This window comes from Emydura macquarii, unplaced genomic scaffold, assembly GCF_026122565.2.
Source record: "Emydura macquarii macquarii isolate MOO-44397 ecotype Brisbane River unplaced genomic scaffold, CSIRO-AGI_Emac_v2 contig_762, whole genome shotgun sequence".
NCBI classification, from domain to species: Eukaryota; Metazoa; Chordata; order Testudines; family Chelidae; genus Emydura; species Emydura macquarii.
In genome coordinates this window covers 70,934-141,734 of record NW_027130899.1, presented here as the reverse complement: position 1 = coordinate 141,734, position 70,801 = coordinate 70,934, and the positions used below count along the sequence as shown (strand labels likewise).

The following is a 70,801-nucleotide window of genomic DNA, read 5'->3' as shown; positions in this document are numbered from 1 at the left end:
CTGACCTCCTGCACAACGCAGGTCATAGAACCTCGCCCACCCACTCCTGTAACAGACCACTGCCCTATGACTGAGTTACTGAAGTCCTCAAAACATGGTTTAATGACTTAAAGGTACAGAGAATTCACCAGCAAGTGACCTGGGCCCCATGCTGCGGAGGAAGGTGAAAAACTATTACAATCTAGAAAACCAAAAATAGAACCCTACCCCCAAAGCACCAGGGTTGTTGTTGGTTCTTTTTTACCCTGAAAAGGAAAAAGAATCAACAACTGTAAATTTGTAGGGATTCAAATAGAGGGAAAACCACAACATTGTGCAACAAACTCTTGAACTGATCATTACTCTTTCTCAGTCATTAGATACATGACATGGAGAATGGAGAAAGGGAAAATAAAACATCCATCACAGAATTCATCCAGATGGGATTCCAGGATCTCCCTGGCCTGAAAATTCTTTTCTTCTTGCTTTCTAGTGACCTACCTTGTCATAGTGACTGTGAATATTCTCATTGTAGCGCTGATCAGCACCTTCACACTCCCATGAACTTCTTCCTGGGGAATTTTTCCTGCTTGGAGACCTGCTATACCTCCACCATCCTGCCCAGGATGCTGGCCAGTCTCTTGACTTGGGAAAGAACCGTTTCCGTTACCAGCTGCATCGTGCAGCTTTATGGGTTTCCTTTCCTAGTGACTGTTGAGTATTTTTTTCTAGCTTTGATGTCTTATAATTGATACTTAGCTATATGTAATGCCCTGCACTGTGCAGCCCTTCTGAATGGCATGTTCTGTATGCACCTAGCAGCTGGACCTTGGTTACATTCATCCATAATTCTTACTATATTCATATGTTTGGTGCCTTCTGCGGCCCTAATGAAACTGACCATTTTTTAATGAATCATCCCAAGGATAACCTAGAATAACACTTGTCTGCTGTTTCCACATCTCTTTTCACCCTGACTGCCTAGGTTTATATCATCTCCATCATCCTGAGAAGGTTACAATTATATGTACTGAAAGCCCCAAACAAATGTTTTCTGTCCTTTACAGAGCCTTGATATTCCTACTCAATCACCTCATATACAGCATGAGAAACGAATAGGTGAAGAAGACCCTGAGAAGTCAACAGAAATGTAGGATGTTCCAAGAGGTTGATTGAAATGGCAATAAATCTATTCACTGGCTAGAAAGAACCATCAAGGTTTTTTCATCTCTAATTACTATGGGGGGAAAATGTCTGGAGATTAATTTTAATTATAATTCCTAAACAACATCTACCTTACAATGGAATTAAGATTGATAATACATACCAATAACTGAAGTTAAAGTGCTTGACCAGGTTCTTGCATAAATCCCCAAACCAAGTGTTACAATACCTTGGAAATTCAGGGTTGAGATTTCACATCAAAGAAATCCAAACGTGTTAAGGCCTCACACGACACAGAACAAGCACCTAAACCACCTTAACTCTGCTCTGTCACAGAATCTTCCAACTTCCCTTATTGTAAAAACACACTGAAATTTTGTACGTATGCTATATTTTAATATTTATTGAATTGTTTAGAAGTAATCCTCATGATTATTCCCCTCTATTCGGCATTGGTGAGGCCCCATTTGGAGTATTGTGTCCAGTTTTGGATCCCCCACTACAAAAAAGGATGTGGACAAGTTGGAGAGAGTCCAGCGGAGGGCAACAAAAATGATTAGGGGGCTGGAGCACAAGACTTATGAGGTGTGGCTGAAGGAACTAGGCTTGTTTAGTCTGCAGAGGAGATAGCAGATAGCAGAGATAGAAGAGATAGCAGATAGCAGATAGAGATTTGATAGCAGCCTTTAACTACCTGAAAGAGGGTTCCAGGGAGGATAGAGCTAGGCTGTTCTCAGGGGTGGCAGATGACGGAACAAGAAGCAACGGTCTCAAGTTGCAGTGGGGGAGGTCTAGGTTGGACATTAGGAAAAAGTTTTTCACTAGGAGGGTGAAGCACTGGAATGGGTTACCTAGGGAGGTGGTGGAATCTCCATCTTTAGAGGTTTTTAAGATGCTGCTTGACAAAACCCTCATTGGGATTATTTAGCTGAGGTTAGCCCTGCTTTGAGCAGGGGGTTGGACTAGATACCTCCTGAGATCCCTTCCAACTCTATGATTCTATGATTTCATCCCTTTATTTGTCATAACTGAAATATCTTTCAGTGGGAACCTCTACCCTGATTTGTATGGCTTGTAATTCACAACTGGCAAATAAACATGCCATTGTGATTGTGGCATTTTAATTTGTGTGGACCCAGTTTAAATGAAACTGATTTTTAAAGCTGCTTTGGTTTCTTTCATTGCCCCACCTTTTGTTCTCACTACAATGAAGAGTTAACGGCATTTAATAAAGGCATTTAAATTAGGGGCATTTAATAAGCTTTATTTATAATATTATTTAATAGTATATTTATAATTATTTAATAATTATAATCAAATAAGGCATTTAAATAAGGGAATTTAATAAACCGTGTATTTAATAAACCATGTGTAACCATTTGTGTAGTTTGTGAATGTACACAGGAATTGTGATTGATCTTACAAAATTTCCATATCTGTATGAAATTTCTGACATTGGCTGAGCCCCAGCTTCACACCTCCGTGTACTCCTTGTTGGGTAACCTCTCCTGCCTGAGCATCTTCTACTCCATGGCCACCATGTACAGGTTGCTGGCCCGTTTCCTTTCAGGGCCCCAGACCATCTCCTTCACTGGGTGCCTCTATTTCTTCCACTTCCGGGGCAGCAGTGAGGCCGTGCTGCTGGCCATCATGGCCTATGACTTATGCGTGACCATCTGCAATCCACTGCGCTACACGCTGGTCAGGAACCCCCGGGCCTGCCTGCGGATGGTGGTGGCCACCTGGGCAGTTCATTCCCGCACGACCTGATGTACATGATATTGACCTCTTGGCTGCATGTCTGTAGCCCTAACGGCATCCACCATTTCTTCTGTGGGATCAAACCTCTGCTGAGCTTGGCCTTCCACAGCACCTGGCTCAACTTGAAACTCCTCTACGTTGTCATTGGGACCATCACATGGGGTTTCTTTGTCCCCACATTCCTCCCATTCCTCAACACCATTTGCTTCTTCTGGGTGATCATGGGAAAGGGGCCACTTACAGCTCCCACCCCATGATGGTGTCTCCATACTATATGCCAACCATTGTCAACCACATGCCTTCCTCCTCTGCGATCTCCTCTGAAAGGGACATACTAGTCAACATGTCACCTCAATTCTGAACCTTATGATCTATCCCCTCTGGAATGAGGAGGTGAAATTTGCCCTGTAGAAATTGCTAAACAGAAAACCTTTCCATGAAAGGATGTGAGTAAATGAAGGAGCATAAAACTCCATAACATTTCTTGCTGTAACTTGTTTGAATTTTATTTAACTTTCACTTTGAATCACCTGTGTTTGCTTTAGGAAAATTATAACACCTTTGTAATGTGTTCTACCCTATATTAAGGATAGGTTCTTTAAACCTTGACTCCATCTTAATGACTGTTGATGGTGAAATTTTCAGCTAGAAGGACAATGGTGGGAAAATTACCATGAGCCATGCAAAATAAATAAATGAATAAAATTATTCAAATATTTCCTATTTGCAAAGTTTCACTGAGCTTCAACTTTTATGGGTAGCTGGAAAATTTTATGATATTGAAGAGGATGGTTTTTTGGGTGCCTTATTATGTTTGGATTCAAGTTTAACCTTAACTTGGAAGTTCTTGAATTTCAATGCCTATTTTTTGTATAATTACAACAACCCAGGGTATTTGAGCCAAATTTACTTATGTGTATTCTCAACCTTATCTCTGTTTTAACGCGGATTTTGTCTGGGACTTGTAACGGGAAGTGGGCCACGGAATAGTTGACTGCAGAGACCAGCCTGCATTGGCCAGTGAGAACCATTTGTACGGAGACAAATCTGGCTCTTGAACATAAAGAAAAGTTAACAATGGACTATATAGATTGGGAGAACAGGGGCAATGGGATACTGTAAAGTCTGGCTTCCCTAGTCCCTCCAATTTAAGCCATTGCACTGTGAATAAATAAGGAAAGGATTAATGGGCCAGAGAGAGAGAGACCAAGAATGGGGATGACTCTGTAGCCTGGTGGTTAAAGTGCTTCTCTACGAAGTAGCAAATGACTTCTCCTTCTCAGCTACAGAGGGAATTTGAACTGGAGGTCTCCCCTGTCCCACGGGAGTACCCTCGACCCTGGAGCTAAAAGTTATGAGAGCACCTCTTCCCCATCTTTCCACCTCCCTCTGGCTTCTTGCAATAACAGAGCAGGTGCCAAACATCAAGAGAGGGTTTGCATCTGAGAATCCCAGCCAGAAGGCAGTGCCTCCTTGCAGCCTGGATATAAGCACCTATTTCCAGGAGCACAGACGGGACTAAGACACACCCTTTTTCTTGGCATCTCAAATAGGCTAAACCTAGCAGGCTGCCATTTGTTAATCCCTTTCTGAAGTGCCATCACTCCCCATTTGTTGTACAAGGAGCCCAAGGACTAAACTCTGGGTTTGTGAATCCCAATGATTTTCTAGGCACTTGAAAGTCAGCCATGGGGACACTCAGCCAATTTATCACATGGTTCTGCTGCTTACAATGTATGATAACATGCCAGACTTGTGATGAGTAATATTCATCCAAGGGCTGGGCCATTACTCATTTTTTTCTGAGCCTTCATCCATTACACTCATGCATCTCTCCCAAGCACCACCCCGCAATCCACAGTTTTCAGCATCCTGGAACAGAAATATGTTTCCTTCCTTCTACATTTCCCTCTGAAAATTGCCTTAGATCCAGGATTATCATTTCCCAAACCAGTGATGAGTTTAATGTCTCATCTTTATTACTAGTGTGTATGAATATTTTCCATTGATTTTTGTAGTGGAAAATTGGGGTTTTGATTCAGTGATTTTCTTTTGCGTTCTTTCTGAAAGAGTTTGCTTTACTTGCTAATGTTTGATTTTTTCATTGGAAAACCAAATCCCCCCAAAATTTTCATTGAAAAATGAACCATTTGTAGCCAAAAATTAAAAAAAAAATTGCCATTAAAAAGGAAAAGTTGAATTTTTCCATGGAGAAAAGCAAACCAAACAGCCTTATTTATTACCTCGCAGGGCTGGAAATGAATGTTTTATACCTTTTTCACACCAAGTGTTCCTAGCTTCCCAACGGTACACACAGTGATTGATGCTGACTCTGGAAAAGATGTGGTTGGAAAATATTTTTAAACACTAGAGATATTTTTACAGAACTTTTGCCCTTTGAATTAAAACAAACTGCCACGTGGGTCATCTGTAGTGGGAATCAAACCTGGGACCTTAGGAAAACAAAGCACAAACCCTCATTGTTTGAAGTAACAGCTACCTCTGTTAACAACTTTTGCAGCAGTCCTCCAACCTCTACAGGTGACCCTATCCACCACTAAAGGGGGACAGAACACTACGCTGAGGGACATTAATAAATGTTAAGTGTCTAAATCACTTTGGCGTTGTAAATCCCTCTAAAGTGCCTACCTGCATCTTTAGGCACCTACATAACTGTGTAAATATTGTTCCTGTGCTCTTCCCCTGAGCTGTGGAGCCAGATTCTGTCCTAGTCAGATGCTTTTCCTTCAGTTCTCAGCATGTTATTTTTATCTTATTTATCTGGGATTTTCAGAGGCCTATGGGATTTATGAACCCAACTCCCACAGAACATCGTTAATTTTAAAGCAATCTGGGAGTTGATAACCCAGTGGCAGATCTGATTATCTCTTCTCTCTTGCTTCCACAACCTCCGCATACGCCTTAGCTTGGTGTATTTCCCGAATTCGTGCAAAGAACAAAGTGGTTACACAAATGCTTGTTACAGAAAACTGAGTGGCTTTGCTAAGTGAAAATATTTACAACCCATTTGCTGTTCTTCTTGTCTGTCAACCAGCTACACTGAGCACAATATTTTCATCCTCCATCTCTCCAGGGCAGCCTGCAGCTTGTTTGTTTTTCTAACCTCAAATTCTCAGGTGGCACAAGGATTTTGTCCCAGAAGCGCTGTCAGTTGAATGCAATTTTTCCTTCCCTGCCATCAGTAGGGGTGTTTTTGAGAGTGGGACTGTGATAAAAGGATGTCTCCGTTGCAAGCCATCAAGTTTTTCAGCGAAACCAGAGTGTGATTCTCTCTGAAATTTTCCCCACAGTGGACTTTGTCCGCAGTAGTTGTTATAACAGTTCAGCTTCAAGAAGAATCCAAATTACTCTGGGATGATCTGGAACTCAGGCGCTGACAACAATCCACTCTTCTTTATCTACAGGGGCAAAGACTCAGAGTGTTCCTAGATTCTGAAATTATCATCCATTCTCCTGAACTTTTTTCCATATTTTGCATTTTTTTTTGTCATTTTTTCCCTTGTTCTCCGGTCTCAGTCACTGCATTTTCTTTCTTTTGTTCAATTGCCTGGTGCACAGAGGATACAAGGCAGTTACTTCATCTTGACAGCAGGAGACAAGGTACTGAAATTGTTGGGAGAAGCTAACGTATCCCATCCACTCCCCTGACCTCTTGATTAGCAACCTTCTGCTAGTCAAAAAGAAAGGAGGTTTTTAGTGTAGTTTTAGTAGTAAGAGTCTGTGCAGCAGAGTGCGGGGTTCAGGGTTAAACCCTATTGAAGATGCATGAAGGAGACTGGGGCGTGCACAAAGGGGGCAAGCAGGGACATGAGTTCCCCAGTAATCATCTCCGCCACTGTTCCCAGTTTCTGCCCCAGCCATGGAATTCCCTCCCCTGAAGCCCATCCTCCCCCCTTTCTGCCAGGGTGGAAGTCCATCTGAGCATGGCTGAGGGACGTGCCTGGGAAAGGCACGACAGCGAGTGCTCCCGCCAAGCCCCACTAGATGGTGCCAGGAGAAGACAAGCCAGACTGGCCTCAAAAGCCGTCCCTTCCTCACCAGCAGCCTCCAGTAAGTGTCTGGAGCCCACTTGGAGAGCCTAGAAGAGGGGTCAAGGACTGCTGGTGTTTAAAGTGCCCCTCCAAAAGCAGTCACATTTAAAAACCTGCACATGGTCCTGGAAGGAGGGTTATTATAGCTGCACAGAGTAAGAATGAATGCGCAGAAGAACATTATTTAAGTTACAGAATGAAACACTCTACTCAGCAGCTGGGAAATGCCCGGCCGTCCCAGCTGCTGTGTAACCTTAATTCTGCCCCCTTGTGCGTCTGCATTCTGATTCATTCTGTCATTACCTGACCACATGCTCTTTTCTTCCACAAGAGAGCCGCCTGGTTCAGTGCATAGGGTGGACATGCAAGGGGCAGAATTAGTACTGCGTGGACAACTGCGTATCATCTGGCTTGACTTTTGCAACTTAAACATTCGCCCAGTTTACAAGCTGATCCATATTGCTTCGGATCAGTGACTGGTCCTCTTCATTCTTTGCAACTCCACTTTTTTGTACGTCAAAGTCCTTTATATGCTAACCAACAGCTGTTTTTATTTTGTGTGTGGTCCTATATACATTAAAACTAAAAAACTTTTTGTCCTTCAATTGACCCTAATGGATGAATGGAAAATGGTTTCAATATTGGCATACTTGTAACCTCCTAACCCTGTTTTTTACCTTGATATTATTAATATAGTCCAGAGGTCCAGGGAAAGGACCCCCTCAAAACTAATGAAAGTGTCTACAAAGGTAAGTTATAAACAAACTGGACAATTGATAAGGGCTGCTTGTTATTGCAGTTAAATCATAGCAGATTAGGGTGGGAAGGAACCTCAGGAGGTATCTAGTCCAACCCCCTGCTCAAAACAGGACCAACCCCAACTGAATAACCCAGCCAGGACTTTTGTCAAGCCAGGCCTTAAAAACCTCTAAGGGTGGAGATTCCACCACCTCCCTAGGTAACCCATTCCAGTCCTTCACTTCCCTCCTAGTGAAAAACCTTTTCCTAATATCCAACCTAGACCTCCCGAACTGCAACTTGAGACCATTACTCCTTGTTCTGTCATCTGCCACCACTGAGAACAGCCTAGCTCCTTCCTTCCTGGAACCCCCTTTCAGGTAGTTAAAGGCTGCTATAAAATCCCCCCTCACTCTTCTCTTCTGCAGACTAACAAGCCTAGTTCCCTCAGCCTCTCCTCATAAATCTTATGTTCCATCCCCCTAATCATTTTTGGTGTCCTCCGCTGTACTCTTTCCAATTTGTCTATATCCTTCCTGTAGTTGGAGTTCTATCCTGGAGGACATAATGACCCATTATTCAAATAAATAATGTATTTGTGCCTGTTATTTGACAATCTCTAATAGTTATTAAATTTGAACATGCAACATGCCCAATTTTTGTGTAATCTGCAAACTTTGTTTATTTCTAGATCATTGATAAAAATGTTCAATGGTGAATAGCCAAGAATTGATGCCACTCGAAACTCACCTGTTTGATGATGATTCCCTATTTCCTGTTTCATTTTGAGACCTATCATTTAGCTAGTTTGTTGTCCTCTTAATGTGTCCCATACTGATTTTGTATCTTTCTAGGTTTTTTGTAATCACATAGACTATCTATCTATCTATCTATCTATCTAGTCTATCTATCTATCTATCTATGTTAGATTGACAGAATTATTTTCCATAAACCCATGTGGATTGGAATTAATTAGACGATCCTTCTTTAATTCTTCATAAATTGAGTCCATATCAGCCACTTCATGCCCAGAAACAGTCCCATACAGATAGAGCTATAGTTACACGGATCGTCCCGTTTATCCTTTTTAAATATAGGCACAAAATTAGATTTATTCCCGTCTTCTGGCACTTCCCCAGTCTTCCAAGAGTAATTGAAAATCAATAATAATGACTCAATGAGATCCTCAGTCAGGTTTTTAGCTTGCAACAAAACACTATTTTATTTCTTAGAATAAAGAACGATTACATACAAGAACCCAAAAACAGAGAGAGAGAAAACAGGCTGCTCCATAAGGCAGTGATGCACAAGTCACCAAACCTTGCTTTAAAAGGGATCTCTTATACTTTCCTACAGAGCTCTCCCAGTTTGTGAGCATGACTGGAAACACACACAGATATTCTGGAGGTGATAGCTTGCAATTCCAGAACAGTCCTCAACACCAGAATGTAGATATAAATATACACCATACTTTGCACCGCTCGGCCCCCATTACTTCATCTGTGAAATTGGGATGTTACCTCACAGAAGCAATCAGAAGGATTAATTAATAACCGGTAGGCACTGTGAGGCCCGTGAATGGAAGATGCATATAGAAATACAAACTGTGGGGACTATTGCATTTCTTTCAATCTGGTGTCTCCTTTTCCCCCTGCAGCCATGGAGAACCAGACGGAGGTGAATGAATTCATCCTGCTCGGTCTCACCAAGCTCCAGGAGCTGCAGAGCTTCCTCTTTGCTCTCTTCCTGCTTCTGTACATAGCCAGCATGCTGGGGAATGGGGCCATCATAGCTCTGGTGCTGGCTGAGCCCCGGCTTCACACCCCCATGTACTTCTTCCTGGGTAACCTCTCCTGCCTGGACATCTTCTATTCCATGGTCACGGTGCCCAAGATGCTAGCTGGCTTCCTCTCAGGGCGCCAGACCATCTCCTTCACTGGCTGCTTGGTCCAGCTCCATTTCTTCCACTTTCTGGGCAGCAGTGAGGCTGTGCTGCTGGCCGTCATGGCCTATGACCGCTACGTGGCCATTTGCAACCCGCTGCGTTACAGGCTGGTCATGAGCCCACGGGTCTGCCTGTTTCTGGCAGCGGCCACCTGGTCCAGCGGCTTCCTCCACGCCTTGATGCACACGGTCATGACCTCCCGACTGCGCTTCTGCGGCCCGAACCGCATCCACCACTTCTTCTGCGACATCAAGCCCCTGCTGGGCCTGGCCTGCAGCAGCACCCGCCTCAACCTCAGCCTCCTCAACATCGTCACCGGAGGCATCGTGATAGTCCCATTCATCGTGACACTCCTCTCCTACCTCTACATCATCACCTTCCTCTTCCTGAAGATCCAGTCCCGGGAAGGCAGGAAGAAGGCCTTCTCCACCTGCACCTCGCACCTCACCGTGGTGGCTCTCCTTTATGTGCCGGTCCTCTTCAATTACATGCCACACTCCATGGAAGGCTCTTCCCAAAGGGAGATGATGGTCACCCTCACGTATAGCATCGTCACTTCTGTCCTGAACCCCCTGATATACACCTTAAGGAACCGGGAGGTGAAATCTGCCCTGAGGAAAGTGCTAGGAAGAAAACAGTTCCCTGGCAGGACACTGATAAACTGAATGTTGTGTCTCTGTCTCTGAGGTTGAGAAGGAGAGCAGGCAATGGACAATACGATATGGGGAGTTGTCTCTCATTGCTTATTGCGCACTGGGAAATGGCCATTAGTATCCAGGAACCAGTATGCATTGGGGCACAGGGAAATAGTCTATAGATAACCTTCCTAAACTAGAGAATGGAGGTTAATAGTAAGGGAGAATTGTGCATGGGGCAGCAGAAATTTGACTGTAGGGCATAAGAAGCACGGGTGGAAATAAACAATACCTGGGGAAATGATGGGGAAACTTTTTGTTGGACAAAAAGAAACAAACAAATCATTTGCCGACATTTTCAGCAGAAAATTTTGATTTTCTCATGCAAGAAACAACACTCCAGCAAATTGGAGAATGTCCACAGGAGAGTAACAAAAATGATTAAAGGTCTAGGAAACATGACCTACAGGGAAAGGTTGAAAAAACTGGGTTTATCTAGTCTGGAAAAGAGAAGACTGAGGGATGATATGCTAAGAGTTTTGAAGTTTTCAAACTGAGCTAGCCTGTTCTCACTGGTGGCAGAAGATGGAAGAAGGAGCAAAGGTCTCAAGTTGCAGTGGGGGAGGTCTAAGTTGGATATTAGGAAAATGTTTTTCAATAGAAGGATGGTGAAGGACTGGAATGGGTTCCCTAGGAGGTGGTGGAATCTCCATCTTTAGAGATTTTTAAGGCCAAGCTTAATGAAACCCTGTCTGGGCTGGTTTAGTTGGGGTTGGTTCTGCTTTGAGCAGGGGGTTGGACTAGATTAGTGGTTCTCAACCAGGGGTATACGTACCACTGGGGGTTCGCAGAGGTCTTCCAGGGGGTACATCAACTCATCTTGATATTTGCCCAGTTTTACAACAGGCTACATAGAAAGCACTAGTGAAGTCAATACAAACTAAAATTTTATACAGAATGTGTCTTGTTCATACTCCTCTGTATACTATACGCTGAAATGTAAGTACAATATTTATATTCCAATTGATTTATTTTATAATTATATGGTAAAAATGAGGAAGTATACAATTTTTAGTAACAGTGTGCTGTGACAGTATTCTATTTTTTATGTCTGATTTTGTAAGCAAGTCGTTTTTAAGTGTGGTAAAACTTGGGGGTACGCAAGACAAATCAGACTCCTGAAAGGGCTACAGTAGTCTTGAAAGACTGATAGCCACTGTATTAGATGACCTCCGGAGGTCCCTTCCAACCTTCATCTTCTATGATTCTAAGTACCTAAAAGGTTGTTATAAAGAGGAAGGTGATGAATTTTTCTCCGTAACCATTGATGATAGGAGAAGAAGTAATGGGCTTAAATTTCAGCAGGGGAGATTTAGGTTAGACATTAGGGGAAAAAAACTTTATGTGCAGGTTTTTAAGCACTGGAACAAATTCCCTAGGGTGCTGGGAGAGGTCCATGGAGACCTTGAATAGGACTTATGCCAGGGGCACAGCGTGGACATCTTCCTGACTGCCCAGTAACATGTGGTGGGCGGGATCTGGAGCCAATCCTGTGGAATAGCGGTGGTACTGAGCTGTAGGCCGATGGAGGCACGGTCAAGCAATTCGGGGCAGACAATCTAGAAGGCATCACCAGATAAGGGTCTTCACGCTGAAGCAAAGGCGAGAGCAATACCAACGGGAGTAGTAAGTCTCTAGCCACAGTGCAATCAGTATCTGCAAGGCCTGTTGACCTCAGAGATCAGGGAAGACTTCTCTGTCACCATCACAGGAGTAGGCAGACTCGGCCGTCCCTGAGAAGGCACCAGAGTCGAAAGCTCAGGTCTGCCTGAATGAGTCGGTGCCTGGAGCCGGAAGCCAAAGGACACACTCTGCCTTTGTCACCTGACAGACCTTCCTTGGAAGAGTCTTTGGCCCAGGGACTTCTTGGTGTCAGATGGCAGAGGACACAAGGGATTCACTGGGGCTTACAAGGATCCCCTCAATCGTAGCCCACTGTGAGGTGGCATCTGAGGTCTCTTTCCTTCATCTCTGGGTTAGGCACCCAGGTTCCCCATGCAATGCAGAGTTAGGCAACTAAGAAAAGGATTCACGGAAGCTGGGAGCCCCTTAATCTAGCCAATAGCAAATGTCAAAGAGATAAGTGAGGTCAAAACCTTAATTCACAGACACGAGCCCTCATCTGGAACTGGGCTCCTACACCCACATAACCCATGCGTCCATCACTGTTCCTTGTAAACAGTAGTAGTCGGTTTGGTTTGGTTTTCCAGAAGAGTGGAGTCCACTGAGTCTGGGGGCCAGCTAGTATAAAAAGGCAAAAGTTCACAAACATTTGGAGCATGCTCAGTAGGGCATCTCCAAGTGTGGGGGAGGATTCTACTCCCAAGTACTTTCTGTATTGATGTAACAAGAAGACTGTGTTTAGATTCAAGAGGAGTCTTCGGTCACCCTCTGACTGTCCTCCTAGAAACGTGAATTTTTTTTTTTTAATCGGGACAGAGTCACTACAAACAGAAGGGCCTGATCTTCCTTCTCTATAACATTCAGTGTATTTTGTATACTTTTATCAAGTCCTACATATCCGTCTCCTTTCTGAAGAATCATAGAATCACAGAATATTAGAGTTGGAAGAGACCTCAGGAGCTCATCTAGTCCAACCCCCTGCGGAAATCAGGACCAACCCCAACTAAACCATCCCAGCCCAGGGCTTTGTCAAGCCACACCTTAAAAACCTCTAAGGATGGAGATTCCACCACCTCCCTAGGTAACCCATTCCAGTGCTTCACCACCCTCCTAGTGAATTTTTTTTTCCTAATATCCAACCTAGACCTCCCCCACTGCAACTTGAGACCATTTCTCCTTGTTCTGTCACCTACTATCACTGAGACCAGCCTAGCTCCATCCTCTCTGTAACCCCCTCTTAGGTAGTTAAAGGCTGCTATCAAATCCCCCCTCACTCTTCTCTTCTGCAGACTAAACAAGCCTAGTTCCCTCAGCCTCTCCTCATAAATCAGGTGCTCTAGCCCCCTAATCATGTTTGTTGCCCTCCACTGGACTCTTTCCAATTTGTCCACATCCTTCTCATAGTGGGGGGCTCAAAACTGGACACAATACTCCAAATGCGGCCTCACCAATGCCGAATAGAGGGGAATAATCACTTCCCTTCATCTGCTGGCAATGCTCCTACTAATGCAGCCCAATATGCCATTAGTCTTCCTGACATTAAGGGTACACTGTCGTCTCATGCCCAGCTTCTTGTCCACTCTAACCCCCAGGTCTTTTTCTGCCAAACTGCTGCCTTGCCAGTTGGTCCCCAGTCCTCCAAGTGACAGGTCCTCAGGATCTCACGTGCTTTGAAGACAGTTGGGTCTAGGTAGAATCCAGACACAGTCTCTAGTTCTGGCCCTCTAGGCACACTCCCAGGGTGTGAATTCACTCTCTGTCCTCCTACCACCCCCCGCCCCCCCCCCCCCGATGTGGAACTCTACATGAAATTAACAAGAGGATGAGAAAAGCAACATGTTTCCAGCACCCTGGAGAGCAAACAATAATTATACATGTTGAAGGTTGACTGGACTACAAGAAGGAGGGGAAAAGACATTTTGTGGCCCTTTACTGAGGGGAGAGGGGTAAGACATTGCCTTTTGCATCCATGAAAGTTGGATCCTGGCTCTGGTGATGCTGAGAGCCACTTAGCCAGATTTTAGCCTGCTCCAGTTACGTTTAGTCTCTCAGAAGCGTGCTGTACTTCTGTTTTTATGTGTAACCCTATCTATTTCCACTATCGATACTCCAGTCTCTATCTTTGTTATTAAACTCTTTTTTTAATCAGAAGTCGATCTCCGTGCTGCAACATTAAGCAAAGCGCGAAAGCCAAACAAACTGGCGTGTCCACTGTCTCTTTGGAGGGGGGAGACTTAGTAATGACTGTGAGCGTCCAATGACAGGGGGCTGGCTGCCGCAAGGGGGACTCTGAGGACTTGAAGATTGGGGTGTACTAAGCACTAGTATGACCAGAGAAGGTGAGGTCTACAGAGACCTGGAAGACAGAGACTCTTGGTTTCAAGGAGCTGAACCACAGTTGACATAGACAAGACCTTAATTTAGTTGGGGGTGGTCATCCTTTGAGCAGGGGGTTGGACTAGTTGACCTTCCTTCCAACCCTCATCTTTTATGATTCTTTGTTTCTAAGCTGGCTTAACAGAAGGGACCTCACACTCTTGAGTACCTCTGGGAGATGCCAGACACAAAGGTCAGCAGACAATGAGACTTTTTTTTGGTGGGGTGTCCCATTATACTCGATATCTTAGTGGTGAAGGAACTCAGCTGGGATGGGGAAAGACCCACAGCCTTGAATTCCCTCTGTGCCTGATTTGGAACAAAGACACCATGTTGTGGAAAAATTGAAGAGATTCTAGAGGAGGGCAACAAAAATGATTAGGGGTTTAGAGCACAAGTCTTATGAAGAGAGGCTGATGGAACTAGGCTTGTTTAGTCTGCAGAAGAGAAGAGTGAGGTGGATTTGACAGCAGCCTTTAACTACCTGAAAAGGGGGTTACAGGGAGGATGGAGCTAGGCTGGTCTCAGTGGTGGCAGATGACAGAACAAGGAGCAATGGTCTCAAGTTGCAGTGGGGGAGGTCTAGGTTGGATATTAGGAAAAAGTTTGTCACTAGGAGGGTGGTGAAGCACTGGAATGGGTTACCTAGGGAGGTGGTGGAACCTCCATTCTTAGAGGTTTTTAAGGCCCAGTTTGACAAAGCCTGGCTGGGACAAGTTAGTCAGGGTTGGTCCTGCTTTGAGCAGGGGGTTGGACTAGATGATGTCCTGAGGGCCCTTCCAACCCTAATTTTTAATGGTTCTATGATTCTAGGACTCAGCCAGGTTTGTAACCTTGTTGTTTGCCTTTTACTGATCAGCCAGCTCATCTATGCTAACCTCAGTCTTTTGAAGGAACGCTTGGCTTGTTTGTTCATTCAGTAACTCTCCATTGGTGCATGCATCCTCCCCAGGGGAGTCATCCACTGCATGCAAAACTTTCTTCCCTAACAATGCCAGGGGCATTCCATGGACTGTGGACGTGATAAAAAGGTTTCTTGCCTGCTCAGTCGTCAAAGGTTTTCAGAACAAGCAGGGCTCACGCATCTCATCTGGTCGTAACCGACAGAAATTCCTGAGATTTTCCCACAAAGCACTTTGTCCTCCGTCACTGTTGAAATGACTCATCTAGAAAGAGGACCAATCTCACTCAGGTAGGTGCTGGAAGGAAACAGCCACTTAGTCTTCTAAATGGACAAATACATTTATGTTCCTGATATCTGGAATTGCTGAATTTTCTTTCTTTCTGTCTTTCTTTCTTTCAATCTGTCCATCGGGTACATTATAAAGAAGAGAAAAGTGTTCAGAGGTAGAGTAAGAGCTTGTCTACATGGCCTCAGAGTTGAGTCTACAGGGCCATGAATTGCATCGTGCAGTTGTACTGACCCTGTGAGGACCCCAGCAGTGCAATGCAAATTAAATACATTTTAGTTCATTCTTGCAGGGTCTACATGGGGCATTTACAACCAAGCATGCTAGAGAGTGCTCCAATTCACACTCCTGGAGTCCATACTGTGGGGATGTGTTGACATATCGTAAGACAGGGATTTTTAATTTCTTTTCATTTTTGGACCCCTAAAAAATTTCCAGTGGAGGTGTGCCCCCTTTGGAAATCTTAGACATAGTCTGTCGACCCCCAGGGATCCACGGACTACAGGTTGAAATCCACTACCCTAAGACAAGGTTATGGGAGATACCTTAATAGTTAGGTCCTTTCTTTTCTGGGCTGCCTCCGTCCCTAAATGAAACCGGTGCAGTTTGTGGAACTAAAGACTTTTACTGAAGCAATGCACAGTAAATCAAGGTAGGTTTAAGGATTAGGAAGTTAGACACCCAAATCAATCCCATTGAATGTTAGTGGGAGATGGGCACTTGCTTCCCAATGCTCCACTGGAAATACAAATCTACGAAGAAGTGTGGGAGATCACAGTGACACAGTGAGAATAAGTCTGCATTGATACAGCAGTTTCACCTTGAGTCTGCAAGAAAGCTGATTGAATTATTCGACTGACAAACATTTTCATTTAGAAAAAAATAGAACTTTGTGAAAAATTTTTTTTCTATTTTTCCATTTTTTGTTAAAAATAAATATTTTTTCATTTCCCCCCCATTTTTATTTCTTACTCCTCGTTTTCTGTCAAAAAGCTGTGGGAAGGGAAAAGAAAACACAAGCGGTGGGGAGGAGAAAAGGAAAAAAAACTCTCCGAAAACTGAACTAAAAGATAAACGGCTCCTTTTCAAAAGCTGCCCAATGGAAATTATTTTGAAATTTTCAGTTGTGTTTGTAAAAACTCTACCCTTTATCCATTTGCTGTAGTCATTTCAGTGACTTGTCTGAAACCAATACGAGATTTGCTGCTGGCGTTAATGGGTTCAATCTACAAAAGCACAGAGAATACAGCAGCAAGAAGAAGTCACTAATATCTAAGATATGTCTCCATCTTGCCAACATGCTAGTTTCCAGTGACAATTTCCCAGTCACTGACTGAACATCTGAATGAGATTTTTTTCCCCAATTCTCTGAGAGGAGTTTCATAGAATCATAGAAGATGAGGATTGGAAGGGACCTCAGGAAGTATCTAGTCCAACTCCCTGCTCAAAGCAGGACCAACCCCGACTAAATCATCCCAGCCAGGGCTTTGTCAAGCTGGGCCTTAAAAACCTCTAAGGTTGGAGATTCCACCACCTTCTTAATATGTAGGTTTGTACTGATAGAGAATCAGAAGCAGATACAAATTGTATTTGTCTGTGTTTACCTATATCTTGTTAGAAGTTTAGCAATGTGACCTCATTAGCTTATAGATGCTAAATTTTGCGTCTTGTCTATAATATTTCATTACTATGTTCTATTGATCCGGAGATCAAAAGGTGATATTAACATTCAGATGGAACTTGTGGTGTAATCATATCATTGTCTTTACTCCTCTTTGAAGTTTGCAGTAAACTACCTGTGAACTGTTTGAATGGGAAGTTGCCTTATGGTAACGAGTGCAGCCAATTATTGGTGTATGCCTAGGAAATTACTTCAAAGCAACAATTTACATTACTATTCTTCATCCGAGGAGCACCTGCTGTGATATTTTGCTTATCCAGTGAACTTCAGCTATAAAGAGACTTTAGGGCCTGAACCTTAATATCTCAGATCTGCTTCAACTTTGTCAGGGAACATTGCAAAACTGAGGTCTTTGGTTCGACTCTGGATTCTCCATGCAAATTCTCATGGAAGAATTTGAACAAACTCTGCCTTTTGTTTTAAAAACCTACTGAGCTGATTCTACAAGGACTTTTACAAATCAATAGCCACACCATCGCTAACTATGAAACTGATCTGAGAACTTTATTTATATATGTATGTATAATGATCTTTCAATCACCGTAGCTCTCTTCCTTTTCTTTTTTTAAATAAATCGTACGTTTAGTTAATAAGAATTGGCTGTATTGGGGTGAGATCTGAAATACTCATTGACCTGGTGGGTAATGTGTGTGATCTCTTGGGATTGGTATAACTTTATATATGGTGAATAAGGATTTTAGTAACCCTCTCTGTACTACTCTTGGCTGTCTGCAAAAGGCTGAATTGATTAAAAGGGATTGTATTTTGGCTCCTTGGTAACCAGTAAGGTATTACAGAAGCTGTTTTGTTACTGGCTTGGTGAATCTGATTATCGAATAAACCCACAGTTTTGGGGATCATCTGGCCTATTGTTTGCAGTTTGCCCTGATTGAGTACAGTCCCTCCAGCAACCATGGTCACACTATGATATCGTGATCTTCTATGTGTTTTATTAATCTATCTATAATTACCGTTTCAACCTCTTTACCAGGCTTATGTGTTAGCCTTACTGGTCTGTAGGTCTCTAGATCACCTCTAAGGCGTTTTAAAAATGTAGATAAAACATTTGCTAACCTCCAATATAATAGCTGATTTTAGTTAGAGATTGCTTATTTTTGCTTAGAGCTAAACCACTTTGCATCAGATTTTAAAAACTATTTAGGCACCTAATGGGATTTTCAAAAGCACCTGAGCACCTAAATATCAAGATTTAAAAAAAAAAATCTGACTAGGCACCTAAATACCTCTAAAAACCTGTCCCTTAATTTTTAAAATCCCTCAGAACATTTGGATCATGATTTATCAGTTATGTGCAGAAAAAAAGTTTCAAAGAAAATAAACAGTTGTCATTCATTTGAGACGTTTCGATTTCCCCTCTTCCCTCCTTTTTGACAGAAAAGAATTGGTTTCATTTTAAAAAAATGTTTCTAATTTATTTTTATTTTTCCTGTCTCTCAATTTGTTACTCCACCTCCTTCTCATCCTCTTTCCCCATTGAGGGGAAAAGAAAACAAAAAGCCAAGACAGAATGTAGCGAAAAAACAATGTTCTTTCAGTTTATTATTAGCTTTTAACTTTTCCAGGGGAAAGAAATTAAAAAAAAAGTGAGAACATGTTGTTAAACCATTATAATGGATTACAAACGAAATATGACTCAAGCATGTCATATATCATATGATGTCAAGCATGGAAAAGAAGCTGGGTATGAGTCAGCAGTGTGCCCTGGTTGCCAAGAAGGCTAATAGCATATTGGGCTGCATTAGTAGGAGCATTGCCCGAAGATCATGGGAAGTGATTATTCCCCTCTATTTGGCATTGGTGAAGCCGCATTTGGAGTATTGTGTCCAGTTTTGGGCCCCCCACTACAAAAAGGATGTGGACAAGCTGGAGAGAGTCCAGCGGAGGGCAACAAAAATGATGAGGGGGCTGGAGCACATGATTTAGGAGGAGAGTTTGAGGGAAACTAGGCTTGTTTAGTCTGCAAAAGAGAACAATGAGGGGGGATTTGATAGTGGCCTTCAACTACCTGAAAGGGGGTTCCAGGGACGATGGAGCTAGGCTGTTCTCAGTGGTAGTAGATGACAGAACAAGGAGCAATGGTCTCAAGTTGCAGTGGGGGAGGTCTAGTTTGGATATTAAGAAAAACTTTTTTCCCTAGGAGAGAAGTGAAGCACTGGAATGGGTTACCTAGGGAGGTGGTGGAACCTCTATATTTAGAGGTTTTTAAGCTGCGTCTTGACAAACCCCTGGCTGGGATGATTTAACTGTGATTAGTCCTGCTTTGAGCAGGAGGTTGGATTAGATGACCTCCTGAGGTCCCTTGCAACCCTCATCTTCTATGATTCTATGATTCAGTTCTGTGTAATACTATGGCAAAAAAGCAAACTTCATTCTGGGATGTATTAGCAGGAGTGTGGTAAGCAAGACACAAGAAGTAATTCTTCCACTCTACTCCGAACTGATAAGGCCTCGACTGGAGTATTGTGTCCATTCTAGACATCATGCTTCAGGAAATACTAGGAGTAAATCCAGAGGAGAGCAACAAAAACTATTAAAGGTCTAGAAAACATAACCTATGACGAAAGATTGAAAAATTTGAGTATATTTAGTCTGGAGAAGAGAAGACTGAGCGGGGACATGATAAATTATTCAAATATGTGAAAGGTTGTTATGAAAAGGAGGGTGATACATTGTTCCCTTTAGCCACTGAGGACAGGACAAGAGTTAATGAGCTTAAATAGCAGCAAGAGATATTTAGGATGGACTTAGGGAAAAACTTTAGAACTCTCAGGGTGGTTAAGCACTGGAAGAAATTCCCTAGGGAGATTGTGGCCTCTCCAGCATGGTAGATTTTTAAGAACAGGTTGAACAAAACCCTGTCAGGGATGGGCTAGATAATACTTAGTCCTGCCTCAGTACAGAGGACTGGACTTGATGACCTCCTGTCCTACACTTCTAAGATTCTGTAATTCTATCAAACTAAGGGAAAGTTGGAATTCCACCACTGTGTGGAAAATGAACATTTTTGGAAATGTCAGTTTTTTTCCCTTGAAATTATTCATTTAAAATGTTTACTCAAACAGTGAGAACGTTGACGTCTTCTCCTCCTGTGGAGTGATATGTGTGTGACACCCTGCAGCTATTCTCTCCTCTTCTGGTGTATTCCAGCGATGGAGAACCAGACGGAGGTCAGCGAATTCATCCTACTGGGCCTGACCAATCACCAGGAGCAGCAGTGCTTCCTCTTTGCCCTCTTCCTGATGCTTTACTTGGCCAGCGTGCTGGGGAATGGCGCCATCGTGGCCGTGATCAAGGCTGAGCCCCGGCTTCACACCCCCATGTACTTCTTCCTGGGTAACCTCTCCTGCCTGGACATCTTCTACTCCACAGTCACGGTACCTAAGATGCTAGCTGGCTTCCTCTCAGAGCTCCAGACCATCTCCTTCACCAGCTGCTTGGCCCAGCTCCATTTCTTCCACTTCCTGGGCAGCAGCGAGGTCATTCTTCTGGCTGTCATGGCCTACGACCGCTACGTGGCCATCTGCAACCCGCTGCGCTATTTGCTGGTCATGAGCTCACGGGTCTGTCTGTTCCTGGCAGTGGCCACCTGGACCACTGGCTTCCTCCACGCCCTGATGCACACAGTCATGACCTCCCGGCTGCGTTTTTGCGGCCCCAACCGCATCCACCATTTCTTCTGCGACATCAAGCCCCTTCTGAGGCTGGCCTGCAGCAGCACCCGCCTTAACCTCAGCCTCCTCAACATCATCACAGGGACCATTGCTCTGAGTCCCTTCGTCATCACGCTTCTCTCCTACCTCTACATCATCTCTTTCCTCTTCCTGAAGGTCCAGTCCCGGGAAGGCAGGAGGAAGGCCTTCTCCACCTGCACCTCCCACCTCACCGTGGTGGCTCTGCTTTATGTGCCAGTACTCTTCAATTACATGCCACACTCCATGGGAGGTTCTTCTGAAAGGGAGATGATGGTCACCCTCGTGTACACCACCATCACCCCAGTCCTGAACCCCCTGATATACACCCTGAGGAACCAGGAGGTGAAATCTGCCCTAGGAAAACACTGGAAAGAAAGCCTTTCCCTGGGAAAAAAAAGAATAAAGTAGTGAAAAAACTCAAAAAGTATCTCTGATATTGTCAAGGGAAGTGGACAAATGGACAATATATTGTAAGGGACAATCCTGCATGAGACACCTCAAAATGCACTATATTCATTATCAGATATTTTATTATTTGTATTACAGTACTGCCTGGAAATTACCTTCTAGGGAAGCATTTTACTGTATCATTCTTATTATTAATTGTATTACAGCTATGCCTAGATTTCCACATTGTTGTTACTGTTTTTATTGAGCTTATACCTAAAATGTCTACTGTTGGAAATAGAAGTGAGCAGATACTTCTTTTTTCCCCACATAGAAAAGTTTAGTGAAAATTGGAGGGGGAGGTAATTTTTTGCTAAGTTTTCAGTGGAAAATTTTGACAGCTCATTGAAAACCAAAAATTTTTTTTTTTTCTTTTTAGCAGCCAAATATTGAAAAGAATTCAGCTGAAGACTGCGAAAAACAAAATTAGGGGAATTTACAATGATTTTTGTTTCATTGGGGGGGTTGTACTTTTTGGATGAAAATTTGAACCCTTCAGAGAAAAGCAGTTATGTTCCATGAATAATTTTGTTGTGTCAAAACTCAATTTTCCATTTTAAAAATAAATAAATGAATAAATAAATAAAAGATGGAGACATTTAGACCAGTTCTACTTGGGAACCATTACTATGAATTGCTATGTTTATCATAGAATCATAGAAGATTAGGGTTGGAAGGGACCTGAGGAGGTTATCTAGTCCAACCCCCTGCTCAAAACAGGACTAACCTCAACTAAACCATCCCAACCAGGGCTTTGTCAAGCCAGGCCTTAAAAACCTCTAAGGATGGAGATTCCACCACCTCCCTAGATAACCCATTCCAGTGCTTCACCACCCTCCTAGTGAAAAAGTTTTTCCTAAATTCACCAGAGCTGGGATTTTTAGTTAAGACACCCGACTCCCAATGAATCACAATGGGAGTAAAGTGCCTAACGCCACTGGGCCCTTTTGAAAATTCCAGTCCTAATGCAGAGAGACGGCACAGTTCCCCTTATTATCGATAGGAACATGAGCACAGGACAATTTCTGATCATCGATATTCATAAACCGGGCAACAATCCGACAGCAAAAATAGACTATTGTTGTAATATGTGACTCGTTTTTTAATAATAATAACCCTAGACGTGTATCTGTATTGTGATTATTTTCCTTGCATAAATCACCCAGCGTATTTACGCTAATAGAGATCCATTTCTCTGCAGTCTTTTGTTAGTTGGGAGCCAGGCTGTGAAAGAATAAAATCAGAAGCCAATTTTTTTTTTCTGGGTGTTTAACTATGTGAAGGATTTTCTTGGCCCTAAGCTCAGTCATCTCCCTGGGTCTACAGGGACTCATTAGAGCCTGGCTAGTAATTGCATCCCTGCTAATTAAGGTAGGAAGCCATGGCAAGGAGGTGGTGTAGCTGTGCATGTCCTGTGGGGTCTCATTAGACTAGCAGAAGGGGGTTATTACGAGCGGGGTAGCTCAGAGGCAAAGTTGGGAGCATCTTTGATGTGACTGTAACCGCAATGACTGATACTCCCGTCGCTTGTCATTTCACCTCTAATCATCCTCTCACTATGGGTCCCCAATCCCCGGCCAGAGCCTATAATTGAATTAAGTGTGAAACTGCCATCCCCTCCCCGTGTATCCTCTGTGATCTGAGTCAAGCTAGGTCATTCGCAGCGTTTTCACTGTACACAAGGGCTGGGAAAGCCACTGGGACAGTTCTGCCTCTGAACCAGCAGCTGAGATGTGCTGGGCAGGAATGGTTGCTGGGAAAATCACTGTGACCAAGGCAGATTGAGCCAAAGGGAAATATTTATTATGATCATTTATTGTTTGTATCAGGGTAGCGTCTGCAGCCCTGGCCACCCCCAGGGCCTGGGAAACTTGAGGCAAACAAGTACAATTTACAGAAGCACCTATGTGATTTAGGAGTGTAAGGCCAGTTTTTTAAAGGCATGCAAGTGCCAATGGGAGTTAGGGGCTTTGGCACTTTTCAATATCCCTCTTGGCACCCAGCTGCTTTTTTAGGCACCTAAATAACTTTTAAAATCGGTCTCTCAATCACTTTTCAAAATCGGCCTTAGCCATCTGAGTGACATAGGCCCAGGTTTGGCAGAGACCCTGGGGGATTTTCACTTTCCTCTGCAGCACGGGCCATGGGTCAGTTGTAGGTATAAACTAGTGTAAATGGTGGATTCTCTGTAACTTGAAGTCTTGAAATCATGACTTAAGGACGTCAGTAACTCAGCCAGGGGTAAGGGGTCTATCACAGGAATGGGTGGGTGAGGTTTTGTGGCCTGCAATGTGCAGGCGGTCACACGAGAGGATCATGATGGTCCCATCTGGCCTTCAAGTCTACGAGGTCCAGGTAAAGGTGTTTAGGTGCCTATGGGATTTAGACTCCTTAATACTCTCATATATCTGGAACTTTGGCTTGGCCGCGCTAGGTAGAGACTTGTGTAAACATCTTTAAAAACCTGGGGAGATTCTTTGAATATGAGTAAAGTACTAACAATGTCTGACGTGGGATGTTAACTGCCCGCTTCACCTTGAATGGTCTTTTACCAGATATTAACTCCTTGTGCTAAAAAATCTGTGACATCTTGTGTTTCGCTGTGGCACTCTAAGGACCTTTCCTGGACCTAAAGGACAGCTCTGTGTAACCTGGAAAGCTTCTCTCTCACAGAAACTGCTGTGGTGGTTCGTCACGTACCTAAAGAATAATGGTATTTCACATAGAATCAATATAACAGAATCAAGCTTTGGGCCTACAACTACTGGGGGTTATGTTGGCATAGCTATATCCGTCCGAGACGTTTATTTTCATGCCTCTGACCAGACATAATTTTTCAGTATAGACCCTATGTCATGTCTCCACTACACAGGTAAGGCATTGCAGCTGTGCCATTGTAGCAATGTAGTGTAGACGCTTCTTATATTGACGGAAGGGTTTTTTCCATCGATGTAAGTAATCCACCTCTCTGAGAGGCGATAACTAAAATCAGTGGAAGGATTCTTCTGTTGACCTAGCAGCATCTTCAGTGGGGGTTAGGTCAACCTAAATATGTCGCACCTGGCATGGAATTTTTCACAGTTCTCAGCAATGTAGCTAGAGTGAACAGGTGTCAATCAGGCTTGAGTGTGTGATCTTGGGAAAATCCTTTCCTCTCCCTGTGCCTCTGTTTCTCCTCCCACCCTGTGTCTGCCTTGTTTAGTGGACTGTGACTTCTTTGAGGAAGGGGTTGTCTCTCACTGGGTGTATGTATGGTGATGAATAAAATGGAGCCTTGATCCCAAGAAGGGCTTGTAGATGCTATTATAACATATATAATAATAATTGTGTTGGTTATGCAGAATTTCACCCTGTATGACTTTCTTGAGAAGAATCAGAACCTCAATAAATGACAAAAGAAACTGCTTTTTCATTGTCTTCACATGGGATTCTTAAGATGGTCATTTTGTCTCAGCATTGAACGGCCTTCGAAGCATGCCTGGAACACGGTGGCTTCTTCTGAAAATCACCCTCTGATTCGCAGCACTTCTCAGGGCCTCCTTGACCTCTTTGTTTCTCAGGCTGTAGTTGAGGGGGTTGATCATGGGAGTCAGAACAGTGTAAACAAGAGAGGCGACTTTGTTCAGCTCTCTCCAGTTGTCAACTGTCAGATACACGATGAGCAGGGTCCCACAGAAGATGGTCACCATGATGAGGTGAGAGGGGCAACTGGAGAAAGGCTTTTTCCTCCCGGTGGTGTGGTTGATTCTCAGGATGGAGACGACGATACGAAAGTAGGAGTCCACAGTTAGCAGAAACAGAGGCAATGCCCCTACAGATGAAAACACAAAAGCCACCAGGTGAGTGTCAGTACGGGAGAGTTTTAACACAGGCATTAGGTCACAGAAGAAATGGTCAATTGTATTAGGACCGCAGAACGTTAAGGTCAGCATTGATAGGACCGTTATTGTGATAGTCAGAAAGCCAATTATCCAAGACCCTGTTGCTAGCTGAACGCAAAACTTGAAGTTCATTAAAGGTGCATAGTGCAGTGGGTTACATATTGCCAAATAGTGGTCAAACGTCATGACTGACAGAAAGATACACTCAGTCCAGGCTAGGCAACTAAAGACATAAAACTGAAGGAATCTGTCAGTGAATGAAATGCTTGTGTCTCCAGTCAGGAGAATGGCGAGCTACCTGGGCATTACGGTGGAGGTGTAGCAGATCTCCAAGTAGGACAAGTTCCCCAGGAAGAAGGGGAACTTCTAGGGAACCTTTTCTTCTAGGGAAACATTCATAAACTTCGTAAGTGGAATGAAACTTCTGCAATCAAAGGAAATCCCTCATTTAACCTGCCACATGAGATGTGGGCTGTGGTGGGGGACCCAAACTTAATGCATCAGTTAAACTGTACACTTGATTGTCCAATGACCTAAATGGATAAAGCTGAAGGAAAAAGAGCCTAAGATAGAGTTGGTAAGAAAATTAATTTTCTATGAAAATGAAAAAGGTGAAAACTGATTTTTTTTCTTTAATTTTTATTTTTGGTGCAAAGGTTTTTGTTTAGTTGAAAATTCATTTTTCATTAAAAAAAAATGTGAAGAAAAATTCCCACCAGCTGAGAGAGTTAAGCCCTTAAGGCCCTTTGGAATTAGGTCCCAAATTCTCTTGGGACCCATTTGAGGATCTCATCCTTTTTCCGCAGTGCTACATAGCTATGTGGCCATGGTAGACAACGGGGGTTGGGAGACATGCTCGTAGAAACATGAAATGAATGGGGGGACAGAGGAAGGCAGGAGAGAGATCTTTGGGGGTGAGAAAGATACAAGGATATGGAGAAGGAGACAAGAAGAGAGGGAGGGAATAAAGAGGGATGAGTGTGAGGGGTGGGATGATGGAAAGTGAAGAGGGGAAGGAGGGGGATAAAAGAGATACAGAAGAGATGCAGTATCTGGAAAGCCATGCCAGTGAATGGTGAGCAGGCAGAGATGCTAGTGAGCCAACAACAGGAAAATACCCCAAGGCTGTGAAACTGACCATCAGTCAGCAAAGTATCAAGTCATTGGGTTAATGAATGCGGATAAGAATAAGGTACCCAAGAATACTGGGGCACCCTCTAGACCTCTGAGTACTACACCTCCAGGCCTTGACAGAGAACTTATGTTTGGGCACACGGCTCAGCGAGAGGGTGATCTTCATCAGTGAGGCCTACTTAGGTCTTTCCATTTTCCTCCTCAACTGAACAGCTTATGTGTACATCATCTCCACCATCTTGAATATACCCTCAGTCTCCAGCAGGAGGCAGACCCTCCACTCAATGCCTTGCACCTCAGGTTGGGAGTCTTGTACCACAGCACGGTCCTGGTGGTGTCCATGAGGCTCACCTCCAGGGACTTGGAGGCTGGGACACATAGGACTCCCTGCTCTACATGGTTTTCCTCTCGCTTGTAAACCCCCTTCACTTATAGCCCAGTGAGCAAAGAGGTGAATGGGGCATACAGGCAGATCCAGACAAGGGAGATTGTTCCTCACATGCTCTTGGGTTGACCCAAGGAGGAAGGTCATTGCCACACGTGTGGTTAGATGTGATGGGTCTGGAATCAGCTCTAATTCAAACCAGTATAAATAAGGGGTAATTCTGCTAACATGAGTAGAATCAGGACCAGTCTTCTCTCATTTACCCCCATGTAAATCCAGGGTCACCCCATTGCAGGCCATGAAGTTATGGGAAGATTCTGATCTCAGTGAGCCTAGTGTAAATCTGGAGTGGACCCAACAACTGCCCTGGAATCAGCACCAGATTCTGATCTCAGTCACTTTGGTGCAAATCCAGACTCACCTCTAATGACTGCAATGGATTCATGTCCAGCTTCTGGTCTCATTCATGCAGCAATAAATCTGGAGTGAACCCACAGAAGTCATTGGGTCAGGGACACATTCTGATCTCAGTTACCTAGTGTGAGTCTGAAATAACTCAGCTGATTACCTTATAGTTCATATTTATTGTTTGCCCTACAGTAGAACCTAGAAGCTGCAGCCAAGACACGGCCCCATTTGATGATGCACGGCACATACCTGTAATAAAACTCAGTCCCTGCCTAGATCTGAGAATCTAAATTAGAGCGGGAAGAAGAAAGTATCATCATCCCTATTTTATAGATGGGAAACTGAGGCACTAGAAGATTAAAGAACTTGATCAACGTGACATAGGAGTCTGTAGCAGAGCGGGGAACTGAATCCAGATCTCCTGCTTCCCTGTGTCATGCCTAAAGAACCAGCCCATCCTTCCTTACCTGATATTTCTCCTGGATAAATTCAGAGTCATCTCATAAACTCATCAGTGTAATTGCAGGTCTTTTTTCTGAGGGCACAAGAATACCACTTCCCCAAACCAAGTTAGCTATCTTGACAGAGGCATCTTCCTTTGACCTAAAGGCATCTACACGGGGGGGGTTACACTGGCATAGCTCTGACACTCAGGGATGTGGTATTTCAACATTGTCGCTATGGTGACATAACTTTTCAAGGTAGACCAGGCTTCAATGTGTCACCTTGGGAAAATCCTTTCCCGTCCCTATGCCTCTGTTTCCCTTTCCACCCTGTGTCTGCCTTGTCTATTTGGACTGTGGGCTTTTTGAGGCAGAGACTCTCATTGTTTGGATGTCTAGAAATTTGTACAATGGAGCACCGGACCCAGTCAGGCCCTCAAAGCTCTGCTGCAATACAAATGACATTAAGTATGTTGGTCACTCAGAATTCTGCCCTTGATGAGTTTCTTGACTATCTTTTTAATGGAAAGAAAAAAGAAAAACTCAATAAATGACAAGACAAACCACATATTCATTGTCTTGACAGGGGACTCTTAAAAGAATGATTATTTTTTCAGCATTCAGGAGACTTCAGAATACAGCTGGAACATGGTGACCTCTTCTGGAAGGCATCCACTCATTCGTAGCTCTTCTCAGGGCTTCCTTGACCTCATTGTTTCTCAGGCTGTAGATGAGGGGGTTGATCGCGGGAGTCAGTACAGTGTAAAAGAGAGGGAAGATTTTGTTCAGCTCTTTCCAAGTGTCAACAGTCGGTGTCAGATACACGATGATCAGGGTCCCGTAGAAGATGGTCACTACGATGAGGTGAGAGGAGCATGTGGAGAAAGCCTTTTTCCTCCCAGTGGTGGAGTGGATTCTCAGGATGCTGATGATGATATAAACATAGGAGGCCACAGTTAGCAGAAACGGAGGCAATGCCCCTACAGACACCAACACAAAGGCCACCAGTCTGACCTGGTGTGTATCAGTACAGGAGAGTTTTAACATAGCCATTAGGTCACAGAAGAAATTATCAATTTCATTGGGGCCGCAGAATGTTAAGGTTAACATTGAAAGTACTGTTATGGTGAGAGCCAGAAAACCAGTTATCCACGACGTGGATGCTAACTTAGTACAAACCTTGACGTTCATTACAGTTGAATAATGCAGTGGGTTACATATAGCTAAATACCGGTCATAGGACATGACTGAGAGGAGGATACACTCATTGTAGCCTAGGGAACCACAGACATAAAACTGAAGGAAACAGCCAGTGAATGAAACCCTCCTGTCTCCAGTCAAGAAACTGGCCAGCAACCTGGGCAGGACAGTGGAGCTGTAGCAGATCTCCATGCAGGACAAGTTCCCCAGGAAGAAGTACATGGGGGTTTGAAGATGTTGATCAGCCACAACTAGCGCAACGATGAGGATGTTCCCAGCCACGGTCACAATGTAGATTGCTAGAAACAGCAGGAAGAGAAGAAGTCGCAGTTCAGGGAGATTCCCGAATCCCAGGAGAATGAATTCGGTGATGGCCGTTTGATTGCCCCATTTGGTGTCTTCCATGGGTTGTATCTACAGGAAATAACTCACAATAATAAATTTGAGAAGTGGGAATGTGAGGAATCACTGAATGTGGGTGTTTCTCATGAGGTTCTTCCCGGATTAGTACTAGGACAGATGCTATTCAACATTTCTATCAAAGAGGAAGGCATGAAATATAAAATCTGTGCTGATAAAGTTTGTAGACAAAGATTTGTTTGAGACAAAGATTGGCAGCATGGTGAATAAGGATGAGGATAAGGCAGTCACACAGATTGATCTGGGTCTCTTAGTAAGCTGGGCCCATTCAAACAGAATGTATTTTAATACAGAAAAATGCAAAGTGATTCATCAGGGAACAAGGAATGCCAGCCATAGGTACAGAATGGGAGACAGGAAAGCAAGGACTGAGAAGGATTTTGCGGAAAAGCAACTCAACATAAGTTCCTAGTGCAATGATATGAAAAACAGGGCTAATGCAATGTTTGCATGTATAAACAGGGAAGTACTGAGGAGCTGCTGATTTTACTTCTGTATATGGAATTGGCTAAGACAGGTACTGGAATACAGCATCAGGTTCTGCTTCTTAGAAACCATGATGAAAAAATGAGAGGGTGCAAAAGAAGAAAAATACACACATACACACACCCAGACCCAGAGACACAAATGATCCAAGGGTTGGAGAAAATGCCTGATGGTGAAAGACCTAGAGAATTCAAAACCTTTAGTTTATCAAAAACAATACTGAGAGGTGACTCAACTGCAATGCAAAATATCTGTGCTGGGAGTAAATGCTGAGTACTAAAGTGTTCTTTAATCTAGTGGAGAAAGGCACAACAGGAACCAATGGCTGGAAACTGAAGATGGAGAAATCCAGATCAGAAATTATTCCAGAGGGGTAACCGGGTTAGTCTGTAGACAGCAAAAACAACGAGAGTCCTGTAGCACCTTAAAGATTAACAAATTTCTGTGGGCATAAGCTTTTGTGGGCTGCAACCCACTTCATCAGATGCATCAGGACTCTCATTGAGATTAGAAATTAGGCGCACCTTTCTGAGGTTGATTAGTCAGTGGAGCAAACTACCAAGGAAGGGAGAGATTCTTCATCTCTTGATGTCTTCAGACCAAGACTGAATGCCTCTCTGGAAGGTGCTTTAGTCAATTTATTAGGCATGATGGCAGGGTATCTGGGTGAAATTGAATGGCCTGTGATACGCAGGAGATCAGATTAGCTGATCTAAAGGTCTATGAATCTATTAAATGAGGAGTAATTCCACCACAGTCAATGTGGCTACTTCTCTTCTCACTCACCCGAGTGTGTATCTGGAATAACTGTATTGAAGACTAAGGGACTGATTCTCCTCCAAATTCATTCCACTAGATTCTAATGCTAGAAGGGACCGTTGTGATCACTAAGTCCAGTGGTTCCCAACCTGTGGCCCTTGGTCTTTCAAAGTGGCCTGCTGCTCTCCTCCCACTGGCTGCAGAAGGGAACTGCTGCATAAGGACCCAGGCAGAGCACGTTCCCGCAGGGCTACAAGACCAGTGCGGGCTCCTTGCTGCAGCCAAGGACATGAGAGATCAGCGGTCCCCTCCCTCTGCCTGTATCAGGGAGAAAGGCAAAGCACCAGTCCCAGGTCCATAGGCGCTGGGGTCCCTGCTGGAGCCAGAGAGAGGGGAGCACTGATCTTCCATCCCCCGGCCTGCAGAAAGGAGCCACTGCCTAGGGACCCAGGTGGAGCACACAGGGTTACAGGATGTGTGCAGTTTCCCTGCTGCAGCCCCGGGGACAGGAAATCAGCGAGGTCCTTCTGTCTAGCTGTGGTGGTGGGGGCTGCTAGCAGAGCCTGGTGGCTCTTCAGGGTTGTAAAAATGATATCTGGGGCCCTTGAGCCAAAAAGGTTGGAACCACTGACCTAGGCCGACCTCCTGGATAGCAGAGACCAGAGAACTCTTCCAAAGCAATTCCTGGTTGAACTGGATCATGTCTTTTAGGGAGGAGAAAAAAATCCAATCTTGAGTTTCAAAACGTCAGCGAAGGAGAGGCCCCCTGACCCCTGCATGAACTGTTGCTCTGATTTATTACGCTCACTCTTAAAATGTACACCTTATTTCCTGTCTGAAATTGTCTAGCTTCAACTTCCAGCCACTGGATCTTGCTAGAATTTTGTCTCCTAAACTGAAGAGCCAAATACAGAGGTAAAAAACTTCTCTACTCCTACTCAAAATCATGCTGCTTATGCAGTGAAAGGTTGCTGTGCCCTTTTTTCTGCAGTTTCGCAAGAAGTGCTCACGTTCACCTGACTATCCACTTGACTAAACCTGTGTCTTCTATACCATAGGTGTACGAGAGTAAAGAGTTAAAAGCTGGACAAATGATCAGGCCTAAATTACAGGGAACGGGGACAAGGCAAGGGCAAACCTTGTTTCTATTAATTGGTGTGAATTCTAGTTAGAGTCTGTTATCTCTCTTCTTCTTCTCCCTTCTTGGCCATCTGCACGGGGATAAGCCTATCGCCATTCCTGTGCAAGGTGTTTTGGTGGGAAGAAAGCATTATCTTCCTTCTCCCCCTGGCATGCCTTTACTTCAAAGAATGTTAGTGTAAAATTTATAGGTTTTAAGGTGATGTGCCTGACCTCTGTATGGTAATCCTGTAAACAACAAACAGGGGCGGGTATAATTATATTCATCATGTAGTTGTTAATATTCATTTTATAGGGGTCAATGTAACCAAATAACGGCCTATGGAGAGTTGCTGGAAATGTATATATGTTCATACCATTATGGATAAAAGAATTGTAAAGTAGCCCCTCATTGCTCACTCCCGGCGTCGAGGTGGAACGAGCTGGCAATAAAGGGTTCTGTCTCCCCAATCCACCCCCGGGACAACCTGTTTGGTTATTTCTAACATCTGGAGAAACGAACTGGATCCCAGGGTAGAGAAGTGCTGATCCCCACTCCTTAGAAGCCCGGTTAAAATCTTGCAACAAATCACGGAGGAGCAGTGCACAGTTAATTATCACAGTGTGCTTGCGGTTAGAGCCATATGGAGGAATTCAATTGTGTTAAGTTAGAGAACCTGGCCCTGAAGGTTTATCATTAATGATCTGGAGGATGGGGTAGATTGCACCCTCAAAAAGTTTGCAGATGACACTAAGCTGGGGGGAGTGGTAGATACCCTGAAAGGTAGGGATAGGATACAGAGTGACCTAAACAAACTGGAGGATTGGGTCAAAAGAAATCTGATGAGGTTCAACAAGGACAAGTGCAGAGTCCTGCACTTAGGACGGAAGAATCCCATGCACTGCTATAGATTGGGGACCGACGAGCTAGGCAGCAGTTCTGCAGAAAAGGACCTGGGGGTAACAGTGGATAAGAAGCTAGATATGAGTCAGCAGTGTGCCCAGGTTGCCAAGAAGGCTAATAGCATATTGGGCTACATTAGTAGGAGCATTGCCAGCAGATCACGGGAAGTGATTATTCCCCTCTATTCGGCATTGGTGAGGCCGCATTTGGAGTATTGTGTCCAGTTTTGGGCCCCCCACTACAAAAAGGATGTAGAAAACTCGGAGAGAGTCCAGCGGAGGGCAACAAAAATGATTATTGGTCTGGAGCACAAGACTTATGAGGAGAGGCTGAGGGAGCTAGGCTTGTTTAGTCTGCAAAAGACAAGAATGAGGGGGGATTTGATAGCGGCCTTTAACTACCTGAAAGGGTGTTCCAGGGAGGATGGAGCTAAGCTGTTCTCAGTGGTGGCAGGTGACAGAACAAGGACTGTGGACATGCCCCTGGAAGCGGGGAGCAACGTCCGGGCTTTTCCCTCTCTGGGTCCTCCTCAGAGGGGGACCACCCCTCCCGGCTATCTCTCGCTGGGAGCAGTCTGGCGCCCTCCTCCCGGGCAAGCTGTCTAAGGCCGGGCCCTCAGGCAGGGCTGGCCAGGTGAGCAGTTTATCACCAGGCCCTCAGGCAGGGCTGGCCAGGTGAGCAGTTTATCACCAGGCCCTCAGGCAGGGCTGGCCAGGTGAGGGCTGGCCAGGTTTATCACCAGGCCCTCAGGCAGGGCTGGCCAGGTGAGCAGTTTATCACCAGGCCCTCAGGCAGGGCTGGCCAGGTGAGCAGTTTATCACCAGGCCCTCAGGCAGGGCTGGCCAGGTGAGCAGTTTATCACCAGGCAAGTAGGCCGCTCTCTAGAGTGGTATGGCAGGGAAGGCTTTCTCCAGGTAGGTAGGGAAGGGGGGAGGGGGACGCAGGCCTGCCCGTCTCCACTGCGTCCCAACCCAGGGCTCTGTCAGTCGCAAAGGCGTTTGCCACGGGGTCGGCGGGGCTCCGGCCGCAACACGCCACCCGAGTTGCCCCTGACTCAGCCACGAACGTGCGGCTATCCCTGGGCTTCTTCCTCCCCGAAACCCCCGGTACCTGCCTCCTCTGGGTCGCTGGGGTGTGGTAGGCCTACTAGGCCCTCCTCATCCACAGGCGGCCGCTCGGGCAGCTCCATGGGCTCATCTTCGGAGGGCAGCTCCTCCAGGTCCTGTGGCCCCCAGGCCTCGGGCAGGGCCGGTAGGTTCTCAGGGTCCCAGGCTCTGTACTGCTCTGGCAGGTCTGCTTCTGGCTCCCAGGCCACGGGTGTCTCCGGAGGGTTCTCCTCAGGCTTGTAGTCAGCAGGGAACCCCGGTGGGCCTCCTTCCGACTCCCAGGCCGTGGGATACTCTGGTGGGCCTCCCTCCAACTCCCAGGCCGGGGGGTACCTGGGGGAGGCCTCCACTGATCCCCAGGTTGGGGTTAAGGCCGGCTGCTCCCTTTCCCCGCGGCTCCCCGGCCCAGCCTTAGCTAGGAGCTTGGGAGGAGACATGTCCTTCCCCTTCAGCCGTCCCTCCTTAACTGAGCTCACCAGCCTGGCTTTTAAAGGCCTAGCTCCACCCCCTTGCTTCTGGTCAGGTGGGGACACTGGGGCCTTTAAAAGCCTGGACCCGCCCACATGCTTCTGGTCAGGGCTTCCCCTGGGAGAGGGCTCTATCAGCCAGGGTGGGTCTGGCTCCCTCTCTCGGTCCTCCTCAGAGGGGGACCACCCTTCCCGGCTACAGGACCAATGGTCTCAAGTTGCAGTGGGGGAGGTCTAGGTTGGATATTAGGAAAAAGCTTTTCACTAGGAGGGTGGTGAAGCACTGGAATGGGTTACCTAGGGAGCTGGTGGAGTCTCCATCTTTAGAGGTTTTTAAGCTGAAGGGAATTTTGAATACACTTTGGATGTAAAAAGTTTTTAACAATGCACAGACTAAGGTAGCTTCATTTCATTATTTTTTGCTGTCCTAGCTTTAGCACTTCACCGGCAACATAGTTCTGTGATTTAAAACCTGCCGTTTTTTTACTGTGTTTATCAGCCACTGTTTTTACTGAGCTGCATTTTTAAGGCAGGGTATTGTGCTTGTAAAACCTGAGACACCAAGTACAATCTTTGCAACACAGCTGCCTTCGTCTGTGCTTTGTTAAAAAGCTTTTTACTTCAAAATTCCCTTCATTAAAATTTTAGAAAAACAAAAGTGCAAGTGGGGGGTAAAAAGCAACCGATTAGTTCTGTGAAATCATTTTAAAGCACAGGCAAACTGCATAAATATTCCTTACCATTCCAACTGCGGCTTTAACCCTTAGCTTTCAAACAAGAAGAAAAAGGGACTGGAAGGGGAGGGAGGAGAAGAAGCAGGGAAAAAAGGTGGGGGGGGGGGGAAGAAAATGCAGAGAAAGACTTAGGAAGAAAAAAAAACCTAAGCCAAAAAAGGTACAGAAAGCAGCAGAAATCAGTGGGGTTCCTTGGAAGTGGGGCTCTTTGGAAACTCGCACCCCTAAGCCTTTGTCCTTGGTCTGAGAGAAAAATGGGAGTTGCTGCCACAGCCACCGGAGTGAAACTGGGGGTGTCAGCAATCCTTGCCAGCCGTCCCAAGGCTGTGCTCCAGGATTTTTCTGCTAACATTTTTTGCTGACTTACTTGCTCCTCTGGATAAGATTGGCTGTCCCCGTTTTGACGGACGGTGGGGCCCTCTTCTCCGTCCGATTGGGGACCAGTGGGAATTTGGATACCAGACCAGCGGAAAAGATCTGCATCGGGGCGGGCATTGGGAACAGTCACGATAGGACAAACAGGGTTATTGTGACTCAGTTTATCCTCATAGGCTGGGGGGGGAGGGGGCACAGGGACTAAACGGAAGGGGAGGATAAAGAGGGGATGGGATAACAGAAGTTTGCTTTAAGGCATCCTCTTGACCCTTCAGGGCCAGGTTCTCTGACTTAACACAGTTAAAATCCTCCATATGGCTCTCAGACATTCTAACCACAGACACACTGTGATAATTAACTGTGCGCTGCTCCGCCGTGATTTGTTGCAAGGTTTTAACCGGGCTTCTAAGACTTGCAACTTCGTTCCATAACCCAGACAAGCTCTCCCAGAGAGCCTGCACCAAAATAGTCTTTTCCTTATCCTGGGAAAACCTGGACATGAGGAAGGCTTCCACCCGCCCCTGGATGGCTGGCCAGTCCTGACATCCCCTGGGAGGCACCCCATCCAGCCCCCCAAACTTCCCTAACAACTAAATATATTCCCTAACCATGGTTACTATAAAGGGCCCATCCAACATACCCATATCCATGGCGAGGAGTGGTGCTCAGGCACTTCTCTACCCTGGGATCCTGTTCGTGACCCCAGATGTTAGAAATAACCAAACAGGTTGTCCCTGGGACGGACTGGGGAGATGGAACCCTTTATTGCCTGCTCGTTCCACCTCAACGCCGGGAGTGAGCAACGAGGGAGTTACTTTACAATTCTTTTATCCATAAGAATATGTAAATGTATACATTTCCAGAAACTCCCCATAGACCCTTACTTGGTTACATTGCCACTGAAAAATTACATTGCATTGACAAAAGTACACTGACATTGAGAAATGGCCTTTTTCAACAAAAATCACAGTTGGTTTCAGTTAATGAAATTTTTTTAACTTTTTTTTTTTCTCTCATCTTCATTTTTTTCTCCAACTTTTTCCATTTTTCACTTTTTGCAGTGGCAAAACGTTAAAGTGAAAAAAGTGGGAAAAGGGTGCATAAAACAAAAACGATAAATGTTTGTTAGAAATAATTTCAAATGAATGAAAACCTGTTTCCTTTCGAAACCTGCAGAATAAAAATTGGTTAAAAAGTTTTCGAAATTCTGTTATGAAAAGTATTTCATCCCACTCTACTACAAACATAGGAATTGGTGGATTGATTTAAACCAGGGAATAATTTACTAGATTAGGTAAACTAGCTAGATTTCTGAAGGGAGTGCTAGAACAGCTAATCCTTTTGTTAATTATGACCCATCCATGCCTCCGGTGGTCCACCTAAAAATGCCAAGGTCAGGGCAGGCTGCAAAAGAGACAGCATAATCTCTGATGGCTAACACTGTGGTTACATTCAATAACCAGACACAAACTGTGCTTTGAATCCCCCACACTGGTTATTAAGAAGCCACAACAAAATATAGACAGCCCTCTTTATAACCTGTGGTGGGATGCTTTTGGTTTTAGCGAAGCTTGTGGAAATTCACAGAAATAAGATGGAGTTCAAGGCCACCTGAGCAAGTCACCTATCCTTGCAGGCTTTGTTGAACCATTCCTTGTTTCCTGGCTAAAGCATCCACAAGAAGACTCCGCAGGTGGGAACAAACTCCTTTTATGGCCCATTGTGAAAACTAAGCTTCCTCTGGCATTAGTTATAGAATCATAGAAGATGAGGGTTGGAAGGGACCTCAGGAGGTCATCTCGTCCAGCCCCCTGCTCAAAGCAGGACCAACCCCAACTAAATCATCCTTTGTCAAGCCGGGCCTTGAAAACCTCTAAGGATGGAGATTCTAGCACCTGCCTAAGTAACCCATTCCAGTGCTTCACCACCCTCCTAGAGAAAAAATTCACAGACTAGCTAGGGAGGATACAATTACTCCAGGAGCAAACTCATTTGAGACCCAGATGGACAGTCATATCTATAACTTCAGATACACCAATGTCACGAGCATGTAAACAACACTGGCCTATTAAGCAAATTATAACTTTTCCAATGGTACCTGACAAGGCATATCTCATACAAATGATCGTAATTTTGCAATATTAATATTAAATAACATTATAACTGGTCACCCCTAATCCAGACAACGTCACATTAATGAAACATCTCAATGAAAGAAGCCATGACTATGGCCAATACGGGAATCCTGCATTGACATGGATTATAAACTGAAGTCACCCAGGCCATGTCTACACAGGGAGCGCTTTGAAGATAGAACTCCGGTGATATTCTTCACCAGCCAAGTATTGGTGGTGTGGATGCAGCATCTGCTGGAGAACTGAACCGTCACAGAACTAATTAATTCCAGCCCCACTTAGCTAAATAAGCTCTACCGGCAAAAGTGCTGTCTATAGGCCTTCAGAAACGTTGGCTTTACCTTGATCTCTGTTGTGTAATCAGCTACAAACTCTGAGTCAGTGTCTTCTCTTTATCTTCCACTGAGCGAGCCGCTGTTTATATCTTACCTCTTGGGTCCACTAACTTACAGGATTGCCGGGGGTGTCTTAGCATCAAGATACTTCTTGTTACAGAAGGCTTGCTGGTTCTTTCTGTGCTCCATCCTGCATGTTACTTGTTAGTATTGCTGAGGGACACTTTGAATGAATAGACCAGGGGGAATTTGTCAAATGTTTATTTTCCAAACTTCATAAGCAAGTCTGTTATGGAGAATCAACTATCTGCCCTCCAAGGAAATCCCTCATTTAACCTGACCCATGAGAAGTGGGCGACAGCTGGGGACGCAATTTAACCCTAAATGAACAGAGCTGAAGGAAGGAAGAATGAGGCTGAGAGATTCAAAAAAGCCACAGGCAGATTTGGTTAGGAAATGAATTTTTCCCCCCAGGAAAAATACGCTTTTTCAAAAAATAATTATCTGCCTTTTTAAAAAAGATTTTCTCATTTTTGATTTTTCGGTTTTGGTTTTCGGCAACTAAACACTAAACCTTTTCAGTTTCAAAGTCACAATTTAAGGGCCCTGTGGGTTTTTGAAGCCAAAGGTTTTAAAAGACAACTGATTTTTTTGGGGGGAGGGGGTAAAAAAAGTCTGTGAAAAGCTGTTTTCCATCCAAAAACTTCCAACCAACACTGAGAATTAGGATCTCAGGACCCATTTGAATTGGGCCCCTAACTCTGTTTTGACCATGTTAGAAGTTCTCAGCCTTTTTCTACTGTGATACTGAGTTATGTCAACATGGTGGACAATGGGGGCTGGGAGACACACTCCTAGGGGCATGCTGTAGGTGAAGTGCCAGTGGAAGACAGGAAGGTAGGAGAGGGGTGTTTGGGATGAGAAAGGATAGAGGGAATATGGAGGGGGAAATAAGCAAGGGGGAGGCAGGAAAGATGGATGAATGTGAGGGGAGGATGTCAACAAACTGGAGAGAGTCTAGAGGAGAGCAATAAAAGTGATGAGGGGACTGGAGCACATGACTTATGAGGAGAGGCTGAGGGAACTGGCCTTGTTTAGTCTTCAGAAGAGAAGAATGAGGGGGGATTTGATAGCGGCCTTCAACTAACTGAAGTGAGGTTCCAGGGAGGATGGAGCTAGGCTGTTCTCAGTGGCGGCAGATGACAGAACAAGGAGCAATGGTCTCCAGTTGCAGTGGGGGAGGTCTAGGTTGGATGTTAGGAAAACCTTTTTCCCTAGGAGGGTGGTGAAGCACTGGAATGGGTTACCCAGGGAGGTGGTGGAATCTCCATCCTTAGAAGTTTGCAAGGCCCAGCTTGACAAAGCCCTGGCTGGGATGATTTAGCTGGGGTTGGTCCTGCTTTGAGCAGAGGTTGGACGAGATGACCTCCTGAGGTCCCTTCCAATCCTCGTCTTCTATTATTCTATCATTTATTCAGTGGCTCTTCTGTTGTCGCAGTAAGCAAAAGGCAGTGAGTGGACTAGATTCTGCCCTCAGTTGCACTGGTGTGAATCAGGATTAATTCATTTTCTTTGTGATTATTAGCACCTGGAGGCTACCAGCTCAGTGCCTCATTGTGCCGGGCTCTGTGCAAACATATGTCAGACCCTGCCCCAAAGAGTTTTATTAATTATTAATAATACAGAATCACCGAGAAACCTCAGTCACGAGCAGCACCCCAGAGTGCTAGGCGTTGTAAGACCAAAAACAAAAAGATCATCTGTGCCCCAAAGAGTTACAATCTGGGTATAAGACAAGAGACAGACGGGGGACGGGGGGCTGTGAAACAATGAGACAATATTGGTCAGCCTGATTGGCAGTGGTCTTAGGGTATCAATGGCTTAACTGTCGTCAAGGTTTTTGTAGGTGTCATGGTGCAGAAGATCTTTTAAGTAGGGATGCGAAGGAGGCTGATGTACTAGGTTTGCGGATGGCGGGGAAAGAATAAAAAAGCAACGTGTGGATTGTGGAGGCAGGAAGGGCGGGCTAGTCAGATGTGGCAGATGACTTCTTGATAGTAAAGGCCTTGAAAGCGAAGACTTGTGTTTAATGTGAGAGAGTTACTCCGATGTGATATTTGCATGAGTGAGTAAGTGAGCCGTGAGCACCCACCGTGCTAACTGTGGTTAGCCAGAGGCCCAGCAACTCAGTTCATGTAAGCCGCTTGGGAAAGATTAGATTCTTATGGGTAAAAGCCATTAAATGTCAATTTCACCGCACACACGCAAACTGACTCACAAATCCCTCCACCAATAATCATCGCAATTTAGAGAGGGGAAGAGTAAGAAAAATGCTGCTTGAGAACTTCTTCGAGTTGGATTGAAGGATATTTACTGGGTATATTTTGACACATGATGCTGCCAATGTGAGTTTTAATGCTTACAGAGCTTTACATGTTTGAATCTCAGCGTCTACTCTCAATAAGTAATTATTGTCTGTCTCCCCTACCCCCCAATTTCAGAGAATCGTAGATGTGTAGGGCTGGAAGGGACTTCAAGAAGTCATCCACTCCAGTCCCTTGCACAGAGGCAGGACTAAGTAAACCTAGACCATGCCTAGATTCCACAACACCTCTTGGAAACCTATTCCAGAGCTTCCCTCTTTTTAGACTTAGAATCCTTTTCCTGATATCTAACTTAAATCTCCGCTGCAGCAGGGAAAAGGTGCCCCCGGAACTGAATATTTAAATGCTCAAACCCTATAATTGTGCAGAGCTGTGAAAATGTAAATGGCTAAATATTGAAAGCAATGCTTAAAATGCTTAAAATTCTTTGTCACAATTATATAAAAAAAGAGATGTGAAAGGCTGCCAGATCTACATATAAGCTACTGGTCAATGGTGAGCACTGATGGCTATGTGTCCTTGGTTAGGCCCTCTTCCTGCTCTGTGCCTCAGTTTCCCCAGCTGTGCAATGGGGATGAAATCACTTAACAACACAGGGGTCCTGAATAAATTGCTGAATCTTGGTTTTGCAAGGCCTGGCTGTGATGGGTCAGTGCTAGTGAAAGATGCTTGAGCAATACCCATTCTAGGAAGCAATGCACCTGCTTAACAAGTGGGAAGGCAGATTTCTTTTTCAGACACTGCTCAGAGCTGCCTCCAAGGCCTCTGCTTCGGAGGTGACCCATGTACTCCCCTCCTGGACAGGCTGCTAACTTTCAGCTGGAAAAGAATAGACATGAGGGTGAGATCACAGCTGTTCCCAAGTTCCACAGTGTGGGTTTTACAGTGCCCCCAGTGGCCTGGAAGTCTCTGTATCACCCACTATGGACCAGCTATGGTTCACCCCTAACTTTCACTCTGATCAATTCCTCGAGTGGAGCAGGAGGTGATTTTTTTCCCCCTACAAAACCACATTTATTTATGATGTTATATCCTGGTCACCAGCTCGGCTCAAAGAGGGCTCTCTCCAGGGGTTTGATATCTCCACTGCATTAGAAGGGTACATGATCAGGGGAATTCACTGTGGCCTGAATTCAAACTCAGCCAAAATCCAACATTTCTGTTCTGGAAACCATTTTTTTATGACGCAAATTGAGTCAAAAAGCGGAATTGTTGCTATTTTTTTTTTTTTTTTTTTTTTGCAAACTGAAAAATGCAGAAAAAAAAAATTGAAAATGGCAAAATGTTCCATTTGGTGTCAGGCTGACATTAAACTGCACCCTCAGGCCATCATGGTTCTTTATGACTGGTTTGCATCCCCCATAATGCAGCAAGGTCATGTGACTACCATGATGCATCACGCCGGTCTGGAGCTGGAATTCAGCCAAGAAGCCTGGCCCATAGAGAATTAAGGCCGAAGGACCTGATTTACAGCTACCATGAGGCATCGTGAGACCTGAGGCAAATGGTGTTTCATGTCAAAAGGCCAAGGCATATAACGAGAATTTCAAAAGCATTTATGTGTCTGATTCACACTCATTTCGGTGGATATTAGGTGCCTTGTGCTTTTGAAAATCCCATTAGGCACCTAAATATGTTGAAAGATCTGGCCCGCGCTAACATGAAACAAATAATTTCAGTTCAGTTCAACAAACCATAATATTTCAATCCAGGTCAAATTTACCTGGACTGATGTTGAGTTAAAGAATGGGGATTAGGCTTAAAGAATGGGGATTAGGCACCTAACTACCCCACCTTTGAAAATCCCAGATGGCCGTATCCCCCAAATGTGATATCACATGGCCATTAAATGGAATTCACTGTGGTCTGAAGTAAGACCACTATATAAAATTCATTATGACCTGTGGAACTCATTGCCACAGGATATTAGTGAGTTAAAGAATGGGAATCTCTTATGCCACCTTGGAAAGTCCCAGCTGAGGTATCTAGAAGAAGACCCTTATGGCATGCACTGTTTTCCTTAAGGTGTCCTTGAACTCCTGGTTCCTCAAGCAATAGATGACCGGGTTAAAGAGGGGTGTCAGAACCGTGTAGAAGACAGACACTAGCTTGTTGGAGTCAAAGGAACCGATGGCCTGGGGTCTGGCATAGATGAAGAGGGAGGAGGCATAGAAGACAGTGACCACCAGCAAGTGGGAGGCGCATGTAGAGAAGGCCTTGCGACGCCCCTTGGCCGAGGGGATGTGCACAACCGTAGAGATGATGCAGATGTAAGAGGCCAGAGTAATGGACAGTGGTCCCAGGAGGATGAGCAGGGCCAGCAGGAAGTCCATGAGTGTGACCAGCGATACGTCAGTGCAGGCCAGGTTGAGCAGCGGTGACACGTCGCAGAAGAAATGATTGATGCAATTGGCCCCACAGAAGGTCAGACGCGAGATGAAGAAGACCTTCCACATGGAGATGAGGAAGCCAGTCAGCCAGGACCCAGCCACCAGGCGGATACAGAAAGCCTGGCTCATGATGGCCGAGTAGCGCAGCAGGTTGCAGATGGCCACGTAGCGGTCATAGGCCATGACGGCCAAGAGGACACACTCAGTGCAGGCCAGGGCCAGGAAAAAGTAAAGCTGGGCCATGCAGCCCACGAAGGAGATCCCCCTCCTTTCTGTCACAAAGCTGAGAAGCATCTTGGGCACTGTGACTGAGACGTACCAGATCTCCAGGAAAGAGAGGTTGGCCAGGAAGAGGTACATGGGCTTGTGGAGCGGGACATTGGCCCAGATCAGCATGATGATCACCGTATTCTCTATCACGGTCAATGTGTAGGCCAGGAGGAAGATTGAGAAGAGCAAGAACTGCAGCTCCAAGACACCTGGAAAACCCACCAAGGTGAATTCAGTCACCTGGCTGTGGTTGCCCCACTGCATGCTGGGAGTCTTGGCATTGCTGTTATTCAATCTGGAGGCGATACACAGGTGTTGGAAATTTGACCACATGTCACCACAATATCGATGAGACTTGAAAAGCCAGGTAAATGATTAGAGCTGGTCAAAAATTAAATAATATTATTAATAAAAAAACAACAAGCCAGATTTCCAAAGGTATTTAGGCACCTAAAGATACAGCTTGGAATGCAGTGGGGGACGCATTTGAATCAAAAGTGACTAAGTTAAGCACCTGGGGCCATATTTTTAAGATATTTGGACACCCAAAGAGGTACCTAATGGGATTTTGAAAATCATCTAGGTGCCTAGCACCTATTAATTTGAATGCTTTTAAAAATTTGGGCAGAGGTGCCTAACTCCCATGGTAATCAATTTGAGTTAGACACTTAGTAGCTTTTCAAAATCCCATTGAGTGCTGATCTTTATCTTTAGGTGCCTAAATACCTTTGAAAAGCTAGTCCAAGGTAAATTGATTGCTAGCTAAAAATGTCCCTTTTTTTCTGTAGTGAAATTGTTCCTGAATAATTGTCAATATTTTTCCTTCCTTCATGAAATTTCTCCCCAAGACTATTTTAAATTGGGATGGCTCTCAACATTTTTTGCTAACTGCAAACTGGCTTTTTGGGAAATGGAAATAAATATTAAGACCAATACCCGGAAGCATTTTGATAAATACTTTCATAAAAATATATCACAAATACTTTCAGAGACAAATGAAAAATGGCTCTGTTTCAAACTCCAGGAAATGAACATAATGGTGATTATTTTTTAGCATTTTCTTTTGACCAGCTCTAAAAACAATCCTGGCTTGGAGGTTGGATTTTCTGAGCTCTTCAAATCCAGTTAGGGGATTTAGACACTCAATCCCAATTCAAATGACTGATCTGGGCATCTAAAGTCCCTAGGCAGTTTTGAAACTCTCAACCTGGATTGTTATTGTTTACAAAGTAGCATTTAGAGGCCCTAACAAAAACCTGTTGTGCTGGTCCTGCACAGACACATAGTAAAAGACTGTTCCTTCCCCCAAAATTTTACAGTCAATACAGGTGGAAAGGAAAAGAGACTTGCCCAAGGTCATACAGGCTGATCAGTGTCAGAGCTTGGAATGGAACCTACATCTCCTGGCTTCCAATGGAAGTGGCAGGGTCCCACTTCTATCCCACTGTATGGAGAGGGAAAGATGACAGATAAGGTGTCTCCTGAATATCTACTCCAGCAACTGGAGTGTCTACTTGGGTGGGGGCCTCGGCCACTTTTCTCTTTTTGCAACATACAGACTGTCCTGGTGGGGCGAAGACCCCAGGCAGCGGGGTTGAAGCCAACACTCCATTGATAAGCACAGGTGGGTCCTTCCCACCCAAACCTATTGTCTCCGTCTGCCTACAGGAGGTCAGACTTAATGATCATAATGGCTCAAAATCTCTGGATGAAATTCTGGTCCCGTTGCCACCAACTGCAGAACTTGGCATGGCTTGAATAAAGCCAGGATTTAACCCTATGAATCTATAAAATATCACTGGGCATGTCTACACTGCAATAAAAAAACCCACACAGCACCAAGTCTCAGAACCTGTGTCAGCCTACACAGGCTTGAGGGGACTCAGGCTGTGGGGCTGGGATCTGAGAACCTCCCCCCCCCCGTGGGGTCTCCGATCTCAGGCTCAGATCTGAGTCTGAATATCTATACTTCAATTGTATAGTCCCCCAGTCTGAACCCCGTAAGCCCTGACTCAGACCAGCCAGAGCTGCACTGCACGTCTTTCATTGCATAATAACCTACCCACCGAGGCCAAGAATTCTGTATGATTCCAACAGAGGTCAGACATTCATGGTCAGTATTTTTAAAAGTGACAGGTGCTTTGGCTAGAGCTGGCCAGAAAATGTATTTTCCATCTTGTGAAAAAAATTTAGAGTTTGAAATGTTTTCCATCCCGCATCAGAACAAAAAGGCCAGGTTTTCAGCAATTAGTGAAATTTTTTTTAAAAAGAAGAATAAATTGAGAGTGTTATTTCCCTTGCCCAATCTAAATTGAATCCCAGGGTTCTATTTGTGAGTTTTCCATTGAACGTTCTTGCAAGTTGCTATTCAGAAGGAAGAGTGGAAACAAGAAAGAAACAAGATTGCGAAAGGACGAAAAAGCTGAAGAAAGAAAGCATAAAAGCAAAAAGAAGACAGAAAAATTCACTGTGAATGGGTGAAAGAGCAAAAACTAAAAAGAAAGAAAGAAAGAAAGAAAAAGAAAGAAAGAAAGAAAGAAAGAAAGCTATTTTAACTCACTTGAGGATGTACTGCAAACGAATGCTACCTACTTCAGAATGGGAGGTGAAGACAGATGATGCCCCAAAATAGCCGGTAGTTTCCTGATGTTTGATCCAAATTATTGATCAGACAAAAAAACAACCAGAGATCCCAGGTGGGGCTGGGGGAGTGGTATCCGCCGCAGTGCTGCATACGCTCTCCTTACTGACTGATTTAAGCTGGGCTGGTTTGACTCCTCCCATTCTTCTAGTGGCTAAACAGCGGCTCAGTGTTAACAGCTAATTTAGACACTGTCATATTATATGTATAGTTGGGATTATGTTTTCCAAGGTGCATTACTTCACATTTATCAATATTGAATTTCATCTGCCATTTTGTTACCCAGTCACTCTGTTTTGTGAGATCCCTTTGTAATTCTTCTCAGTCTGCTTTGGACTTAGCTATCTTGAGTACTTTTGTATCATCTGCAAATTTTGCCACATCACTGTTTACCCCTTTTTCCTGATCATTTATGATTATATTGAACAGCACTGGTCCTGGTACAGATCCCTGGGGGACACCACTATTTACCTCTTTCCATTCTGAAAACTGACCATTTATTCCTAGCCTTTGTTTCCTATCTTTTAACCAGTTACTGATCCAGGAGAGGACCTTCCCTCTTATCCCATGACAGCTTACTTTGCTTAAGAGCCTTTGGTGAGGGACCTTGTCAAAGGCTTTCTGAAAGTCCAATCACTCTATATCCACTGGATCACCCTTGTCCACGTACTTGTTGAGCCCCTCAAATAATTCTAGTAGATTGGGGAGGCATGATTTCCCTTTACAAAACTATGTTGACTCTTCCCCAACAAATTGTGTCCATCTAGGTGTCTGATAATTCCGTTCTTTACTATAGTTTCAACCAATTTGCCTGGTACTGAAGTTAGGCCTACTGGCCTGTAATCACTGGGCTCACCTCTGGACCCTTTTTTAAAAATTAGCATCACATTGGATGATTTAGCTGAGGTTAGTCTTTCTCTCAGCAGGGGGTTGGACTAGATGACCTCCTGAGGTCCCTTCCAACTCTAATCTTCTATGATTAGCTATCCTCCAGTCATCTGGTACAGAAGTTGATTTAAATGATAGGTTATATATCTATGGCATCTTGAAAAATAGTGTTGACATCCCCATATGTTCCACTTCCTGAACTTCACTCTCTTAGCCAAGACAATCATCATCAAATGGGTATGTTTCTAGTGGAGTACCGCAGTTCTTGGCCCTCTTTTTTATTAATGACCTGGAATAAAACATCAAATTATCACTGATAATGTTTGCAGATGACACAAAAGTTGGGGGAGTGGTAAATAAGGAAGAGGACAAATCACTGATACAGAGTCATATGGATTGCTTGATAAACTAGGTGCATGCAAACAATATGGGTCTTAATATGGCTAGCTGTAAATATGTACATCTAGGTAGAAAGAATGTAGACCATAATTACAGGATGGGAGATTCTATCGTGGGAAGCAAAGATTCTGGAAAAGATTTGAGGGTCATGGGAGATTATCAGATGAGAATAAACTCCTCATGTGACATTGCGTAATGCAATCTTTGGATGCATAAACAGGGAATCAAGAGTACGAGTAGAGAGGTTATTTTACCTCTATATTAGGCACTGGTGCGACTACTGCTGGAATAGTGTTTCCAGTTCTGGTGTCCACAATTCAAGAAGGAAGTTGGTAAATTGGAGAGAAGAGTTACAAGAACGATTATATGGTTGGAAAACATGCTTTATAGTGATAGACTCAAGGAGGTCAATCTATTTAGCTTACCACAGAGACGCAGTTAAGAGATGACTTGATTACAGTCTATAAGAACCCACACGGGGAACAATATTTAATAATGGGCTCTTCAATCTAGCAGAGAAAGGAATAGCTTGATCCAATGGCTGGAAGTTTAAGTTACATACATTCAGACTGGAAATAAGGCATACCATTTTAGTTGTTGACAGTAATTAACCATTGGAACAACTTAACAAGAGTCATGGTTGATTCTTCACTACTAACAATTTTATATCAAGGTTGCATGCTTTTGTAAAAGATGTGCTCCAGGAATTATTATGGGGAAGGTCTCTGGCCTGTGAGAGCAGACTAGATGATCATAATGGTCCCTTCTGGTCTTGGAATCTACCACTCTATGAAAGGCCTGACTCTGGTTTCCTGGCTTGACCCAAAGTCCACTGAAGTGAATGGGATACTTTCTATTGATTCCAAAGGGCATCGGATCTTCCACTGGCATAAATGCAGAGCAAATTCAGAGAGCGAGAGAGATTTTTTTCAGCTACTCACACTCTTTCTAAGACTTAATCACTTGGATTTGTTGTATTCCCACCGGTCTGATCATCAGCACAAGTTTCTTGTGCCTCCTCTGGAGAGATTAACAGAGTTCAAACACACGAGCTGTGCTTCGTGTCAAGACGTGACCAATATGACATCATCTTTATTGGGCGTGTCTTTAATTCTTCTGTCGTTTTGGCCTTGCCTCTCAAATGCGGGTGTATGCACTAAAAGCAGCGGTATCTCAGTTTGAGGAGACAGTGCAAAACTTGCTTTGGGCTGCTGGTGAGTTAGTGTAGCGAAGACCTTGAATTAAGGTTGGAGGTCGATAAAGCCGTGTAGCCTACAACAGAACAAACTCCCTTCACCTGAGCCTCCAGTGTGGTATCTTCAAACCCTGCCCATAAAAGTTGGATTAACCCCATGATTAACAAGCACCCGTTCTCCAGATGTTTGATATTCTGATGACTTTACCTGGTTTACAAATGATGGTATAAGGTATTTATAGGTATATTTTCTTATTGATTTCCTGCTTATTCTTTCTTATTCTGTCCATATGCTCTCAAATGTAATTGATTTTAGGTCAACACTCCCATAGACTTCTTTAGCACAAGGGCTTGTTTTAGGCAAGCACTGAAAAACCTTTCTTCCTATTTCTTCATTTAAATAGTGTTTCCTATGCTGAGTTCTTCCATTGACTTCAGCAGTATGTCTGGAGGGAAGTGCTTGAAGAAGAGGGGGCATAACAGTTAAAAGTGTACCAATCAAGTTGTTCGTCCCTTCCACTGCTCAAAAGTACCTGCTCTGGTAAAAGAAAAGAAAAGAACTCAAAGAAACGTGGACACTCAAAGAACGTGTGGACCGTTATTGATAGGAATAAGCTGATTGAGGGTCCTGCCAGAAAATCATAGAAATGTAGGTCTGGAAGAGCTCTCAAGAGGTCATATAGTCCAGGCCATCCTTTTTGATGCAGAATTAGGTATGCCTAGAATATCCCTGACAGATGTTTGGGACCAGTTATTCACAGGCATAAATGTTTATTTGCAGCATCAAGACCTTAATAGGGACATTTTCAACCAGTAGTCTAATTGGTTGATAAGTAGGTAGGTAAATAGATGGATACTTTTTAAAAATTTTCAGGTGTGGCATTTGCTTCTGAGTGCCCCTATTATCTTCTGGGGATTTATGATTTGTTTTAAAGTGCTCCCTGTCCCCTGCTGTGCAGTCAAACAATAAAACAGATGGGAAGGAAAGCTGACCAGAGAAGGATGGAAACACAGGTAGCAGCTGTGTAAAACATGCCGTGATCTCACTGGATAACACTGAATAATATTTGCCTTCTAACCTCTTTTACTAAAGGTGATCTTCGGTGAGAACTGTGAGAATAGCAGATACAAGAAATTTTAGAGAGAAGTTTGATTTTTAAGATGTGGCAGCCCCTTGAACACCAATATTTTAAAAAACTGTATGAATGTTCTACAGGGAAAATCTATCTACCTATTCCCATCCACACCCATATATCTATTTATCTGTCTTTCTCTACCCATTTACAACCATCCATCTTTCTATCTATCTGTCCATTTCCATTCACACCCATGTCTCCCTCTCTCTTCTTGTTCATACGCATTTATCCATCTACCTATCTCTATACCTCTCTATCTATCTATCCCCATACATCCCCTCTATCTATCTATCTATCTATCTATCTATCTATCTATCTATCTATCTATCTATCTGCAAGCTCTGTGGTCTGAAGCATTAGGCAGATGGGAGCTCAGCACAGTCATTTGTGGATGAAATGGAGGAAGAACAGCTCCGAGCATCTTACGATCTGAAGATATGCAAGCCCTCCATTGCCAAGGGAACTCTCTGCCACGATCTATTGTAGGGGAAAAGGAATTCAGTGAATGGCAACGGCCCCGTTTCCACTTTGGCTACAAGGCAGTTTGGAGCATTTTAGTTAAAACGCAGTTACATTTTGCTTTGGAGGGGGTATAAAGACAGTTGACTTTCTTGGGAGATGCATGGACAAGCCATGGACATTGGACATCATCATGACCAAGGTTCCCATCAGCTACAGGGGGGTAAGAGGCCTTTGGCTGAGCAACAAGAGGGAGAAAAAGAGGGAATAGACGGCTGCATCCTCCTGGGAGAACCTCTTGGGTGGCAAGGCCTCTCTCAAGTATCCTAACTACCACTGATCTGAGCTGAGCTGAGGCGTGCAAAACGGAACAGCAGCAGCAACTTCTTAGAGGTGATGGATGGCTCAGAAGCCATGGACAGCAGTGGCGCACCTTTGCAGGGACACAGGGTAGCCGAACTGGTCAGTTTCGACTGAAGCCACAAAGAAAACATCAGCCAGCCCAAGGGATGCTGGTGCAGGCCTCTCTACCCAGCAAAGGAAGCTGAAATCTGTAGGAGAGTAAAGAGTTAAATCTGGACAAGTGGTCAGGCCTAAGCTACAGGGGTCAAGGCAAGGGCAAACCTTGTTTCTGTTAATTGGTGTGAATTCTTGTTAGCGTCTGTTATCTCTCTTCTTCTTTTCCTCCCTTCCTGGCATCTGTGCTGGGAATGAAGCCAATAAAATACCTATTGCTATTTCTGTGCAAGGCCTTGGTGGGAAGAAAGCATTATCATAGAGTTGGAAGGGACCTCAGGAGGTATCTAGTCCAACCCCCTGCTCAGAGCAGGACTAACCTCAGCTAAATAATCCCATCTAGGGTTTTGTCAAGCCGCAGCTTAAAAACCTCTAAAGATGGAGGTTCCACCACCTCCCTAGGTAACCCATTCCAGTGCTTTACCACCCTCCTAGTGACAAAACCTTTTCCTAATGTCCAGCCTAGACCTCCCCACTGCAACTTGAGACCATTGCTCCTTGTTCTGTCATCTGCCACCACAGAGAACAGCCTAGCTCCATCCTCCCTGGAACCCCCTTTCAGGTAGTTAAAGGCTGCTATCAAATCCCCCCTCATTCTTCTCTTCTTCAGACTAAACAAGCCCAGTTCCCTCAGCCTCTCCTCATAAGTCCTGTGCTCCAGCCCCATAATCATTTTTGTTGCCCTCCACTGGACTCTCTCCAACTTCTCCACATCTTTGTTGTAGTGGGGGGCCCAAAACTGGACACAATACTGCAAATGCGGCCTCACCAATTATCTTCCTTCCCCTCTGGCATGCCTTTACTTCAAAGAATGCTAATGTAAAATCTGTAGGTTTTAAGGTGATGTGCCTGCCCTCTATATGGTAATCCTGTAAACAACAAACAGGGGCTGGTATAATTGTATTCATTATGTAGTTGTTAATATTCATTTTATAGGTGTCAATGTAACCAAATCAGGGTCTATGGGGAGTTGCTGGAAATGCATACATTTACACACTGGTATGGATAAAATAATTGTAAAGTAACCCCCTCGTTGCTCACTTGCATCGTCGGGGTGGAACGAGCAGGCAATAAAGGACAACCTGTTTGGTTATTTCTAACAAAATCAGTCCAGCTGGCTTAGGCACCAACCAGCTAGAATCTTTGGACTTCTCCATCCCAGGACAACTAATTGGGCAAGAGGAAACTGTCCAGAACACGTCAGCCATTTGCACTGGCTAAAGGAGGACTGAGGTTGGGCCTACTCTTAAGATACACTTAGAGAATCTCACCCTATAGAACGTCTTAATGTATTAATTGCTGGTTTTCTCAAATTCATTCATGTCTTCCTCCCACCTACCCACCCCAAATAAAGTCCCCTTTGTTGTATCGCCTGGACTCGGAGCTTGCCAGTGGGGAAGAATTGCCCATGAAGGGTCCCCGTGGTGGTGTATGTATTTCCCATGTGTCGGGGTCAGGGCTGGAGCTGGTGTGATTGAAGTCTTTAAGGAAACTCATAGGAAAACTGGTCCTTTAGGCTCCTGACACCACCTGGAAGAGAGGGTCCCATGCCAAATGGCTTAATTGATTTGGCTTGCCAGGTTTAAGTCAAAATACGGAAAATTTCCAAATTTCCCAATTAAAAAGGTATATTTTTTAAAATATATTGTGCGCTGTTTTAGCTGGTTGTTTTCCAACCTGCTCCGCCCTACACCCAAACATTAGAAAATCAGGAAATGCCTTTTAAAAAAGATTCCAGCCACATCCTGAGGGAATTATCTGGACATCTGTAGTTTTCTGACTTAGACTCCACGTACACACAAGGTTAATTATAAAACAGTTGAAATGAAATGAACTGTTACCCAGGGGGCAATCCGGAGAGGAAGGTGCTACTCAGTGTGAGTAACTGTAACCTGAGGCCAGATTTTTAAAGGTATTTAGGCAGCTAGTGGGATTTTCCGAAGCATCTGGGTGACTAACCCTCATTGATTTCAAGAATATCTGGGAGAAGCTTCAACGTATCTTTTATGTTTGACTCCTTTTTAACTTTTATCTTGCTCTGTTTTCTAAAGGAAATGTCACCTGCGGAGCCAGTAAGAGAAGGGAACCACACAGCAGGGACAGATATCATCCTATTGGGCTTTGGAAGATGTCCGTGGTTGCAGATTTTCCTCTTTGTGATGTTCCTGGTGATTTACATGATATCCACGCTGGGAAACACCAGCCTGGTCCTCATCATTAGAGCCGACTTTCACCTTCACACCCCCATGTACTTCTTCCTCATGAACCTATCCCTCTTAGACCTTTGCAGCTCCTCCACCATTGCCCCCAGAGCCATGGTGAGCTTCCTATCAGGGAACAAAGCCATTTCCTATAACGGATGTGCCACCCAATTCTTCTTTGTCACTCTCTCTCTCACCACTGAAGCCATTCTCCTGGCAGTGATGGCCTATGATCGCTACATCGCCATCCGCAACCCGCTCCAGTATTCCATTGCCATGTCCAAGTGGGTTTCCGTTCAACTGGTGGTGGGATCCTATATCGGTGGCTGTGTGAATGCCATGATGCAGACAGGCTTCACCTTTACACTGCACTTTTGTGGGTCTAATGAGATGGATCATTTCTTCTGTGATGGCCCTCCCTTGATTAGTCTCTCCTGCAGCGACGCACACGTCAATTATCTTCTGATGTTTACCTTATGTGGCCTTATTATATCAATCACCGCCCTGATTGTTATTGTCTCCTACGTCTATATCATCTCCACCATCCTCAGGATTCGCTCTGCTGAGGGCAGGCACAAAGCTTTCTCCACTTGCACCTCCCACATGGTGGTCGTGAGTTTATTTTATGGGACCACTGCTTTGATGTATGCCCAGCCCACTAGGTTAGCTTTTCTATATCCAAGAAAAGCAATGTCCGTGTTTTATACCCTTTTCATTCCCATGTTGAATCCTTTCATCTACAGCTTCAGGAACAAGGATGTGAAAGATGCTTTAAGAAGGATTATGGGCAAGAAATGTTTGAAAAAATGAACATTGTCTTTGAACATAGATCTGAAACAAATTGGGTCAAAGTATTGTGCAATACAATAACAAATTTTGAGCAAACGTTTATTTTTTATTTGGAGTAGTTTTGGGGCAAGTATAAAAAAATTAATTTTTCGGATCCACAGTATCTATCTATCTATCTATCTATCTATCTACATACACACCCATCTATCCATCTAGCTATCTTTTTTCTTTGTATCTGTCTGTTGCTCTCTTTCTGCCTCTCTCTCCACTTGCCTGACCAGCTGACCTGTGGAACTCATTGCCACTGGATATTATTTAGTCAAATATATTTTGAGAATTTTAAAATGGCTTTGATATGTATAGGGCCTCATGCCTTGGGATACAAGTCAGCTACTGCCTGTCTGAGTTATGAATACATTTTCTCCATGATTTATCATTCAATTATCCCGTCTTTGAAACACTGATCCTGACCATCATTGGAGACAGGTTTCTTCTACATGGTGATTCCTTTGTTCCCATAATGTTTCAGAACACTGACCATACAACCTATTTATGATGATAAAGTATTTCTAAATATACTTACATATTCTTAGAATAGGAATGACCCCCAAGTCCAAATACTTAGCTAATGCAAATTTGCTTGTCCTTGTTAACCTGGATCACCTATGTACAATACTCCTGTGTCATGTCTGCAACACAGCTCAATAAAGCAATTGGCCTTGATTCAAATCTCACCCATATTTGTGTAAACCAGTGGCATTCACCCATCCAGGTATAAATCACTAGTAGCCACATACAACTCAGTGGGTCTGATTCTCCTCTCATTCCTCTTGATGTAAATTAGGAGTCACTCCATTGTTCTAAAGTGTGTGTAAATGTATGGAGAATCCATTCGCCCTACATTTTAAGATGCAATAAACTTAATAAAATAAATAATTTTAAAACCTTTTCCCTTTTGATTTGGTCATGAAATGAAAACCACACTTGGAGCCCAATCCTGCAGTGCTTTTTGAGGATAACCTCTGTGACCCGTCCATGCACAGGATAGCCCATCTGAAAACGCCAAGGGCAGGATGCGAAAAGGAGAGCTGATTCTCCCAAGCTGGTGGCTAACACTGCAGTTAGACTCACCAACCAGTTACAAACAGTGCTTCTGATTCCCCGCACTGGTTATCAGGAAGCTAAAACAAAAGAATACACAGCCCTCTCTACTGCAGTTCAGTCTCTGGCACCCAGTCAGCAACCAGGTCCAGTAAAGGGATAAGTTAATTAAAACTATGTGACGTGAAGACCCGCTCAATAGATCTGGAAGTTGATTTAACAAAACCACCTCCAGAAAAAGAGTAAAGCTGCATTGACGGGTCCGTGTTTCCTGCCGGCACAGCATGGTGGGGATGGCATGCAGAACGGACTTTAGGAAGTCGACAGGAGATGTGCAGGCTACTCTATGTAGCTTGCATGTCTCCCGTCGACTGCCGCCAAATTTGCCAGCCCTCTGTAATTACTAAAGGTTTATTATAAAACGAAAGAAATAAATGAGAAGAGAAATGTTACATGGACAAAGCAATCAAATCCATACAAATGACGTCAAAGTCCATGTACAAATCAGGTTCACAGTAGAACTGTGGAGTTTTTAGGCTTGTACTGTTCCTCTGGTGTACATCCAGTACCTGGATGGGTCTCAGTCCTGAGTTTTAGTTGCAGATGAGTTGATCCAGAGGTAGGAAGCAGGAATGAAGACCACATGAGTTGGAGCAGCTGCCTTTTATGTCTCTTTGCCATGCAGCTTGTGGAAATTCACAGAAACAAGATGGAGTCCAGGGTCATCTGGGCAAGTCCTGGTGATTCATAAGGTGCGACCCCAGGTTTCTTTCCCTGGATTCATTGCAACTTGGAGCTCCCTCAATGGGCCATTAAGCAGCTTATTGCTGCTACTATCCTGTCTGGGATGTCGCTCAGAAACACAGCACAAGTTGCAATACAGATACATCAAATGTATCCATAACTTCCAACACAAATATGCACATAAACATAAACAATATCACCATACTCAGCAAATTATAACCTTTCTAATGGTAGCTGGCATGGCCTATCTCATATGAATTATTTTAATTTTGAAATATTGATGTTAAATAATATTATAAATGGTCCCCTTAACCCAGACAGTGTCACAACATCACCTTGTCTTCAGGGGAGATTTTGGTACATTACGTTGAACTTGCTATGAGGATTTACCATGGAAATTCCAGGTTATTAACCTGCAACTCTAATTAATTGAATGCAGAAAATACCATCAGAAAAAAAAAAAGATCTAAGTGCAAGGAGAGATGAATTGAAGGCCACAGAACCTCACCCATCCACTCATGCAGTAGGCAGAGAACATACAGAAGTCCTCAAACCTTGATTTAAAGACTTCAAGTTACAGAGAATCCACCATTTATTCTAGTTTAAAACAGCAAGCGATCATACCCATTGCTCCAGTGTAAGGAGAAAATCCCCCAGGGTCTCTGCCAATCTGTCCTGGGGGAAAATTCCTTCCTGACACCAAATATGGTGATCAGTTAGACCCTGAGCCTGTGGGCAAGACCCACCAGTCAAAGGAGCTGTGTAGTAGTTGGGATGTAGTAAGACAAAGAGTAGCTGCACATGGTGAAGAAAAGAGATTGTATGTGTATGTGTAATGAGATTAGTTGGATCAAAAGACTTCTGGAAACTCTAAGAGAGGTCCAAACTGGGCTTCCTCTAGCAGGAATAGTGTTGATTAGCAAGAATGCTAGATGGATCACAGGATCAAAGAACCACTGTCCTCAACAATACAGTCTAACCGTATCAGTGATCTATTCATCTCTGCTACTTCCATAATATTTTTTTCCACATACTCTGCCTTTATGACATCTAAGAACCCTAACTGTGCCGCCATCAGACTTGGTCAGAATTATTCATTTGAGCCATTTTCCTAGCAGACAATGTGGTATTCTCAAAAGTGACATTTTCAATGGTAAAATTTCAGTGGTAGAGGGTTTTTTTGTGTAAATTGTCCCCTGGCATGGAATCCATGCTGACCGGGAAGGTACGCAGCTGCTAACTCAATTTTTATTCAGCTGTTGTTCAAGCTGGCTACAGTGGAATTTGCATGCGTACCAGATAACTGAGAGTTGGCCCATGGAAAATGCAAAAAAAAATCTTTCAGCACCTTTAGTTTTCTTCCCTGGAAGCAATGAAAAATCATTGTCCCTGTGGGATATTCCAGTGCTTTGTCCTGCCCTATGCCAGGAGTGGGGTCTCCCACCTATTCCCCTGGGGAACCGACTGAATAGGCCCCAATTTCCCAACCTCTTTGACTGTTAGACACCAGGGACTGGCTGGAACTGGACCACCAGGTCTGAATACCCCCCGCCCCAGATTCCAGGGACCTTCCAATCCATCTTGAAATTCTCCATCTCGGCCCTGTCTTTTCCCTGCTCTCTCTAAAGTTTCCAGGGAGTAGAGAAGAGATAGAGTTTCAGTTTACAGAATAGAAAGGGGATTCCGAAGAGGCTTCTGCAGAGAGACCACCCATGTGGTTCTCTCAATCTCTGCACCTCTCAGCTTTTGGTGCCTAGCATGGTTAAAGAGGGTGTCTATAAGTCCTGGCCTTACATTCTATAAGCAGCATGCTGCTCACGTTCCACCAGCAGGGAGCTGTCTGTCCCTTTGGAGGGCCGTGTCCATCACAGAGACCTTGTGGACAGCACTCACTCCAGAGAATGCTTTCCTTAGCGCCCCTTTCACGTCTTGGTTCCTCAGGCAGTAGATGAAGGGGTTAAGCATAGGGGTGACGACCGTGTACACGACAGACACCAGCTTGTTCAGGTCAAAAGGGTGGATCTTCTTGGGCCGGGCATACATGAAGAGGGAGGTTGAGAAGAAGATGATGACCACAGTGAGGTGGGATGCGCAGGTGGAAAAGGCTTTCTTCCTGCCCTGGACAGTTGGGATGTGCAGGATGGTGGTTATGATGCAGAGATAGGATACTATGATCACAGAGAGTGGGACCATCAGGATGAGCAAGGCCAGCGCAAAGTCCACCGTTTCCGCCAGTGACATGTCGGTGCAGGCTAGGTTCAGCACTGGGGAGATGTCACAGAAGAAGTGGTTGATGATCCCCGGGCTGCAAAACGTCAGGCGCGAGATGAAGGACACCTTGACCAGGGAGATGGAGAAGCCACTCATCCAGGAGACAGCTGCCAGCTGCAGGCAGAGCCGGTGGGTCATGATGGCTGGGTAACGCAGTGGGTTGCAGATGGCCACGTAGCGGTCGTAGGCCATGGAAGCCAGCAGGACACACTCCGTGCATAAGAGGGAGCTGAAGAAGTAGAGTTGGGTCATGCATCCCACAAAGGAGATGCTCCTGCTCTCCACCAGGAAATTAATCAGCAGTTTGGGGATGGTGACTGAGATGTACCAGGCTTCCAGGAAGGAGAGCTGACTGAGGAAGAAATACATGGGCTTGTGGAGGTGATGGTTCATCCTGATCAAGGCGATGATGACCATGTTCTCCAAGAGGGTCAGCACGTAGGCCACCAGGAATATAATGAAGAGCAGCAGCTGCACCTCCCGGATGGTTGGGAATCCCAGCAGGATGAACTCCTGGACACTGGTGTGGTTCTCCTGCTCCATGGGGCCCTTGAGGGTCTGCAGAGGCAGCAGTAGAAAGAAAGAAAGAAAGAAAGAAAGAAAGAAAGAAAGAAAGAAAGAAAGAAAGAAAGAAGTGGTTGAAGTCACAGATGCCCATTTTCTTGACATATTTCACTACAGCACTTTACTTGGATATTCCTTATTATTAGATCTCATTCTCTAGTTCCGGAATGCCTTGCCGTTGTGGGAACAAAGGCCCAGATTCTCAGATGGTGATTTTCCCCAGTAGAAGATCTCACTCAGTACTGTTCTATCAACTCAACTGTCCTTAACTCAAAGCTGTAGAGACGGAGATTTAAAAAAGCACCTAAGGAGTGCAAATCCTACTGAAAATCAGTTCAACTTCTATCAAACAGACTTGTGTGGCCACATTCACTGTAATATCTAGTTATCCTCACAATGCCCATGTGGGTTTGAGTAGTGCTGTTATGCCCATTTTACAGAGGGAGAACTGACAGATTTGATTTAGTTGGGGTTGGCCCTGCATTGAGCAGGGGGTTGGACTAGATGACCTCCTGAGGTCCCTTCCAAGCCTAATATTCTAGGATTCTATGATGAACAGATCTTCAAAGTTACTTGAGATGCCTAAAGATAGCCTCCTAGTGGAATTTACAAAAGCACCTAAGTGATTTAAGCACATAGAGTTGGTGGCAGAGCAGGAATGGATCCCGGGTCTGTCATGGCCATGGCTAGCCCTGTAACTACTGCACCATCCCTCTTCTCACATGTGCTTTGGCATATTTAAAAATCTTTCCCATTGGCTTTCGAGGGCAACGAGTTCCTGCAAGAAACTGTAGACTGCACAGTGGCAGAGGAGATCCCTTGCAGACCAACAGAACGGGGTTTGTGCACCCTGAAGTTATTTGTGCACATTCCTGGATCTTCAATTTGCTGCTACCAGTCAGGACAAAGGCTTGGACACTGATATAGGAAAGTCCAGTGAAGACCTATGCTCAATCTGCAGCAGTGGGTCAAAGTGGGTCATATTTAATGTTAACTCATGTCACAAATGAAACCATCTCTAGAATAAGATACCAGATATGTCAGCTGTCAGTGTGTCATTCTGAAGCCTAGAATGTCTATTGACTCAGTGTAAAGTGGTGGGAACAGCCCCAGCATGGTGGAGAGCAATTTTTGTTCAGAATATCATCTGATCAAATCATCACTGGGACTTGTGGTTTCCTATCATCCTATTTTATAAATTCTCAGCCATTTGGACTTTACAAATTACACCTCTGTAGTGTATAGCTACCGTGAGCCCATGTATCCACGCCATGCCAAGAACCTTAGACCATTGTGATATCATAGGTAACTCAAACAATGACCACCCTTCCTCTACAGCTAATTTACATGAAATAATTTCATTGTTTGTATGAGACAGATTACACAATGGTGGATTATATGGTCCAAATGTCGTACCCATGTCACAACATGGCTTTCATCTACCAGTATTAAATAATTATTGCTATTCTATCATGAAGAAGAGGACAGCTCACATTTTGATATTCACTTCATAACCTGCTAGTATCATATTCAATTTAGTGTACAGAAAGGTCAATAGAAAATAATCATCATCAATGAAAGAAGGAAAGATGGACAGAAAGAGAGATTGGATTTTTAGCTTTGAGTGCTACTAGCGTTGAAATGAATTCACAGCCAAGACAAGGTTGGTCATTTTTATGCCCCAGTTTTGCAAAGACTGAAGCAAGTGCTTAACTTTAAACACATGAGAAGCAACATGCCTTTCCACAGGAAATCTTAAATGCATAAAATTCACCATGCAGGATTGGTTTGTATATGTAAATTTTGAATCTTAGTAGAGGAAAACTCAAATTACAAAAAGGTGAAACAAAATAGTAATAATAGTCAACATTTGATGTTAATTTCAAATCGTTTTTGTGTATAATTATTTATTGTTACTAGCCATTCGTTTCACGTTGTACTAGTGTCACATTCATTTCATACCACAAAGAGCAGAATAGATTCAAACATAATACTGTTAATTAATTAGAAGGTGGGTCACCTTTAGATAGAATCATGGAATATTAGGATTGGAAAGGACCTCAGGTGGTGATCTAATTCAACCCCATGCTCAAAGCAGGACCAACCCCAACTAATTCATCGCAGTCAGGGCTTTGTTAAGTCGCACCTTAAAAACCTCCACCTCCCTAGGTAACCCATTCCAGTGCTTCACCACCCTCCTAAGGAAAAAGTTTTTCCTAATAGTCAACCTAGACCTCCCCCCTGCAACTTGAGACCATTGCTCCTTGTTCTGTCATCTCCCTCCACTGAGAACAGCCTAGCTCCATCCTCCCTGGAACCCCTCTTCAGGTAGTTGAAGACTGCTATCAAATCGTCCCAATGTGACATTTGATTCATAATACAAAAACGGAAGGAGGCATTCCAAAGCAACTAAGGGATATGGGAGCTCAAATGTAACTGAAAGTGAATGAGACATTTGTCCTTAAATAGCTTAGATGCTTTTGAATATCTCCTTGATATCAAATAGAGGGCTATAGTCTCATCTCCATTACACCAACAGAGAAAAGAAATGATGGGGTCTAAATTAGCTGATGAAAGCTGAGACGTCAGGAAAGAGATCTTGGAGTCATTGTAGATAGTTCTCTGAAAACATCCACTCAATATGCAGCAGCAGTCAAAAAAGCTAACAGATTTTTCGAAATCATTAGGAAAGGGATAGATAATAAGACAGAAAATATCAGATTGCCTCTGTATAAATCCATGGTATGCCCACACCTTGAATACTGTGTGCAGATCAGGTTGTCCCATTTCAAAAAAGATAGATTAGAATTGGAAAAGGTACAGAAAATGGCAACAAAAATGATCAGGGGTATGGAACAGCTTCCATATGAGAGAGATTAATAAGACTGGCACTTTTCAGCTAGGAAAAAAAGATGACTAATGGGACGAAATGATAGAGGTCTATAAAATCAGGACTGGTGTGGAGAAAGTAAATCAGGAGGTGTTATTTACTCCTCCTCATCACACAAGAACTAGGGGTCACCCAGTGAATTAATAGGCAGCAGGTTTAACATGAACAAAACAAAGTATTTCTTCACACAACACATGGTCAACCTGTGGAACTCTTTGCCAGAGGATGTTGTGAAGGCCAAGAATATAACGGGGTTCAAAAAAAGAACTAGATTAGCTCATGAAGGATAGGTCCATCAATGGCTATTAGCCAGGATGGACAAGAATGCAAAACCATGAAGTGTCCCTAACCTCTGCTTGCCATAAACTTGGAATGAGAGACAAGGGATGGATCACTTGATGATTACCTGTTCTGTTCATTCCCTCTGAAGCACCTGGCATTGGCCCCTGTCAGAAAACAGGATCCTGAGCTAGATGTACCATTGGTCTGACCCAGTATGGCCGTTCTTATGTCCATTGAAAGCAATGAAATCACTCCAGATTTATAGGGGTGCAACTGAGATCAGGAAAATGCTTAGCAAATCAAATATATTTAACCTGGGATTTTCAAAACGCTTAAGTGAATTAAGTGCCCAGCTTCCACTGAATTGAAAAGAGAGTACATATAAAAATCTTTAAAGTCGTCTTTGAAAATCCTGGCCTTAAAGACCAATTAGTACAGAGGATGAGTCTTTATTTTCATGAATGTAACAGATGAAGAAATAGCACAACTAAATAAATGAAGATAATAATAAATCATGATGATATTCCTATTCTAGCGACAGCACAAACAATACATTTATGTTGCAGGAATCTATCGGAAAGAGGTTTGGGGCTAGTTTGCTCCTAGAGAGTGAATCCCTTTCTGTATCATATTTAGACATACATAGGTTGTTAATTGGGGTTATTTTTATCTAGATGTGGTTTTAAATGGTATATCATATTAAATGCTAAAGGGTTTATTATAGTCACCATGGAAAGAAAGAAAGAAAGAAAGAAAGAAAGCTCACCAACAGAAAAATGAATTACAGACATTTACTTGAAATAAAATTCTTACAGCGTGTAGATCTTTAGAGATCTGACAACCTACCAAATAACTTTGAGTCCGTAACTCTGATATTCCCAAGACTATATTTCCTTCATTGTTCAACATGAGCAAAGGTATAAAAATTCACGCCCTCATTTGTGAATGCAACGTATCAGCAACCGAGTGAAATCTGGATGGTTTTTACTCCTTTCTTTTCAGGCAAAATTCTCATTGAAGTTGTTGGGAGTTTTGCTTAAATAAGATTAAGTAAAATCTAAACAAGAATTTTCAGAAGGTTTTGGCTTTCTAATCTACATATCCCCATATGCATTTATGTCTCAGTATATATACACTTATCTCTCTAGCACGTTAAAGACTAACAAATTTCTGTGGGCATAAGTTTTTGTGGGCTGCATCTGATGAAGTGGGTTGCAGCCCACGAAAGCTTATGCCTGCAGAAATTTGTTAGTCTTTAAAGTGCTACAGGATTCTCGTTGTTTTTGCTGTCTACAGACTAACACGGCTACCCCTCTGGAACTTATCTCTCTGTTGATCTATCTACATATATATATATATACCGTAACCCTAACCATAACCCTAACCTCTAGTGTCTCTCTCTATCTTCATATACACTCAACTATCTGATCTCTCCACCTCTCTATCTACGTATATACTCATTTATCTCATCTCTCTATCTCTGGTATGATTCAGTATTTTCTCACCTTTCCATTCATGATTTCTGAGGGCGTAGAGAACGCAAGATTGAGCCCTAAAAAGTTCCCAAACAGAGTTACAGCAGTAGAAACTTCCATTCCCATCACCTGAGCAGCAGATCAGCAGCTATGGGCTGTTCCCATCTTCCAGTTCTTAGACAAAGCCGCCCCACTGCATTGTCTTCATAAGACACAGCCGAACAGATTCCGAACTGCAGCCAGTAAGGGCAACTGCACTGACGCTGATGGATTTTGGACCAGTTTCCACCAGGCGAGAGTTGTTCCAGGTGTGGAAGGAGCAGCTCAAAAAACTCTGCTCTGCATCCCCTGAGTTCTGATCAGAGGAACAGCCCCCAGAGCTTCCCATCACTGATTTCACACCGAGGTGTGACTCACTGAAAGAATTTTGGCTGGGCTTGGCCAAAGCAGTGTGGCTAGGTGGATGGAGTACTGGGCGGAAACCTGGGTTCAGTTCCCCTTTCTACCACCAGCTGCTGAAGGACTTCAACCAAGTCACTTCCCTTCCAGTGCCTCAATTTCCCCCAACCATAAAATTGGGATAATGCTGCTGGCTTCCTTATAAAGCCTTTTAAGCTCTACCAATGAAAAGTGTTCTATAAGAACTATGTACTCTACAACACAAAACTCGTATTTGTTGCCTGATTTTGGGTGTTTAACAATTTGAATGGGGTTATAGGCTCGCCAATTGATCTGATCAGAAGATAATGAGGTTCTCGTCCCGGAATCAGGCCCCAGAAGACTTTTATAGGCACGACAGGAAGGCTCACACTAATAGCTGAATCTGTATAATTTTATAAGCTTTTATTAAAAAAGCATAAACTGATAGACAAATGACTGATTAAAAGAAAAGGAATAATGAAATGGATAGGATTACAATCTTATTTTAAAGACACATGTGATATATATATATATTTATACGGGATGCTTTGGATTAATATACTCACACCATATCCTGGTGACCTGGTTGATGTCCAGTTCCTCAACTCTTGAGTAGAGGGGTGGAGAGCTAGGCACTGCCCGAGAGTTAAGAGCTATAAGGCTAAGACTCACACTACAAATAATACTAAGTAGAAACAAATAATAAAAGATCTTAACACACTAACTAAAAGAAGTTTCAAGAAGAAATAGCTGACGACAGCCCCAGGTAAGATGGTTTGCCCCTTCTTATACCCTGAACAATACCGGTCCTCCTTCGATGTCCAAACTTGGATTCTTCACCCTCAAATTCTTAGGGCTCACTTATTCTATAGGCTGGCAGATTCGTGCGTATAATGACATATCCATATCCTTTCCAGATGGTTCCAGACGGTTCGCTGATCTCACTTTCGGTATTTCTGTCCCCTTTTGTGGTGTATCTGTGAAGTTTACTCGGGGCATAACCTGAGACAGCCCTCCCCCTGTCTTGATGCCTCCTGACTTATCTAGGATAAAGGTTATAACCCTACAATATTTATGACATATCCATATCCTTCCAGACGGTTCCAGACGGTTCGCTGATCTCACCTTTGTTATTTCTGGCCCGTTTGTTTTGTGGTGTATCTGTGAAGTTTACTTGGGGCATAACGTAAAACAGCCCCCTGCTGTCCTGATGCCTCCTGACTTATCTAGGATAAAGGTTATAACTATATATGTCTTATCCGTTAACTCATCATTGCTCATCTGGGCCAAAGGACCTGAACATATGTATGCTAACTGCCTGAGCTTTCATACAGGATGTGGCCTGTAAGGTACTTTGCATTACAGCTGTAATATTTTAATATGAATCTATGACTCTATTATAATAAAAACACAATACTTAAATCTATAAGGAAAGATATATATATGCAAGCAACCAGGCTAGTCCTATAGGCTACATATTAAAATCCTTTACCCTATATGTCTAGTAGCCATTCTGACCTCTGTTTGCACAAGTGGCAGAATTTCTCCAGGCTATTTTAAAAAAAATAATCTTCCCTTCAAGCCTTCAAGCAATGTTGAGTCCATCATCTACCTACTCTGGTGCACTCTTCCAATTTTAGACACACTAATTACCAGGACATTGCATCTCATTTCACAGCGGTATTAATCTGATTCACACCAGCTGGGGATCTGACCCCATTGACTTAAGCAGAGCCATGATCTTTTCTATCATTGGTTTAGTCTGTGGAGCCCACAGAGAACGTGGAGGCTGAGATTTTCAGAAGAGTTTAAGGGAGTTAGGCACTCAACTGTTGTTGAAAGTCAACAGGTTCAACAAGGTTCAACAAGGACCAGTGCAGAGTCCTGCACTTAGGACAGAAGAATCCCATGCGCAGCTACAGACTGGGGACCGACAGGCTAGGCAACAGTTCTGCAGAAAAGGACCTGGGGGTTGCAGTGGATAAGAAGCTGGATATGAGGCAGCAGTGTGCCCTGGTTTTCAAGAAGGCTAATAGCATATTGGGCTGCATTAGTAGGAGCATTGCTAGCAGATCAAGGAAAGTGATTATTCCCCCCTATTAGGCATTGGTGAGGCCGCATTTGGAGTATTGTGTCCAGTTTTTGGCCCCCCACTACAAAAAGGATGTAGACAAGTTGGAGAGAGTCTAGCGCAGGCCAATGAAAATGATTAGAGGGCTGGAGCATATAACTTATGAGAAGAGGCTGAGGAAACTGGCCTTGTTTAGCCTGCAGAAGAGAAGAATGAGGGGGATTTGATAGCAACTACCTTACCTACCTGAAAGGGGGTTCCGGGGAGGATGGAGCTAGGCTGTTCTCAATGGTAGTAGATGACAGAACAAGGAGCAATGGTCTCAAATTGCAGTGGGGGAGGTCTAAGTTGAATATTAGGAAAACTTTTTTCACTAGATGGGTGGTGAAGCACTGGAATGGGTTACCTAGGGAGGTGGTGGAAACTCCATCTTTAGAGGTTTTTAAGCTGCGGCTTGACAAAGCCCTGGCTGGGATGATTTAGCTGAGGTTAGTCCTGCTTTGAGCAGGGGGTTAAACTAGATGACCTCCTGAGGTCCCTTCCAACCCTAATATTCTATGATTCTATAGGAGGGCTAGGGTACCCGAAGAAAGATTTCATTCTCTCACCTCACCTCAGCCCCAGCACAGTATTCCATGTACAACCTCAGGAGATGGCTCTGGGTTGGATGGGAGCAGTGAGTACCTCCATACTCAGAAGCATCAGCTAGGGTAGTAAGAGGGGATCTCTACACAGTACCGTCTGCTGGTTAACTTAACTGTCTGGGTTTTTTCTATGGGAATTCGGTATGGGCAGTAATACTTTGATCTCATTTCAATTGTTAAGTTAGCGTCTGGGTGCTGGTTGGCATTGGTGGCCAGGACCCTACAGGAGGTCAGAGTAGATGGCCTAGGTGACAGGCCCTTCTGGCCTTAAACTCTATGACACTACTGGTGTGCCTGACTTCCTTGAGCAGGATGGGAAAACCATTTCCTATCCTGTGAGAATTTGGAAAAATATTCCCATCCCAAATTAGGACAAAAACATTGAAATCTTGAAAATTGTTGTGAAGAGATCATTCTCATCCCCTTCCCGCCAAGAGGTTGGGATTAGGTCAACTGAGATATGCTGTTCCCATAAGTCAGAAATGTTTCATTTAATTTTTGACTTTTTTATTAATTTTTTTTTTTATTATAAATTCACTTGAATTTCAAAATGAAATGTTGCATGGACAGAAAATAAATGGGAGTTTTTGGTTTAGAAAATGTTGAGATGGGACATTTGGGCAATCTCAAAAATTGTGTCTTTTCCCCAAAGGTTTAAAGACAAGGACATGTATCAAACCTTGCTCTTTCTAAAGAACAGTGTCAGTTTCTATAAACTGATGTTTGCCAATGGGAAAAAAAGAAGTCTTGACCACCTCTATATCTAACAATAAATAAAAGATTCATTTTTTTAAAAGAGATCTATAGGGAGAAAGGCGCTCAAATCCCAGACGAAAACCCTACCTGTTATTGCCACTGTCAGCTAAAATGTCAAGGGAGGTTTCCCCTTCTCACACAAAGAATAAATAATGAATCAGGACAGACGCTAACTTTCCGTAGATAAATAGAATGCAGAATGAAAGCGGCTGGCATCAGAACTGAAGTGTGGAGTCAAGAATATACCGCCCTTCGTGTTGAAAGATCTGATCTAAATGAAAGTGATGAGGATGAAAGGTGATGAGGATGAAAGCCTGCAGAACCCATATACTGGTGTCGATACTAGAGAAGAGTTCACCTCCGAGATTTCAGCTGGTAATACCTCCTTCTTAAAGGTAAACCAATTTACAGATGTATAGATTTTAAGGGCAGAAAGGACCGTTATGGTCATCTAGTCTGACTTCCTTCATAATAGAGGCCAGATAATCTCACCCAGTGATTCCTGCATAGAATAACAACTCCCGGTTGAAACTAGAGCATATCTGTAAGAAACATATTCAGTCGTGACTTTTATGACTTCAAGTGACAGAGACTATATCACATCCCTTTGTAAATAATTCCACAGTTTTCCATCCGCTGTAGAGAAGATAAAATATGTAACAGATCATCTTGCCAAATCCTTTGTTTCCATTGCAACATTTAAATTGCCCCTCTAGGTTGGAAACTACCATAGACTCTGATGTAGGATGGTACTTAAACATGTGCATAACTTTAAGCTTGTGAGTAATCCCATGTTAGTACATTGGACGGCTCCCGTGCCAAAAGTTAAGAGCAAGTTGAGTATCTTCTTGAATTGGGGTCATAATGCTTTAGACGGAACAGAGATATATTCTGTCTCAGATCTTTCCTTCACCAGGGCATAGCAGATATGCAGAATGCTCTGGATTGATTTAGAGTCAGTATTAGCCAGAGGGAAAGTAGAAGGATTTTCAGAGGAATGTCTTCCTCCACTCATTGATTATTAAACAGTGGTTCGGAACTGAGTTCCATTGAGTGTTTGAAGTCAGGACAAAGAAAGAAGTCAGAGGTTAGAAAGATGGGTAGAAAAGGAGAAAATCAAATTCAGCCTGGGAAGACGCAGCTAATTCAGAGAGAGAAACCAATCTGAACATGTACTGAATGAGAGGGCAAAACCTGGAAAGCTGTAATAATGAAAGCGATCTATCTATCTATCTATCTATCTACCTATCTATCTATCACATGGTCATTGCTGTGGAGTTTGTGTGCCTTATAAAAAGACAAAAAAGCAGACATGCCTTTTCAATGTAATGTAGTTAACAACAAAGCGGGTAAAATTTGTGTAGAGACACAAAGCCACCATACAATTGCCATTAAAAGAGATCAGAGCGAAAACAGTACAAGAAATGAGAAAAAAAATAAGTTGAAAGACACATAAACCAATTTTGTATAAAACTGATCTCATTGCAGTATTAGTTAATACTTAGTTAATACCGAGCATAATATGCAGTTTCTTTTCTTCCCCCAGCTTCACTTCCTGGGCTGCTCAGAAGGAGGAAATCAAACGTCCATCACAAAATTCATCCTCCTGGGATTCGGGAATATCCCTGAATGGCAGATTCTTCCCTTCCTGCTCTTTCTAGCAATCTACATTCTGACCATAGCTGGGAACACCCTCATCACCGCGCTAGTTGTGGCTGATCAGCACCTTCACACCCCCATGTACTTCTTCCTGGGGAACTTATCCTGTGTGGAGACCTGCTACAGCTCCATCATCCTGCCCAGGATGCTGGCCAGTTTCCTGACTGGTGACAGAACCATTTCTGCTAGAGGATGCATTGCACAATTTAATTTGTTCAGCTCCCTGGTAGCTGTAGAGTGTGCTCTCCTCACAGTGATGTCCTACGATCGGTACCTAGCAATATGTAAACCCCTGCATTATGTAGTACAGATGAACCGCCGCTGTTGTCTTCAGCTGGCATCTTTGTCTTGGGTTAGTGGTTTTCTAGCTAGCGCTGTAACGACATCTTTGTTAGCACAGTTCACTTTCTGTGGCCCTAATGAAATTGATCATTTCTTCTGTGATTTCACCCCTTTGATCAAACTCTCCTGCAGTGACACCCGTCTGTTGGAACTTGTGACCTTCATACTTTCTTTCATCTTCACCCTTCCTGAATTTCTATTAATTGTGACGTCCTACATTTGTATAATCACCACCATCCTGAGAATCCCTTCCACCACCGGGAGGCAAGCAGCCTTTTCCACCTGTTCTTCTCACCTGATCGTGGTGACAATTTTCTATGGGACCTTGATTATTGTCTATATCCTACCAGACAGTGCCACACTGAGAAACCTTAACAAAATGTTCTCCGTCTTCTACACAGTCCTCAATCCCATGTTCAACCCCCTCATCTACAGCCTGAGAAACAAGGAGGTGAACAAGGCCCTGAGAAAAGCTTTCATGAAATGCATGCCTTTCCACAAAATTCAGTAAAGGGAAACTTGATTTGCCAAGGTTAGAATGAAATGGAGGTAATCAGAGATCAGCATGCCATGCTCCATCCCTTAATACCCATCCCATAGTAAACTCTGGCTCTTGTGCATGGCCCTTAGTTCTACGTGCTTTTTCCGACGGGAGTAATCAAAACTTGTTCATTTTCTGCAAAAATAGCATGACATTCGCAGCATTTTTCCAGAGGAAAATCACATTTAAAGGACTATTTAAATGTTTTATTTATGCACTGGTTGGTAAATGGAAAAATAAGTCAATAGCCATTCCAATAATATTTTCAGCTAAATGAAAAAAATGGATTGAAAATTCTACGAAATTTCTTGAAATGAACTTGAAATAAACTTGTTTTTAACCCTTTGCAATGAAAATGTTTCTGATTTTGTCTTCACACAAAGTTTTCTCTAGATGGTACAAATTCATCAGGGAAGATTATCTACAGGAAGTCCTGGAGGGATGGCGGAGGTGGGGGAGAAATAGAGCCAGAGTGTAAGTGAAAAGATAAAAAAAGTCTGATTGATCTTCTGACCCTGAAATTTAGCACATCAGTTGAATTAATTAACCAAGACCATAAATAATATCTATTCCAAAATGTGTGTAGTTATGTGTACTTATATAAACATATCTATCTAGCTACATATAAGTGTGGCGAAGGGGATAGATGGAAGCTAGATCCTTAAAAATATAATGAAATTCAACGTTATGTGGCTATAGTATTTGAATATTTGTATTCATTGATATATAATATTTTAGCACTAATAATAATGATTTAATATTTTCCTTCAAAAATCGCCATTTTTTAAATAAGGAAAAATTAAAATATGGCCAAGATTGTAAAAAATGTTCATTCTCTGAAAAAAGATCATGACTTTTTAAATTTTTTTAAGAGAGAAAATACCATTTATAGGGTTGTCAAAGTGTTTCATGTACATGGTATTTGGTAAATGAAATAAATTCAACAGTCATTTCAATATTGTTTAAAAACATTGAGAAGAAAATTGGATTAAAAAATTCTGTGCAGATAAACTCTTTTGAACCTTTTGAAATGTTCCTGCAATTTTGAATTTCTTCCAAAAACTAATTTTTCTCTTGATAGTCAAAATTCATCAAGGAAAAAACTTGTCTCAGTATTTCTTCAGTTCAGGAAAGCTCTTTTCTTCTATTGTAAATTGCCTTGCATAATAGTAATAATACAATAAAGAATTATCTGTCTATCTATCTGTCTATCTTCATCATTATCATCCTCGTCTCTCTCTCTCTCTCTCTCCCTCTCTCTTCAAAATAAAATAAAATATTCCTTCTCCCCTGTTCTTTGTTGGTTCATAGATACAAACCTCTTGTATCTTAGACACATCAATAAGACAATAATTTTTCACTATTGGCTTCTGAAATGGACCTGGTTTTGAGAGAACAGGGATCCAAATACATCACCATGCAGGAACCCCCAAATGGGGGGGAGGGGGAAAGGATACACTTTACCGGGGCCTGGAGGCCCTGGGGGGCCCGGTCTAGGCTGCAACCTCCATTACCATGAGGAAAAACTGTTTCATGGCTCATGAGATTCTATGTATGGGACGAGGGGATTGTGGTATGTGTGTGGGAGGGGCCCAAATTTCTTCCCAACGCTCTCCATGCAAGTTGCACAATTGCTCTGCCCTGATGCCTCTTCCACATCCCCAGACCCAAGCCCTCTTCTTTTCTCTTGTGTTGTGAAAGCTGTGACACACGGAAGCCTATTGTTTATTCATACCCTTGCACAGCAGCTGTCCTGATGCACAAAAGCCACAGCAACATAATAAGGAATGCCACATCGTTCTGAGGTTGTGCTGGAATTTCCCCCACCTCTAACCTCTGGGCCTGTGGGGATTTCTTTAGTGGGAATAAAAGAATCAATTACACGTGTTCAGTTTCTGTGGGGACCCACTGATTACTCCCAGGGGGTCGCTAAACAGAATTTAAGGGGCTGTCTCTTCACACAGATTGTATCTCACAGAGAGGGAATAAAGGATGAAATGACTGGGCACAGCACCAGTCAATGTGAGCAGCTAACAGAGAGGTCGATTCTGCAGACTGCCAGTCCAAGAGATTCAGATAGCTTCTCCAGGTGAAGCAGGAATCACTGATGTTTAGACT

The 70,801-nt window shown here is 43.7% G+C and overlaps 7 protein-coding genes and 2 pseudogenes across 7 annotated transcripts; 5 read left to right on the top strand and 4 right to left on the bottom strand.

Moving 5' to 3' along the window:
• Positions 1-2,583: 2,583 nt before the first annotated feature.
• Positions 2,584-3,354, top strand: LOC137149523 (olfactory receptor 12D1-like; annotated as a pseudogene).
• A 5,999-nt stretch (positions 3,355-9,353) lies between these two features.
• On the top strand, positions 9,354-10,304 carry LOC137149521 (olfactory receptor 12D1-like). Its single transcript, XM_067543016.1, has one exon. It carries the CDS (start codon positions 9,354-9,356, stop codon positions 10,302-10,304), a length of 951 nt encoding a protein of 316 aa, XP_067399117.1.
• A 10,070-nt stretch (positions 10,305-20,374) lies between these two features.
• Positions 20,375-21,351, top strand: LOC137149520 (olfactory receptor 12D1-like; annotated as a pseudogene).
• Positions 21,352-24,804: 3,453 nt separating this feature from the next.
• Positions 24,805-25,431, bottom strand: LOC137149519 (olfactory receptor 10A7-like). The gene has a single exon (XM_067543015.1). The coding sequence runs from the start codon at positions 25,429-25,431 to the stop codon at positions 24,805-24,807; it is 627 nt and encodes a 208-aa protein (XP_067399116.1).
• A 2,814-nt stretch (positions 25,432-28,245) lies between these two features.
• Positions 28,246-34,046, bottom strand: LOC137149518 (olfactory receptor 10A7-like). Its single transcript, XM_067543014.1, has 2 exons — positions 33,651-34,046; positions 28,246-29,229 (listed from the first exon to the last, which is right to left on the bottom strand). The coding sequence occupies exons 1-2, from the start codon at positions 34,044-34,046 to the stop codon at positions 28,246-28,248; spliced, it is 1,380 nt and encodes a 459-aa protein (XP_067399115.1).
• Positions 34,047-42,024: 7,978 nt separating this feature from the next.
• LOC137149517 (olfactory receptor 6A2-like) lies at positions 42,025-42,963 on the bottom strand. Its single transcript, XM_067543013.1, has one exon. It carries the CDS (start codon positions 42,961-42,963, stop codon positions 42,025-42,027), a length of 939 nt encoding a protein of 312 aa, XP_067399114.1.
• Positions 42,964-51,987: 9,024 nt separating this feature from the next.
• On the top strand, positions 51,988-52,944 carry LOC137149536 (olfactory receptor 9S13-like). The gene has a single exon (XM_067543028.1). The coding sequence runs from the start codon at positions 51,988-51,990 to the stop codon at positions 52,942-52,944; it is 957 nt and encodes a 318-aa protein (XP_067399129.1).
• A 3,639-nt stretch (positions 52,945-56,583) lies between these two features.
• On the bottom strand, positions 56,584-57,582 carry LOC137149516 (olfactory receptor 6B1-like). The gene has a single exon (XM_067543012.1). The coding sequence runs from the start codon at positions 57,580-57,582 to the stop codon at positions 56,584-56,586; it is 999 nt and encodes a 332-aa protein (XP_067399113.1).
• An 8,849-nt stretch (positions 57,583-66,431) lies between these two features.
• On the top strand, positions 66,432-68,653 carry LOC137149515 (olfactory receptor 11A1-like). The gene is made up of 2 exons (XM_067543011.1): positions 66,432-66,536; positions 67,688-68,653. Exons 1-2 carry the CDS (start codon positions 66,432-66,434, stop codon positions 68,651-68,653), a joined length of 1,071 nt encoding a protein of 356 aa, XP_067399112.1.
• Positions 68,654-70,801: the final 2,148 nt, after the last annotated feature.

Excerpts from the sequence above, each read along its gene's own strand:
- LOC137149515 (XM_067543011.1), top strand. The coding sequence starts at position 66,432 with ATGAAAGGTGATGAGGATGAAAGCCTGCAGAACCCATATACTGGTGTC. Across the intron at positions 66,537-67,687 it reads GTAATACCTCCTTCTTAAAG|CTTCACTTCCTGGGCTGCTC; the intron begins GTAAACCAATTT and ends TTCTTCCCCCAG.
- LOC137149516 (XM_067543012.1), bottom strand. The coding sequence starts at position 57,582 with ATGGAGCAGGAGAACCACACCAGTGTCCAGGAGTTCATCCTGCTGGGA.
- LOC137149518 (XM_067543014.1), bottom strand. The coding sequence starts at position 34,046 with ATGTCTCCTCCCAAGCTCCTAGCTAAGGCTGGGCCGGGGAGCCGCGGG. Across the intron at positions 29,230-33,650 it reads CTGTGGATGAGGAGGGCCTA|ATACAACCCATGGAAGACAC; the intron begins GTAGGCCTACCA and ends TATTTCCTGTAG.
- LOC137149521 (XM_067543016.1), top strand. The coding sequence starts at position 9,354 with ATGGAGAACCAGACGGAGGTGAATGAATTCATCCTGCTCGGTCTCACC.
- LOC137149536 (XM_067543028.1), top strand. The coding sequence starts at position 51,988 with ATGTCACCTGCGGAGCCAGTAAGAGAAGGGAACCACACAGCAGGGACA.
- LOC137149517 (XM_067543013.1), bottom strand. The coding sequence starts at position 42,963 with ATGCAGTGGGGCAACCACAGCCAGGTGACTGAATTCACCTTGGTGGGT.
- LOC137149519 (XM_067543015.1), bottom strand. The coding sequence starts at position 25,431 with ATGACGTTTGACCACTATTTGGCAATATGTAACCCACTGCACTATGCA.